The sequence below is a fragment of the Quercus robur genome, chromosome 6 (assembly GCF_932294415.1).
Source record: "Quercus robur chromosome 6, dhQueRobu3.1, whole genome shotgun sequence".
Classification (NCBI taxonomy): Eukaryota; Viridiplantae; Streptophyta; class Magnoliopsida; order Fagales; family Fagaceae; genus Quercus; species Quercus robur.
In genome coordinates this window covers 13,524,895-13,585,842 of record NC_065539.1, presented here as the reverse complement: position 1 = coordinate 13,585,842, position 60,948 = coordinate 13,524,895, and the positions used below count along the sequence as shown (strand labels likewise).

At 35.6% G+C, this 60,948-nt stretch overlaps 4 protein-coding genes across 5 annotated transcripts; 3 read left to right on the top strand and 1 right to left on the bottom strand.

Annotated features, from left to right (window-relative positions):
* The first annotated feature begins 8,607 nt into the window (after positions 1-8,607).
* Positions 8,608-10,388, top strand: LOC126732859 (lysine-rich arabinogalactan protein 18). Its single transcript, XM_050435902.1, has 2 exons — positions 8,608-9,309; positions 10,018-10,388. The coding sequence occupies exons 1-2, from the start codon at positions 8,677-8,679 to the stop codon at positions 10,099-10,101; spliced, it is 717 nt and encodes a 238-aa protein (XP_050291859.1). The 5' UTR covers positions 8,608-8,676; the 3' UTR covers positions 10,102-10,388.
* A 6,087-nt stretch (positions 10,389-16,475) lies between these two features.
* On the top strand, positions 16,476-22,585 carry LOC126732857 (protein DWD HYPERSENSITIVE TO UV-B 1-like). The gene is made up of 10 exons (XM_050435901.1): positions 16,476-16,737; positions 17,435-17,501; positions 17,679-17,932; positions 18,112-18,727; positions 18,818-19,459; positions 20,640-21,080; positions 21,411-21,605; positions 21,723-21,779; positions 22,111-22,173; positions 22,259-22,585. Exons 1-10 carry the CDS (start codon positions 16,712-16,714, stop codon positions 22,340-22,342), a joined length of 2,445 nt encoding a protein of 814 aa, XP_050291858.1. The 5' UTR covers positions 16,476-16,711; the 3' UTR covers positions 22,343-22,585.
* A 1,770-nt stretch (positions 22,586-24,355) lies between these two features.
* LOC126732856 (peamaclein-like) lies at positions 24,356-25,020 on the top strand. The gene is made up of 2 exons (XM_050435900.1): positions 24,356-24,586; positions 24,712-25,020. The coding sequence occupies exons 1-2, from the start codon at positions 24,481-24,483 to the stop codon at positions 24,894-24,896; spliced, it is 291 nt and encodes a 96-aa protein (XP_050291857.1). The 5' UTR covers positions 24,356-24,480; the 3' UTR covers positions 24,897-25,020.
* Positions 25,021-34,426: 9,406 nt separating this feature from the next.
* Positions 34,427-45,342, bottom strand: LOC126732855 (U-box domain-containing protein 4-like). Of its 2 annotated transcripts, XM_050435899.1 has the most exons (7): positions 45,127-45,342; positions 43,541-43,722; positions 40,356-40,636; positions 37,403-37,683; positions 37,049-37,165; positions 34,870-36,933; positions 34,427-34,789 (listed from the first exon to the last, which is right to left on the bottom strand). In XM_050435899.1, the coding sequence occupies exons 4-7, from the start codon at positions 37,676-37,678 to the stop codon at positions 34,730-34,732; spliced, it is 2,517 nt and encodes an 838-aa protein (XP_050291856.1). In that variant the 5' UTR covers positions 37,679-37,683; positions 40,356-40,636; positions 43,541-43,722; positions 45,127-45,342; the 3' UTR covers positions 34,427-34,729. The 2 variants fall into 2 exon arrangements, with proteins under 2 accessions (XP_050291856.1, XP_050291855.1); XM_050435898.1 differs by lacking the exon at positions 40,356-40,636.
* Positions 45,343-60,948: the final 15,606 nt, after the last annotated feature.

Genomic DNA, 60,948 nt, shown 5'->3' with positions numbered 1-60,948 from the left:
TTAGGCACATGATCTTCGAGTATGGCAACTCAGCATGATGTAGAAACATCTTTATTTGGTAAATAGCTTTCCAAAAGAAAGGAACTCTGTGTGGTACATCAAAAGAGAATTTTACCCTTCAAAGAGATACCTCAAAAGAGGTTCAATAAGAAATAATTTCAATAATAGCGAAATGAGATGGTAATTCTGTTATAGAAATTAAGTTTGACGTGAATGGTTTGGGCCTAGGCCTAGGGATCTTGTTCGTGGGCCCAAACTTGTGGACTCACCAGAGTTTTGAATTTTTTATATTATGTGATAAGGGCCGTAAAGGCTATTTATTAATTTTATTATTAGAAACCAACTTTTAAAATTAATATATTTTCAAAAATTCAAAATCTCCATATTCATCATCTTTTACCAACTTTCTTTATGTAACAACTAACTTTACAACTAAACATATAAGCATAAATAGTTATTTCATTACAACAATTTTTACTCCCAATAATAAAGATTCCTATTCCTATTGAAATTTATATCCATGGTACCAAATGTTACCTAATAATATAGGTATTATTTGAAAAAATAGTCTCAAACTAATTTATTGGTTTCATTTGCCATTTTTTTCCTTCTTTGGTCGAAAATAGGTATGCATTCAAAGTTTTGGGAACCACTATTTATCTAATGAACTTTGTTTAATTGCATCAAGGACTTTAATTTTTGCACTTTTAAGTATTAAGATCTTCTTCATTTGAAATGGATTTATTTCAAGACAAAGTTTAATTACAAAATTAATTATAGTCTAAAGTTACAACCTTACTCAATATCTTTTTATTGGAGGTGAATTTTGACATATCCACCGTTGGATTACGTTTTCTTTTTATATCCTTAATGCTTGCAAAATTTCTAGAAAATTAAAAATCAATAATTATGTCATCAATAAATTGTTTAAATTGCAAGATTTTGTAGTTTAAAATTACGCATAAAATATAATCTTATAAATCATATAGTAAATAATATCTTATTGGTACAAAATTTGATATATGTATTAAAAACATAAAAAATATGCAATCCAACGGTTACATTTTTGAAATATGTAATAATGTTAATGATATTGAATAAGGTTGTAACCTTAAGTTACAACTAATTTTGTAACTAAATTTTGTCCTTTATTTCATGGTTTAGATTAAATATTACAAATTCAAAGGTATATGTAATACCATGTCAATTAAAATTTTTAAGCAACTTGACACTTTCTATATACGTCAAATTCAAGAAATAAATTCTTGACTATAAAATAAACTATCTCCATTATCCCATTCCTTATTTTAGGCCACACTTTCTTTACTTTTTTAATTTCTTATTTATGTACTAAGATTAATTAAGCCGGGTACATCATGAATTTTCTCGCAATCAAAAGATTCAAAAGAATAATTGTGTTTGTATATTCATAATGACCCCAATCTCGTTAAGAGAATTACCTCTGCCAAGGAGCTCTTAAGGCCCTTTTATTATGGTCTCTTGCGAATATTGTCTTGTAAAGGAGAGAATATAAGAGTTTATTTTTATCATTTTTTAAAAAAATTTAATTTTCAAAATTTTAGAGTTTAGGATTTTATTTTCTTGATTTTAGGTGTTTTTAAGGACAAACTCATGTCATTGGACTTGTCAATATGTTTCTTTCTAATCCTAGAAAAGAATATTGCGAAGTCATGAAATAGATTCCCAAATATCTCAGTGGTACTTCTAAGGTGTGTTTATGTTTTGGCAATGGTAATTATGTGCTTGATGGGTTCACATAAGCAAATATGACCGGTGATGTTGATTCTAGAAATTCTAATTTAGGGTACATTTTTTTTTTTTTTTTGGAACTAATTCAGGTACTTGATTACTTAGTCAAAGAAAAACGAAACAGTGTCATAGAAATTCAAATTACAAAAATGTGTTACTTTGTCTATCATATACTGGCTGAGTATATTGCTGGTTACCGGTGATTTTGTAAGCTATTTCAGACTGGTGTGTTTTGTTGATGCGATACTCTAATTAATGATTTTCGATTTCCTTTTTTCAAATAAAAACCGTACGTATGTTGTGCAGAAATATCACCCTGGCCTGAACCCTGAAGCAGGGTTAGAAAATATTAAAATCGTACTCTCGTAAATTTCATACAAAAAGATGAGTCGAAATGAATTTTGGCCCATAAATTTATTGTATATTAGTGGGCCTAAACCCACAGAAAGGACAACAGAGTACATGGAAACCCTTCGGCGCACCTCTACTTTGGGGCTTTCTAGCTGTGTGGGCTTAGATCAATACCCAAAGATATAGGGATATTAAGGGTATGTTACTTTGTTTGTATTGCGTCCGCGCTTGCACGTCTGCGTTTCAGGCCTTATTTTTTTTAACCAGCATGTTATGTAATGTTCATTGTCCATAAATAGTGTATTTAGGCCAATGAACAGTTTCAAACAGTAAAAAAAAATTATTATTTTTAATTTTTAATTTTTAACAAAATAAGCCGTATCTAAATGCGAACTAAACATTAAATTTTCGGGCTCAATTGATAGTAAAAATATGTCGTTTTTCAAGGACAGCAAAAACACATCCCCAAAAAAAATATGCAGTTTGTCAAACGAAGTTCAATAATTGTTTGGTTAGTTGAACGGCAGTAATTGACCATTTGAGAGAGAGAGAGAGAGAGAGATTTTTCAACCAAAAAAAGAAAAGAAAAGAGAACAGTATTTATTATTTAAACCTTTCTAGATGGTAATTGTCCCCCGGGCCCACCTCCCAAAACTCCTTATGTATATAATAATAGTCTTATATATAATTTTTATAAGGTCTTATATAATTGTCATGTTAGCTTGCCCCCTTACAAATAAATTTGACCATAGAAATGTCTTTCATTGCAATGAAATTTAGTGGGCATTTGGATTGCAATTAAAATTATAAATTATTTCACTATTCAGCTTATTTTTACTATTATTTATAGCCCTATTGTACTATTTGGTACTATTCATGGGCCTCACTTTACTATTTTAACTAATTTTTACATTTATCTACAGTATTTTCAATAATAAGTTTTCAGTTTCAGCAAAATAAGCGATATCTAAACAAACCCTCAGTGTTCCATATTCCATACTATGACACTTTTTTTAATCCAAAGTAAACAATTTTCTCATGACACTTTACTCAAAATAGATAGTCTGATACTTTAACTCCAAAACATATATATCTATATTATATATAAGAGAATTTTCCTCTTTCAACTGGATTTTTATGTAGTTCAAAAATATTTTCATTAATGTAGGATAATTTCATTTAGAAATAGAGTCATAAATGTCAAATAACAAATTTAATTTTGAATTCAAAAAGAAAATTTCTAAAATTTAGGATTTTTTCTCTCGACGTTCAAAAAAGAAATTACAGCTACTATTTATCTCTAAAGTTTATCCTTTTTATTTGCTTGAAAAAAAAATATTTTTAAATTATAATAGATGCAATTATTAACTTTTACAAAAAAAAAAAAAAAAAAAAAAGAGCCTCACACGCGTGTTCAAAGGCTAGTATATATAAAAGAGGATTCATTTCTTTCAATTGAACTTTTATGTGGTTCAAAAATACTCTCATTAATGAAAGGTAATTTCATTTAGATATAGGGTTATAAATATCAAATAACAAATTTTATTTTGAATTTAAAAAGAAAACTCCTAAAATTTAGGATTTTTTTCATTTCACGTTAAAAAAAAAATTACAATTACTGCTGTAAGGACATGATTTGCTCCCAAAGCCCATAAGAAAGGTCAATGGCCCAAAAAGCCCAAAACATTAAATTTGTAGAGAGTAGGCTTGAAATTGAAATTTTAATGAGTTAGGTGTCTATTGATCACAGTAGGATAGTTGTTATTAGAAAGCATAAAACAAACAGTTTTGGGCAAAAAAAATCCTTCTCGACAAAGTCCGAGGAAGGTTGTTCTTATATATCTCTTTTAAACTTAACCAAAATTACAGTTCTTGAGTGTACAATATTTTACTCCAGATTATCTGATGATCCCTTTGTAATGGGATTTTTCTTCTTTATATTCCCCTTCCTTACTTTATCTCAGCCCTTCACGTGTAGATCAGATTGTTGGCTTTGATACTTATCCCATTAACACCTTCCTGAAGTCTTTGAGAGTAGCTGTAAGACTGAATGTTAATGTTCAGCTATCACATCCGCATTAATGCGGCTAGGGGGTTAGCTGCAAAACATTCAATGCAGTAGTAGCAGCTTTCTTCTCAAATATTTCCCAACTCTCTTTTGTCTTATCCTTATATGATGTTTATCCTTACTAGCATGATTACCTGTAGCGTTATTCTTGATGAAGGATTGGACCTTTGACCTCTACTCCGTTTGTCTAAGGAGGTATTCCTCTCAGACAACATTTCCAGTTCCTCGTGACCAAACCTCTTCCACGAACCATTACTCTGTATGCCTCCATTAGTATTTACCTGTCCTTGGACTATTTAATGTTCTTGGGCGCTCCCATGGCTCAATACCCATATCTGGGCCCTCCATCCCTACAACTGTAGTGCTTATCCTTAAAGTTTATTCTTTTTATTTATTTGAAAAAAATTAAAAATATATATATTTCTAAATTATAGTAGATGCAAATTATTAACCTTTATCCAAAAAAAATAGAAGAGTCTCTGAGTATTACAGTTACTACTTATCTCTAATGTTTATTGTAGGGACCTAGGGTCTATAACCAAGGCTGGCCCAAGTAACTAAGACTGGCCCAGCACCGCTTGAGTAGGCCTAACACTATGATAAAAGTACAAGGAATAGGATCGGCACTTGGGGGAAAACTTACCATATTTGGGCTAGGTTAGGCCCAATACCGACTAATGGGCCAAGGATAGCCGACGAGAGAACAATCAGGACTAAGGTCGGTCCCCGAGCACAGTTAGTGCCTTGGGGAAATCTGTTGCTGACCACTATTCGACATTAGGTACAAGTTTCAAGGAAATTCTCAGAAGGAATCAGTTTCCTCGAGATTCTGGGCAGAGGTGGAATTGTGTGGGAATTGATGTAAAAGTAATGATTTGGATCCCCACTAAGAGGAGGCTATAAAAAGGAGATAGGATGAATGGGAAGAAGGTTGGCAAACACAGAGAAGGGTGAACGTTAAGTAGAGAAGAAATGACACTGATAGGAGAAATCAAAGAGGATTAGAGTTGGACTTGTGACAAAGAAGGGGAGAGGGTTTGGCTGTCAAGGCAGCGTTTAAGGCAACATCTAGTAGGAATGCAAGAAAACCCACCAAAAAATAAATTAGGAGACCAAGTTCTCCCTCCCCAAGTGAAGTACCATAGGGTCTGGACACCACATTTATCATTTTTATTTGTTTGAAAATTTTTTTTTCCTTCATGTTCATCTTTTTATTCCCTAAAATTTAGCATTTTTTATTCCTTTTTCATCTTAATAAAAGTAAAACACCCAAGTTTAAAAAATAAAAAACTAAAAGAACTCCTAAAATTTAGTCTTCTTTCCCCTTACATTCATCTTATTTTTCCTTATCTCTAAAGTTTATTATTTTTATTTATTTGAAAAATAAAAAAATATATATTTCCACATTATAATAGATGAAAATTATTAACCTTTACTCCAAAAAATAGAAGAACATTTGAAAGGCAAGTGGTGTATGTGTGTATATCATTACTTCTGCCTTATTTTTTCAATATGCTTTGGGAAGTAAAATATTACTCTCGAGAAACAACACCACTATAAGGATTAAATTCATTCCAAATACTCTTCTCCAATCGAGGTTTAATAGCATTCACATTAGTCTCTTTATATGTTTAGCTAAACTAACCTTAAAAACTTCATTTTATTTTTTTGCTATTTTAATAAATATAAACCTACATTTGCCTCAATATTTATTTTTCTATTCTATTTAAGTATTATTATTTTTTCTCTCCTATATTTATCTATTCTCCCACCTCATCACAGCAACACAACTGCAAACCAAGCACCCATGTCGTTCAACAAAACAACAACATACTCACCTCTATCATCCCCATTCTCATGGCTTTGTCCCCCTTTACCTTTGATGAGTCCATAAAAATTATTAAGGTTGTCCATCTTAATGGACGATCATTGCGTCATTAGTAGGCAATCAAAGATAGATGAGTAACCGCCCAACACGTTCAATAACAACCATTAAAGGCCTTAAACTCTCCCATCAAGACAAAGAACATTACAATTAGGATAATAATCACCCTTATTTATGTCCAACAGCTACCTAAGTCACCTATAAAAGGGACAATCTATCCATTTGCTAAGGTATGTCAAAAAACTATTACAAAATGCTATCTACATACAAAATATATGGGCTAATAATAACTTGAGCATGGGAGGCTCACCCACCGGGCACAACCTGGTGGTCTCTTCGATCAATCCATCCTTTATTTTGCAAGTCTTACAAGATCGTCGAGGGCTCCAGATTGGACGAGTGACCCAACTGACAATTTTGACATCATCAACCTTCGTCCCAACTAGAAAGATATCACGGTGATTCAAGGCAAAGCCAATCATGGACCTCATCCGAGCGTGAAGTAATTAGAATATTCCATTTAATATTCAATTAATCTCTCTATCTTTATATATATATATATATATATATGTTTTTCTTGTTCACATTGATATTTTCTAGTCGATATGTATTATTAAAAGATTATAAATAAAAGAAATATTATCTTCAATATAAAATTATAATATGACAAAAATAAAAATAAAAACTTTAAAGTGTAAAACAATACAATCTCATTTATTAAAAATATTGTTGCAATTTTAGTTTTTTTTTTTTTTTTTTAAGGATAAACGACAGAATTATTGTAATTTTAGTTAATAATAACATCACTTGATACTCTAAACTTGTCAACGCAAAAAACATCGAGGACCCATTATTAACCATTTTTAAAGACACATTTGGCCAATCACACAAGTTCTTATTTCCACTTCTGACTTCACAAACTTTTTGAACCAAAAAAGAAAAAAGAAAAAATTAATTGCAATCTAAATATTCTCTCTTCCTACAGTCACAGCCGTGCACGGAGGACGGGGTAACGGAAATGATTTGTGTTACAAGGCACGCTTTCCTATGCCTCTTTGCATCATGGGCCCCCATTTTTTTGGCGGTGGGCTGGATGTCAAGTAACGTTACCAAACAACCTCCACCCTGCTGTAAACTTTTGAGGTTTTGCGCCACAATTATTACCTATCATCTCACGTGGCCACCCCCTATTGGTCTGTCGCATTTGCTAAGCCTTCCTAACGCTGGCTGTATCCTCACTATCCAGCTGTACCAAGTACCACCAACTGCTTCTACAGGAACTAAAAACAATCACATGAAATATTTTAAGATGATATATATTGTGATTGTTTTTTTTTTTTTTTTTTGGATAACATTGTGATTGCCTTTTTTGATTCCTATTGTACTGTGATTGCTAGTGATAAATTCATTAAAAAAGTACTAATATTTTTCCATTTACAACTTACATTATTTTAACAACATATGAAGGACCTATCAAAAAAAGAAAGAAAGAAAAAACAACATATGAATGAAAGAGAGCATGCTACTGATACAAAAAAATTTCACGTCACTTATTATTAATATTATATTTTTATTCACCACTAACAATATGTAATATCAATCAATATGAAATTTTTGATGCTTAAAGCATTCACATTAGTGTATGCAAAAAATTCTATCAATTTTTATAAGAATCTATTTTTTATATTTTACGTACTCAATTTTCAAAACACTTCATATTAGATTATTTATTTTACACTATATTTCATTAATATATATTTTTTATTTTTAAAATTATTTCTTTTTATTCACACACAACAATCACCATTCACTTTTTTTTCTCCATTATCAAGATATGTAAAGAAATAATAAAAAATTAATTAAAAAATAAATATTACCAGTATAAATTTACACTGTAGTAATTTTGTAAATTTATTTTTTTTAGATAAACAATAAAAAATTTACATATTTTTAACTTAGTTGTAAAATTAAAACTATTTCTATTTTGCATTGATTTGATTTGATGTAAATGATCTTTTTTTTTTTTTTTTTGCTCAATGTAAATGATCTTAATTATTTTTTTGAGAAAAGTAAAAGTAAATGATCTTAATTGACTTTACGTAGAAGGGAGGTTATAGGGGGAAAAAGTAATTTACTTGGGCCAAAAACCACCTAGCCGTCAAAGCCAGCAAAAGCAAGAATAACATTACATCACATAATAACGGTGCTAACGCGTAATAAAGGCATAAGAACTAAGAAGTCAAGAAGCAAGGTGTCAATCTTATAATGCATTGTCCTCAATATCACATGCCACTGATGAAGCTAATGGGCCCCAGACAGACTGTTTCAATCACCACATTACAGTGCCTCTTTGTTTGGTTGTAGCACGTGGGCCCCAAAGGTCTGAACTTTCATTTAGCCTTTGATGCGATGATCCAACGGCTATAAAGGGCCCACCGATTGGTTGGCCCATTAGTCATTTCGCGGTCCAGATTCAACAACTCCCACCCCCGTGGGCCTCACACGGTCCTATATAAACACTATGCAGTTATTGCTGTCTTCGTCTGTGTCTTTCGCTCACTCACTTTCTCTCACTCTCTCGCTCTCTCTCAAACAAATAACAATGGATCGGAAATGTGTACTCGCATTCGCATTCATCTGCGTCATTGTAAGCAACGTCGGAGCTCAAGCTCCGGCAGCCGCGCCGACGGCGACTCCGACTACTCCGGTCACTGCTACTCCACCGGCTTCGTCACCAGCTATAGCACCGTCTAAACCACAAGCACCAGCTGAAGCCCCTACAAAACCAAAGTCTCCAGCTCCGGTCACATCTCCGACTTCAGCTCCACCGGCTACCTCTCCTGCCGCGTCTCCTCCGAAGCCAAAGCCAAAGCCGGAGGCTCCAGCACCAGCGCCAGTGACTAAACCCAAAGCTCCTGCGGCGTCGCCACCGGCAGTGGCTCCAGCGAGCTCACCACCGGTTCCAGTTCCGGTGAGCTCTCCTCCTCTTCCTGCGCCGGAGAAATCTCCTCCAACTCCTGCTCCGGCAACTGTTCCCGCCAGTTCTCCACCAGTTCCGGCCGAGGTTCCAGCTCCAGCTCCAAGCAAGAAGAAGACGAAGACAAAGACAAAGAAGAAGCATAATGCGCCAGCTCCAGCTCCAGCTTTGGAAAGTCCTCCAGCGCCGCCAGCCGGATCACCTGGACCAGCAAGTGCCGACTCTGTCTCACCTGGACCGTCAACTGCGGCTGATGAGGTCAGTATGATTTTTTTCGATTTTTAACTTTTAATTTGCTATACGGTTTAGCTCTAACTTGTGCAATGTGCGATCAGATCTAGAAATTTGAAAGTTCTTTACTTAACATAGTTTCCTTGGTTACTTGTTTTAACTGCTAAACCATTGTTGTACGTACTTGTCGGTGTTAACTTTATGGTACTCTACAGTGAACTGTGTAGTGTACAAACTACAAAGTGTAGTAGAATTATTATGTTTCGTAAATTGTAATGTAGTGAGTGTCGGCAACGATTGTTTGGAGATGTAGATCTGAGTTCTGTTTAACCAATATTACCGTTTAGTTTGGTTAAACTTATCTGGTAAACCAAGCTAGCGGTACTGAAGCGTTATTAAAGAGTGAAAGAAAGTTGTTGAGTTGCAGAACACAAAGAAACATGAAATGAAGTCCATGTCAGAATGTCACACTCACACAGACACAATTCACGGTACCTATTATTAGTAACACATGAAATATCATAATTTTTGTGATAATTACGTGGCAGAATGGCAAAGTTGTATTAAGTAATACATTTCTTTCGGGACCACACCTTTTAGTGCATAGTCGTTACTTAATATTGTTGTTGTTTGATAGTACTATTGTAAAAAATTAATTAAAAATGTAAATAGTTAGATCTATAATAATTAATTCATGGGTTCTAACGTTTTGAATCTTTGGAACAAAAAATGCAGAGCGGGGCAGTGACTATCAGGTCCGTGCAGAAACTTATGGCTGGCATGGCATTTGGATGGGCTATATTGGGTATGGTCATTTAAGAAGCGTACAGTGAGAGGAAAAGAGAGAGAGAGAGAGACAGAAAATACTATTACGTGCCTCATTATTTCAATCTTTTATCTCATTCGTATGGCGGTCCCACGTTGATGTTGATTAAATTATTTTTATTTACTGGCCGGTGATGATTTGGTTCGCTCTGTGATTTATTACTGTATCACCTGCCTTCTTTTATTCTTTTGGGAGAGCTTATGATCACACTTTGTAGTTTTCTATTGACTACTTTATTACTGTTTTAATTTGTACTACTATTGGAGAGCATCTACTTCCATATTCTTTGCTCCTTCTTTGGGTTTTTATAATATTACCTTCTAGTACTAAATTATCACAGTTTGATTTGATCAATTACAAAAGTAAAGTGAGGAAAAAAATAAAGAAAAAGAAAATTGATTTGTATGTGTAAAGATTTCAAGAATTTTTCTTTAGTGAAAGATGCATTATTAAATATCAGAACCAACTAAAGAACCTATTTTATATGATCCAAACAAGGACTCTAATTGTTCATAGTCTTTCTCGTGAATTTGACCAATGGATTTCCAAATAATCAACCTTATTATTGTCGCACCCACTTATTGGCTGTTTTGCACTACCCCCTCACATGATGGGTGAATAGCTCTATTGTCACATAGGCTAGAATGCTTTTTTTATTTTTAATGTCATCATTTTCAACGCGATTATTGATCACGGGGACGTGTAAATTGTCTTGTATTATAGTTAAAGAATAAAAAACCATGGTCACTTCAGATTCATCACCTTTATAAAGTTGAGGCGATTTAAAGGAAGTAGGAATCCTAGCGTTTGCTATCAGCACCTTCAACTTTCATATGTTAGGCGAAAAAGGGACTAGTAGCATATATAAATTGAGAGCCATGAAGGACAAGATTTGCATTTTCCCGGTTGTAAGACATGCTTGCGTTTCAAGTAATGGAGATGTCTTCCTCCACTCTTTATTCATTGAGTAGGATCTGTTTTTGATAAAACATTGATTAGGATTCTTGATAGGTCTTTACGGGATTTTACTTTTCCATTTTTTTTTTTTTAAAGATAATAGGAGAATGAAAAGGTGGGGTTCAATCACAAACATATGTGACATTATAAAAAATATCATTAATTCTCACTATACTATGAATTGAAACCCACACAACTTTTAAGTTACAAGTGGGCTATTTTGTCTATTAACTAGTAAGGGTGCTTGGACTTGCTTTTAAAGGGAAAAAAGTTTAGTTTTAAAAACAAGCAAAAATAAAAACTCTACAAAAAGTATTTCTCTAGTTTTTTTTGTGAAGCATAGAAGACATTTTTTGTTTTCTTGGAAAAGAGTTGTTCTTATTGAAACTAAGGCTCCATTTGGGTAGTGAGCGTTTGCGTCTTGCTTTTAAAGGGAAAAAAGTTTAGTTTTAAAAACAAGCAAAAATAAAAACTCTACAAAAAGTATTTCTCTAGTTTTTTTTGTGAAGCATAAAAGACATTTTTTGTTTTCTTGGAAAAGAGTTGTTTTTATTGAAACTAAGGCTCCATTTGGGTAGTGAGCGTTTGCGTCTGTTTAGAGTAGTTACGTTATTTTTTATTTTTTTTAAGTCCAGCGCCTGTTGCACTATTCATGGGACATGAACAGTGCAATCAGGCCAATGAACAATAAATTCATTAATGAAAAATAGCCAAAATATATATATATATATATATATATTTTATTTTTTTTTAGTTTTCAGCAAAATAAGCAGATCCAAATGCATACTAATTTTTTTTTTTCATTAATCACACCTAAAATGTATAAAGAAAGCCTACATATATTAGTATAGTGTAAACTAATAGTACAACAATTACAATGCAAAGTGCAGTGGACTCAACTGGAGGCTTGGATCTAAGGGGATAATAATTGCATGGCCCCTCTCAAACTCAAAGTGGGTTAGAGGAAAAAAGCTTGAGTTTGGAGGTAAGATCACTAAAGTGCCTAGGTGGATAGGGCTTAGTAAAAATGTCAATAAGCTAATCACGATATGACATAAAAGGAAGTTGTAAAGTACCATGAAGAAGATTATGGAATACAGAATGGCAATCAATCCCGATATGTTTAGTTTGCTCGAAAAAAATGTCATGGTGTGCAATCTGAATTATGCTATGATAGTCGGTATTATTGTAGGCACAAAGTTGAAGAGATGATTGCGAATATAAGTAGAGACCATATTACAAGGTGCCTTTGATATAACGAAGCATGCGAAGAACCATTGCAAAGTGGGTGGAACACAAAGTGGCTCACCATCTTGGGGAGTGATGCAAGCATTAAATTCTATTGGGGTGAACAATTTTGCTTATCAACTGAGTCTAACACAAAACAAAAGGTTTAAGGCATATTTGGTATGTGTCAAATAGTAATCAACGTAAATCCAACAAAATAATTGAGCATACTAAGATCTTTCATCTCGGATTGCTAATTGAGAAGTTACCATGAGCTCTTGGATGCCATCAAAATAATCTCCAAATGATTATCATGTCATCAACATACAAAAACAAAAAGAAAAATCAAAACCAAAACCAAAAGAATAGTGCCACAGTTTGTGTGGCGAATGGAAATTGCAAAATTGTAGGAACTAGCAGTATACCTAATGTAAGAAACTATACGATTGAACTTGGCAAATCAAGTCTGAGATGCTTGCTTATTAAGCCCTATAAAACATGACAAAGACACTGAACTTTATGTGGTGGATGTGAGAATCTTGAGGAAGGTTTGATGCAGAATCCTTCGCTTAGAAGATCACCATTGAGGAAGACATTTTTTACATCAATTTGAAGGAGTTTCTAATAATGAGAGGTAGCAATTGCGAGTCTGTGATAAGAGTGCACACAAATGGAAGACGTGCAATAAGAACAAAGTTTGATTCATAATCATTCCCATATTTATGTGGGAATCCTCTAACATAAGACTGTAACACTTAATATAACCGTCCAAGTCTTGAACTTGTATATTACCAATAATAGACTCCATTGGAGATAGATAAACTAGGTCTTATGTATGTATCTTTACAAGTGCATCCAATTCCTGTTTTATTGCTTATTACCATGCCATCTCCATGATTATCACTACTTTCATGTTTTGGCTTCCTTTCTAGTAGACCGATGAAGATCAAGAGATGGTGCATTGTTAGTGTCTTCAAAATGAACAAATTATTAACAATCAACTTGAGTAGGACTGATTGTGTTCACTAAAGTGTAAGACTTGACTTAATTAAGTGAGACGGTGTGTTAACTAGAGTTGTTTTGGGGGGGGGGGGGGGGGGGGACCTTATGGTCGGTTTGGATTGAAGGAGAGGGAGGGAAAATAGAGTATAATTGACCCAAAATTAGTCTATTTTTAGCTAATTCTACTCTACTCTATCCCATCCCCCTTCAATCCAAACGGGCCCTTAGATTCAACTTAGGAAAGAGATCAAAAATAGGTTGAAACGAATGAATATGAGAGATAGAATATGATATTTTGAAAGTCGGTAGAGTGTTAAACATTTTAGGTTCCCAAAATGCAACACGACAAGATATCCTTAGCCTTTTGGAAATAAGGTCATAACTCATAACACCACACCAATCACCTTTATGATAAACACCATACCTAAAAAAGCAAGAGTCCAGAGCATGGATATGACACATACCAGCAAAATAAATAAAGTTTTTTTTTTTTTTTTTTTTTGAGAATCCAAAATAAATAAAAATTTGTATTGCTTTTTGCTATAACTGATATATTTATAATTTTCATTATGTCATTTTTATTTTGTAATTTCACCCTCTCTAAAAAGAGAATATATAATTATTTGGTGAAAAAAAAAAATGTATCTAAAATCCTATACATTTATTGTAACTTTATGTACTTGACATGATTAAATACGAAATTTTTAAAAAAAATTTACGAAATTAGGTTTTGTACTACTTGAAAGATCAATAGTATGTGAAACTTTGAAAATATTTATTTATTCATGCAATTTTTTCTATACTTGAAGGATTAATTATATTTTAATGTTATTTTTTGTTTACACTATATTATTTTATATTTTTCTTATATAAGTTTTGAAATTAGCTTTGAAAACTATTTAAATTTTTGTAGATTTCTTTTAAAAAATCAAGGTTGCTAGTTTTAGGTAATCATTAAATTAATTATAACATCATCATATTTGTCCTCAAAAAACCATGAACAATTTCTAGTTATTTATTTATTATTATTATTATTTTAAACTATACGATTTTTATAATATTAGTCAAGTCTCTCGCTTACCGCTCTAACAATTCTAATGCCATGTTGAGCATCTATTGAAAGAGTCCAAACCATACAATCTTTGTCATGACGGAAGACGTTAATCATTCCCACAAATCTATAAATATATATATATTAATAGGTGAAGTTGAGAGAAAATCTAATTATGTTTAAATTGTATTTCAATTATTGTCTAATTTTGCGTCACGTGTCCTATTTAAGTTTTTTTTTTTAATTTTTGTTCTAGGTGAGTTAATGAGGTGTAAAAAATGAATGGTCTAATATAAATAAATCATCAAAAACTCAATAAACAAAAAAAGAAAAAAAGAAAGAGTAAACTCATGTGTATATCCAAAAGAAATTAAAATAAAAAATAAAAGAGAGAGAGAGAGAATATAATTTGAATCCATATATGTGTGAAATTGTAATTTTTTTAATTGTATCATGTATATGCATGGGTTATACACTAGTGACACTAATTGATAAATCAATTAATTACACAATTAACACGGATAATTGACTTGTGCAGAAACAAAATAACCATAAGGGTATCGTTGTGATGCCGACCATTGTTCCTTCAATACTTAAGTTAGTGAAAAATTGTTTAGCAAAAAAAAAAAGGAAGTTAGTAAAAAATTCTTCTTTTGAATAAGAATGGGCAATTTTTTTTGATAATTTGAATGCATAATTCATTCTCATTTCCCCCCTTCCATTTATGTAGAATCTTTATGGCACTTTACAGAAAATCATCTTCTTGAATTTTTATTGTCATGGTTAATGTGAGAAAATGGTTGAAACTACTAGCGAGATTCTAAAATACGTGATTCTTATATAGGTTGATAGTTTTTTGGTAAGATGAGCTAAGGTCATTCTCATGCCTTTTATGCTTTTTGAGCTATATTATCTCCGCTGGGTTTGTAGTTCTTTGAGCATTTAACTAATCTTGAGTGTGTTTATTAAAGGACTCATCTAATCCTCTTGTTGTGTACTCCCTCTATCTTGTCTTATATACATTAGATAATTATTGGAAAAATTTCTTAGGATGACCCCAAAATATTGGCTAAGAGTTTTCAGCCCAAAATCTTATGGATCTAACTAGACTTTAAAGCTAGACCATTACCTTGGGGTTTTGGCTATACTTTTTTTTTTTTTGGTTGAGAAAATGGCTATACCCTTTTTAAATTTGTATATCCATAGCGATCCCGACATGCCACCAATTATTGTTCAATTATTGTGACCTTGAGTAATTTACTAATATAAGTGAAGTGTCGTATTGGTCAATGAGTTAACGTGTGCGATTTTTCTATAAAGAAATATACATTATATCAAAAAAAAAAAACTTGTTTATATTTTTCTGAACTTAACAACTTTCAAAGTTTTATTGTCACTTGTCAGATGATGTTAATTACATAATATCATTTAGAAATTTAGAAGTCTTTTATTTTAAAATATATCATTTTTCTTATAATTTTGAAAATAAGTTCAAAGTTTTAAAGATGGCTGAGAATTAGTTTGTATAGCAATGATTCAAGTTCAAATATGTTGTTCTATGTTTGCGGTTCTAAGCTCACCTTAGCCCCCCTCTCCTTCTCCAATTATATATTTATTTATTTATTTTAATTTTTTATTATTATTAAAATTGCTTAACATGAGAGTTTTTTTTGTTGTTGTTGTTGTTGTTGTTACAAATTAGGATAACTTATTTTATATAATTGGTGACTTGGTGTACTACACGTCTCTTTCAAAAAAATATAGATCCTATGTGTAAGATAGCTACCATATTTAATAAGAGCATAACTAAAATATGATAATAAAAAATTATAATATATATATTTTTCATTCATTTTGAAAAAAAAAATTTCTCACCCATATGGCCATATCTATTTCCTTCTTTAATCTTTTCGTTCTTTTCTTCCTTTTAATAAACGTATGTCAAACGCTCTTATCTGTTTCTTAAAAAAAAAAAATGTTAAACTCTCTTATCGCATGGAATCAACGTGCTGGAAGTGTCGTTTTTAGTTGGGCCGGTGGAGCCGCCATAGGTTAGCACTTAGCCATCAGCTCCAGCACTTCGACCTGATCCGACCCAAAAAAAAAAAAAAAAAATCTTAGACAGCTGAAATGGTGAAATGGACACTTGGGTTATCTCTTTTGACATGTGGTTCTGAGAAGCCACTGCTCTTATACCTTCTGTTTTTTTGTATACACACGTTCTCACCTGCCCATAAATTCACTCTACCAGTATTACTTTCCCAAAGTCTTCTTAGTCTTTTACTCTTTTTGTACCTTCACAATGGCTCCACTATCACTCTTATGGTGAAGACCAGCAAGTAGAGGAAGAGCAAAAAGCCATTTCCATGACTATCTCCACCGTAGAAGCTCGGTAATTCTCTCTCTCTCTCTCTCTCTCTCTCTCTTGCTGTGTGCTTTGTTTTGGCAGCAATATATGGAAGTTGGTGTAAAAAGGGGGCTGTGAATTGATAGTTGTTGAGACTTGAGAGCTTGTTTGAGTGAATGTTGTCGGGAACTTGTAATGAATTTTACTTTGTGATAGAGAGTGTTTCACATGGAGTTGCTCAGAAAACCTAGTGTTTTTGGCAAGTTATATTGGCAGTTATTTAGATTGTTACAAACTAATGCATAAGCATTAGTTATTCTGGGATTTGGCAAGTAATTAAGGAAGCATTCTCATTTCTCCCTTCACTTGGATTATTATTATTATTATTATTTTTAATTCTTTGGATAAAATTAAAAAGTATGTAGTAGTTGCTGTCAACTAATTATCAATTTTTCCTACTTCATGGTAGAGTAGATTTATTTTAAGAATTGTAACTTCGTCTAAACATGAACATTGCGAAAAATTCATGGAATGAATATAAAGCCAGTTTCCAGATAATTAAAAATTTTGTTGTGTATTAGTGTATATTCACGGAAATACCATGACAACTTTTTGCCCCTTTTTAGTCGCTAAATAATTGGCTTGATGCTCTTTTTGTTTATTTAAGGTTTTTGACACTCCTATGCTGTTTATTATCTTTAATATTCTATTAACTCTGTTTTTTTTTTTTTTTGGGTGCTAGCTATCTTGATTCTTGCAAGAGGCATGAGGTGCTACCCAACTCGGCAGTGTTATCCTGGTTTTCTAAGGTTTTTTATTTTTATTAAATTAAAGTTCTGCTTACTTTAAATCATAATTGATCAAGCAATTTTTCATGGTTTTCTTAGCTTCTGTTTCTTCTTTTTATACCTTAGTATTTCTTAAGTATGCAAATATCCAACCTTTTCTTCGCTCACGTAAAACACATTTTGTTTCATTAATATCAGGCCAAGATCCAAGGCTCGCACCATGAAAAGTGTAGCATAGTGGTTTCATTAGAGCAGCTAAAGGATGCTGACGTGTCCCCATTAATCGATGCATTTATGTCAATTGATTCCTGTGATATTGATGCAGTTGACATACTTCAGGAATCACATTGTACCTTGAGTAAAGAAAACATTACAGCTTTGATGCATGCAATCAATCTAAAGCTCCGGATCATTGATCTCCTGGATATGTCACTGAGGAAGGATGTTATATGGTTTGTAATAGTTATTATTCCAGGAATTGAGTAGTGCTCTGTACATCTTTGCACCTGCGCCTTTATGAAAGTTTAATGATTAAGACAATACAATTCTTTAACCATTAATAAATACATAAATAAGGCTTACATATTTAAGTGAAGCATTAACTTAATTTCTTGATTTGGGTTTTCTCCAGGGATATCTGCCAGAATGGCTTGGCTTGTGAAGTTTTGAATTTGAGGTCTCTCCATATCCAAAAACTCAACATTGTTGGAAGATTTAAGTGGTTATACACCCTTAATCTGGATTTTTGTACTTCACTCACTGATATCCAGAGGGACTGTTTTGCTTGCATGCCAAATCTGATGCATCTCTCAATGTGTGAGACAAGAGTTGCTAATCTCTGGACAACTACTGCTGCACTATCAAAACTTCCTTCTTTGGTAGAATTACGCTTCCAGAATTGCTTGTGTTGCAAGGACACTGGTCCATGTCCTGCATCATCTGGTGAGAAAACTAATTTTCATGTTTGTGAGAGAAATGATTTGACTCAATTGAATATGACTTATTACAGAGAGGTGCCGTCTACTGATGGTAGAGATGCTACATGTCCTGCTTTGAGCACAAAAGCAGTTGGGAACTCACTTTCTCTTGATGATTCAAAAACAGCTTGTAAGATCCAGAGCAGAATTAATAGTTTTTCAGAGAATGGTGAAGTCAAACTTTCAAGTTACTTGAAAGGAATGTGTTTGTTAGAACTATCATCTACTGCCCTTCCTGATTTGAACGGTCAGGCCAAATCACAAACTAAGGTAAGAACAAATATGATTTTTGGATCAGTATATAAAGTGAAAAAAACAATTTATGAGTCTATTTAACAGGTTTCTCTTGGAAAATTGTAGATTCAAGACAAAGATGGGTTTACTATGAGCATTCCTAAGCAGCACTTGACAAATGGCACATTGAACAAATATAATTCTCATCATCCTTCACCCATATGCTTTGAAAAAAATTATAGGGAATACATGATTGTTTCATTGCCTCATTTAGAAGTTTTAGATAATATCCCTATCAAAAAGATGGACAGGGAAATGGCCAAGACTGTCTCTTCAAAATACTATGAATATTTACCTTATAAACGACAGCAGAAAGAAAGTGTTGTTAGTGTTTTGCATAAGCGTGAAATGGGAACAAGTGGTGTTTACTCCAAAAAACCTTTCAAGCCAAAACAGCTATATCCTTATAGAAATGGTCAACATTTTTTCTCGAGGTCCCTCAGTGCTGCCAAACTTGGGTCTTCTGCTTGGCCTCTCTTACATCCGTTGTCTAACTTTAGTCACACATTTAAAGAAGAAAGTAAGAAGCTTCGTCCAAGGCAGTTTGAGTATCATCCATCTAACTCTTGTCTTATGGCTTTTGGAACTCTGGATGGTGAAGTAGTTGTTATTAACCATGAAAGTGGAAAAATTGTTAACTATATCCCATCCATAGGAGCAATGAACAGTGTTTTGGGGCTGTGTTGGCTCAAAAGGCATCCATCCAAGGTATGTGATTTCATTAGAGCGCCATTTGTTTTCAAGTCTACCATGACTCAGTGATATTGGTAACAACAGCATCATGCTTTTATACGTATAACTGGTAAGTTGCCCGTGCATTGCACGAATAATTTTGTGATATTTTATATATGACAGTTTTGGATAATGTTTTACATATATTATAAAGAAAAAATAAACTAAATTAGAGTAAAGAAACATATACATTTTGAGATATTAAAAATTAGTTTAGTAGCTTTACTACATATTTCTAGCCTTCTCAAGGTAAGATTAATTTTTTTTTAAATCATAAAACCAAAGATAAATGCAAAAGAGTAACGGGACTATGAAAATCAACTAATTTGTGTTGTGTTCCATATTTCATACTATGAAATGAAAGTATGCCCAACTCTCTCACCGTCTCTCTATCTCTCAACAGGGCCTTATATGGTTAGTTATTACTATTAGTCCTTAATTATTATTATTTTGCTTTTTTGAATATACTAAAATGGTGGGTATGCTAAAAGACATGAAGAATAGAGAAATGTGTGGTGTAAACTTAAGCAATTAATAGATATTAATGAGATAACAGTAAAATAAGTTACTGTGAACTTTTGGGTGATAGTAAAAAAAATTAATGAAAGAGGTAAAAAAGAGGCAAAAAAGAGGCTAAATGCAAAATTAAAACGTCACTTGGGAGGACCTCATGCTTTTCTGCATGAGTTCTATGCTTTTATATATATATATATATATTGATATTGATTATTTATTCTCATGGAATATACTATAATCTAATATTAGTATATGAGAATGCATAGTACTTTCTCTCAAGATTGACATAGAATGTGTCACAAAGATCTTTCTAAATTATGAGCTAAATTGAGATACCAAAAAATTTAATGGTGCCATGTTGTGTTAGGTTTATTATATATTGAACCTTGAAATAATTTTTCATACACATTAGGTTAATGTGTCGAAATAGCAAGTACCATTTTTACTCCTGGAAGATAGTCTATTGGGACTGATTATATTCGAATCCATAGCCTTCCAGTGTGCTTGGTTGGCTTGCTCATACATGTATATAATTTAAATATTTATAGCCATTAATAGTACACGGGTGTGGATACTTGTCAGTTATTTAAAACATCTGCCTTTTTCGCTGATATCTTATTCATTTGTGATGAACGATCAGATTGTTGCAGGCTCTGATGATGGTTCCTTGAAGTTGTTTGACATCAATCATATGCCACCAAAAGTTGCAGATATCTATTGCTGTTCTGCTTCAGTGACTTATGATAATTTTGAGCAACTGACTTCTCTTCACATCAATTCGACAGATGATCAGTTTATTGCTAGTGGGTACTCAAAAAATGTTGCTCTATATGACATCAGCAGTGGAAAACGTTTGCAATTGTTCACTAATATGCATCGAGAACCAATTAATGTTGTTAAGTTTGCAAACCATTCCCCCTTTTTGTTTGCTACTTCATCATTTGACCATGATGTCAAGATGTGGGATTTGAGACAGAACCCAGTGCGGCCTTGCTATACAGCTTCAAGTTCAAGAGGAAATGTGATGGTTTGCTTTTCTCCTGACGACCTCTATTTGCTTGTTTCAGCTGTTGACAATGAGGTACACCTTCCTATTAAATAACAAAATTTAGTCAAGTAATTTTTTTGACTCGTGTGCGTATGATCTCCACTGTCCTTATTAGAAGGGTTTCCTTTGATGAGTTACATGAGTATAGTCATCCATCTCCAGTTTCAATATGATATTAGTTCAGAGTTTGACCTGGCTAAAACTTAGAGGTGAGGATGTTCTCATCCTATTGCCGTATACCCATCTCATTGTTTAAAGTCTTCTGCTTCAGCAGTTAGGCTATTGGCTTGCCTTCTAGCAATAACCAATTTTTGCTGTTTCTTTGTGAGTTGAAAATGGAGGCTAACTGTTAAGGACTTCCAGGTTAAACAACTTCTGGCTGTAGATGGGAGGCTAAACATAAATTTTGAGATAGCTTCGTCAGGAAGTGCTCATAATTATACACGCTCCTATTACATGAATGGAAGGGACTATATTATCAGTGGGAGTTGTGATGAACATGTTGTTCACATCTGCTGCGCTCAAACTGGAAGGCGACTTAGGGATGTCCATTTGGAGGTACAATGAAATTTGTAATTTTCACCTATTGAGCATCTAATCATGTCCACAACTACTTCATAACTGTATTTATAACCAAGGTTTCAAATAAGTCTGGTGCTTCTTGTTCCTTTGCAGTATAAGGAGTCAGGAAATCCTATGTTTGTGCATTCCTTAAGGGGCGATCCTTTTAGGGTATGTCTTTTTGTGGATATGGTGCTTAATTGTTTTGCATGACATTTTCCATCAACAGTTGTTTTTATTAGCATATTCATGGTACCAAATTCAGTTCTCAAAAATACATATTACAGTTGTTAAGATGATCCTGGTACTATTACCTCAAAGTTTCCCCTCTTCTTGATTTCAATACTAGTATGGCTTATGAGCTCCCACAAAATGTAGGAATAAGTTCTCAAAAAAGTTTTTGAGTTTCATCAAGTTGATGTACAACATTTATTCTGCAATGCAGCAATATGTCAATTGATAAATAAATCCTCAATATGTTTACTTGTGTTCTCAAAAACAGGAATTTCACATGAGTATCTTAGCAGCATCCACACGGCCAAGCTCAAAGTGGGAGATCGTCAAGGTAACCTCCATGTGCACTGGCTCTTCATGTTGTTGATCGTGTAAAGTTCCAATTGGGTTGGCTAAACCAGTGAGAATTAATGCAGGTCAATCTGCTTGCTTCCAGTCACAGTGCTGAAAAATATTCTTTTGAACAACGTTGCGGTCCTTCCTACATTCTGGGAGGATGATGTAACTTCATCATTTGCTATTTATACCAGGAAGCATGTATATAATATACACCTGTATATACAGCAAGCTGTAGAAATTAATGCGCAATTTCTATACCTAAAATGAGTAATTATCTTTCTGGGATAGGTATCATTATTCATTACATCTTGTATTGCTTAGTTTTGTATGTGATTGATGTATGTCCTTGTAAAGCAAACTGGCATACTTGGTAGCAAAGTTAATGGAATGTAAGATTTGAGAAATTCTACTGCAAAATAAACTATAAATTAGTTGGATGGTTAAGTTCTCTTTATGCTTAACGAGGACCATACTAAAACACAGACTTGTTGAGCATAATTGAGGGACCAACTCAGCAGGGGAAAAAAAAAGCCTGAATTCGAAATGAATCCATATTGTTTATTGAATAATATAAATAGAGTTTGAGATATAAATCATTTGACGTACCACAAGTCCCACTTGAACTCAAGGAGGCAGCTCTCTCTCTCTCTCTCTTTCACGCGCACGCACATGCATTGCGGACACAAAAAAGCAAGTGGGGGAATACACAGACTGTACTTCACACTGTCTCACCCACTCCTCCCTTTTTTTTATCTCACCTGATACCAACTCCCTGTCACTGTCTGAGTACCTAGTATTCAATCTTTGTTTCTTTTCCTTTTGTTTTCTCTTTTGTTTTTCAAGATTTAAACTAATCTTAGTCTTTTTATTTGAGAATCTTGTAGTCTTGCCAAGCTAGCAAGAGAGTAATAAAAAAAATTGCAAATTGAATTTTTAATCCCCAAATATAGGGTCTATCCCATTTTGATCCTTCAAAATTTTAAAATATAAAAAATTTATTCTTATTTATTATTCGTTCGTATTTTGCTCATATGTAAGGAACAAAATTGAATCATCTCGTATTTAAAAGACCAAAATCAAATTGATCCAATATTTAAGAGATTCAAATCAAGCTAACCCTACTTTTAAGAGATCAAAAATAAAATTTACCAATATCACATCGACTAAAATATGTTACATCCACCGTTCACCCAGCGTGCCATTGGTCAAGCAAAGCTTGGTTTAGTGTATTTGGAGCACTAAACTCAAGCTTAGTCCCCATCGGTCAAAATGGCAAATGCGCGTCCTCACTTTTTTATAATTAAAAATTAAATCAATTTACACCGTGCAACTTTGAGATTGAAAAAATTAGAGTAAATCATCCCGAGTATTTAATATTAGAGTGTACTTTGGAGAATTTCTCCCAAAAAAAAAAAAAGTATAGAGATTGAAAAAATTACACTCCACACATGTGAAAAATTGGTTAAGTAGAGAAGAGAGAAGAGGAAATCAACATAGAGAATTTACTTGATTCAATAATGTTCCTATGTCCACAAAAGCGAGCGGTTATTAATCCATTATATGAGAAACTAAAGTTACAACTTACAACAGTTTTTATATATAACATAACCCTACCTAGTATAAATTTGTTTTATTTCACTCATTACGCTCCATAAGACCTTTTGAATAGTGGCTCAAAAACAAATATGAGTCAATTCTAATAACACACATTACCAAAACGATATATTTTTTTTCTAGCACTTTCGAGCGAAATATTAAAAAGATCCAATTAATCAGTACTCATGTGCATTCGTTAAGATTAAATTTTATAATGCAGTCGATTGATTTTTTTATTGAAAATCGAGTCATTTTTAGTTTAAAGAACATTTATTTATTTATTTAGTTTTTATTACTTCGGACGCTGGTGGGACTCTTTTGAACTCTCCTTAATCAGTTAACAAAAGCCATGTTGAAATTGTCACCCTACTTAAAAGAAGCTGCAACTAAGCTTCTTTGCTGCATGAACCTGGTTGGAGACTGTTGGACAGCATAAACTGACGAGGCAAGTAGACCGCATGTGCCCCCAACTCGACTAGGACATCACTGTCTGTACTAAAGCTGTAAATCTCTCTCTGTCATTTTCGAGGATTCTCTCCTAGTCTCTTTCTCTGAATTTTCGCGTACACCTCACTTAAAGACTAATATAAATACCCACGTAAACTTCAAGAGGCCATAGCCACCTTAGCTTTATTCACTACTCACCACTCACTAGTGCTCCAACAACCATTTCAAACAGTCCATTACCAAAAAGTGAAAAAAAATGAAGCCTGTCGTTGCAATTTTGCTACTTGTGTCAGTGTTTCTAAGCTTCTCCTTCCTTCAGTTCACTATGGCTGAATCCACCACCGGGGATGCTCCAATTCCAAGTAAGTTCCTTTAAGATTGTGCACATAAATGGTGCTAGCTAGCTATAGCTGGTTGGTTTATTAGTGGTGTTGATTTCTCTAGTACTAGTAGGCTGATTGGTCTCTTTGCATATTTGTTTTTTCAGGTTTTTGTGACTCCAAATGCGGTGTGAGGTGTGCAAATGCAGGAGTGAAGGACCGTTGCATAAGGTATTGTGGAGTCTGCTGCCAACAGTGCAACTGTGTTCCTTCAGGGACATATGGAAACAAGTCTGAATGCCCTTGTTACAGAGACAAGTTGAACTCCAAGGGCAACCCTAAATGCCCTTGATTATTTATTATGTGACATTTACCAATCACTTTCTTCATGTTTTGTACGTTTTGGTTTAGCTACCTACTGGGTATAACTTTGGTTGGGATTTATATGGAAGTGCTTTTCTTGCTTCTGAGTTCTACTTCTACTCCTTGAAAGCAACGTGCACTTTGAAAATGCCAAGCAAAGGATTATTGCAATAAATTATAAATGGGATGCATCAATTTATCCAAAAATATTGAGGTATCACTGTCGGCCTCACGATGTCAGATAATGTTTTCTGGTTGCAGTCCAACTTGCAATTGGATTAGGAAAAAGTTTTTTTTTTTTTGGATAAAAGGAAAAACGTTGGTAATATTATATTTAAATGTATGGGTGATTTTAAGATTAGTCGTATTTGCGTCCAAATTATAACGGCAATGGTTCAATAGTAATTACCATCCATGTTCTTCACAAATTTTTTTTTTTTTATTGAGAATTATGTTCTTCACAAATTGAAATGATGGAAAAATCAAATATATCTCACTTACATAATTTATATGAAATCTGAAAAATAAAGCGTAATATTTATTGTTGTTAGTTAGGCAATGTACACTCATTTTGAGACATTAACGTAACATTTTGGTCCAATTGGTCTCTTTTAAACTAATTGAGCTTTAAATTTATTCTTTTTATAGGTTATTTTTTTTCAGTTTTAGGCTCAAAATCTCTTTTTCTTTTTTTTCTTAATTTTTTGGTTGAAAAGTATGAAATTTAATTCTATTTGGGCTAAAAAAATACAAGAAGATAATTATTAGAAATTAGAGATACAGATTATGGAGCCTAAAAAAGCAATAAAATGATAAATATTTAAAATATAGTAAACTATGTACACTAAATTTATATAGTAATTTAAACTTAATGTAATATGTTGCATGTTTTTCCATGGAATGGGCTTATGCATTTTTTTTAATATTCCTGGATGTGTTCAAATTAGTCAAGCGATTATGGTATTTAAAAAAAATATATTTTAATAACATCTTCTCAATTTATATAAAACAATATTATAATTATGTAATTTAAATCTTTTTATAGTATGTTTTTCATCTTCTCTATTTATTTGTTGTTGAATGCAAAATACATTATAGTTCCATTACATAAAATTTATAAAAATATAAAATAACATATGTATTATTTATCCAACAAATTTTACATATTTTTATAAAATAATTATTTTACATTTTTCAATGCATTACATAAGTTTGCAACTACTCGTCACGTAAGTTCTCTGCAAAGTCAACCTATCAATTGACACAACATGGTAGAGAATTAAAGAACAACCCACTGGATAGCAAGGAGTGGAAAAAAAAAATTAAAAAAATTTCCTACTCTAGAAATTGAAAATTCAAGAAAGACTTAAGCTATCCTTGTGAAGTTATCTTGACAAATAATTATGATAAATTGGTAATTGGGAAATGAATGCATTTGTGTGAGGCTGAGGAAGAAATCCTGGAACACACATTCATAACTTGACTGGTAGCAAAAATTATTTGAACAAACTTGATAGGCATCTGTAGTTTTGTACCTAATTGAGGGCTATAGGCTATCGTACCTAAATGACAGTTAGTGTATCTGTTAGTAACAGCATATCAGTTAGTTAGTTAGTGGGAGCATTTGGCGGTTAGAATATTTAGGGTCATGCTTGTATAAAGATCAGGAATCATATTGTACAAAGCATTGATGAATGAATTCTCTTGTTAATCACCTTCTTCTCCCTCTAACTCCCTGGACTCTCATTTCTTTCTCTCTTCTTTGCTATGAGGCCCAGGTCCCCTTAAAGTGACCTACCTTAATTCCTAATTCAATCACACAATTCCTAACATTGGTATTAGAGCATTCGATCCTTCTACACCGCCATGACAAAAACTCATTCCAACTCACAGAATTCAAAAACAATAGTAGCTTTAGCTAGGGTTTCAAAAAATCATAAGCAAACTTTATAAGAAATTTAGAAGCAATTGCAAACCATTAATGGGTTCATGTAGAGAATGGTTGAAGCAGAGGAGAATTGACAACAAGCATCAAGTTCAAGCTCTCAAGCTCTTCTCGTCAACAATCATGTGGGAAATTCAGAATCTTTGCCTGTTAATTCTATCAAGAATCTGAAAATTGGAGTTTCCTAGGTTCCAAGGAGAAGATCCAACTTGCTGGGTATATCAAGCAAAGCAGTTCTTTTCTTATCACAACACTTTGGAGCATCAACAAGTGGTTATGGCATCGTATCATCTTGATGGGGAAGCGTTAATTTGGTTTTAGAATGTTGAATAAGATGGGGGTTTTGCTAGCTGGGATGTCTTTGTTAAAGCTTTACAAACCAGATTTGGAGGCACAACTTATGATGATCCTATGGAGGCACTCACCCGTCTCAAGTAAACTTCTTCTGTGATAGCTTATAAAGGTAATTTTGAAATTCTCTCTAACAGGCTTGTGGGGCTATCAAAGTCTCATAAACTTAGCTATATTTTGAGTGGATTGAAGAATAAAATTAGACTACCTGTGAGAATGTTAGTACCTAAGTCCCTTAATGAAGCATTTTGGTTAGCTAAAATCCAGGATGAGTATTTCTTGAGTAGTAGGAAAGGATTTAGGGGTGGTGTAATTGATAATGGGAAGCCTACAATTCTTAGACTACCTAAGGTTGAGAGTAAGACTGATAAGAAACTCAAGCTTCCATTACAAAGGTTAACTAGTGCTCAAATGGAGGAAAGAAGGAAACTTGGACTTTGTTATAACTGTGATGAAAAATGGCAAATGGGACATAGGTGTAAGGGAGCTAAGTTGTTTTTGCTTGAAGGGTGGGATATGGAGATTGAACAAAAATCTGGGGTGCAATTGGTGGAGTTGGAAGATGATGGGGTGGTGTTGGGACATCAAGAAGTTGTGCAGGCATCTAAGAATATAGTTGCTCCTGCTTAAATCACTTTGTATGCTTTGGCGGGTATCGCTTCCTCTCAAACAATGAGGGTTAGGGGAAGGATAAAGAATAGAGAGATGGTGTCTCTCATTGACACTAGAAGTACACATAATTTCTTGGATGCTTCTAACTTGGATAATTTGAGGTTACCACTTGATACATCATAGATTTTAGAAGTTAAAGTGGCTGATGGCAGTATTGTTAAGACAGTGGGGGTGTGTCATGGGGTTATCTTCTTTATTCAGGGGTATAAATTTGTGTTGGATCTTAATGTGTTGCATTTTAGGGGGGGGGGGTGTGCAGTGGTTCTTGGAACTCAATGGCTGAGTACATTGGGTGCTATCATTTGGGATTTCAACCTACTAACCATGAGATTTTGTTACTTGGGTAAAGAGGTGTTCTTGCAAGGTTTGCATCTATATCACCATCAACTTTTTCAGAGGCTGACAAGCTCTTCACTGATTAAGCAAAGAAGGGTTTGGTTCTTCAAATTATAGCTGTCAACATTGCTAGTCCTAACCAACCATTGCTACCTACTGCTTTGTCTGCCTTGTTAGATCAATTTTCCAAGGTATTTGACGTCCCTTCTGGATTGCCTTCAATCTGAGGGCATGAGCATCAGATTGCACTTAAGGAAGGCACACCACCAGTCTGTGAAAGGCTCTAGAGGTATCCTTATTTCCAAAAATCTGAAATTGAAAAGATTGTTAATGAATTACTTGAAGTTGGTTCTATCCAACCTAGTTAAAGTCCTATTTCTTCACCTATCCTTCTTGTTAGAAAAGCTAATGGTAGTTGGAGGATGTGCATAGACTATAGGGCTTTAAATAGGGTTACTATTAAAGATAAGTTTCCAATACCTATGGTAGATGAATTGTTGGATGAACTTGCTGGTGCTACCATTATTTCTAAGTTAGATTTGAGATTAGGCTACCACCAAATCTGTATGAAACCTAAAGATATTCCTATGACAGCATACAGAACTCATGAGGGTCATTATGAATTTCTTGTAATGCCCTTTGGTTTGACAAATGCACCATCTATATTCCAAGCTCTTATGAACGCCATATTCAAACCTTATTTAAGAAAATTTGTCTTAGTTTTCTTTGATGATATCTTGGTCTTTCTTGCTTGGAAGATCATCTGTCACATTTGAGAATTGTTTTGGACACCCTATTGTCTAATCAGTTGTATGCAAAGAAGTCTAAATGTGTACTTAGGTGAAGTAAGGTTGAGTATCTTGGCCATATTATATTTGGTGATAGGGTCAAGGCAGATCCTAAGAAGACTATGGCTATGCAACAGTGGCCTATTCCAACCACTCTTAAAGCTTTGAGAGGTTTCCTAGGCCTCTCTGGGTATTATAGAAAGTTTATTCAAGGGTATGGAGCTATTGCTCAACCCTTAATAGACCTCCTTAAGAAAGATGGGTTTCATTAGTCTGATGCAACTCTAATGGCCTTCAACAAACTCAAGGTAGCTGTGGTTCAACCTCCAGTTTTAGCTCTTCCCAATTTCTCAAAACCCTTTGTCATTGAGTGTGATGCTTCTGGGGTTGGTTTGGGGGCTGTCCTGATGCAAGACAATAGACCCATTGCCTTCCACAGTTATGCCCTTAAGGGTAAATACCTTCATTTGTCCACTTATGAGACTGAATTGTCAGCATTGGCAATTGCTGTCAAGAAATGGAGGGCATACTTGCTTGAAAGACCTTTTGTGGTGAGGACTGACCATCAAAGCCTCAAGTTTCTGCTTGAACAGAGGATTGCCACTCCTACTCAACAGAAATGGCTTGTTAAGCTCTTGGGGTATGCATTTGTAGTGGAATATAAGAAGGGAAGTGAGAATAAGGTGGCTGATGCACTTTCTAGAAGCCCTGACTTGCCTCCACAGGTTGATTTACAAAAGACTAGCTGTTTATTTCTCCTTTCAGTTCTTGATTCTACTCGGTTGAACATTAGGGATGGCAATTTAGATTTGACCCGCGGATACCTGGTCCTGCCTGATCCTAATGGGCCGGATTTTACCCGGTCCGATAAAGAATAGGGTCGGGTATGGGTTTTAAAAAAAAAAACCCGAAGCGGGTCCGGGTCGGGTTCGGGTTTTATCAAAAAACCCTAAACCCGACCCGAAACCCGACCCGGATAAGACCCGGTTATATATATATATAATTACTAAACTACCCTCACATATATATAGTTAAAAACCCTAAAATTTTCTATTCCTCTCCTCATTTCAGCTCACACATCCGCCTCTCCCTCTTCATCTCTCAACTCTCACACACACGCCTCCCTCAGTCCTCACTGCCTCACTTTCCTCTCCCTCTCTCCTCTGACCACCACAGCCACAACCAAACCTCACTCACTCTCTTCTCTTCTCACCACGACAACCCCAACCAAGCCGAGAAAACTCGTACATTAGCGATGCAGGTGCAGCATCATCCGATGGACATTTCGTACTCAACATTTCCTTCACCCTCTGATCGAAACCCCCACTATTCCTCAGCGAATTCGAAGCCTCCAAACCCCCAAACAACTTGTCGTTGAAGAATATCTGTCGAACCACTGTACTGTCTCTGTAATTCGACCGAGAAAAGAAGCTGAGAAAATGGGTTGGTTTGTTAGATCTTGGATCCGTTTGGATGGCAAGAAAATAGCCGAGAAAATGTTGTAATTATTTTTATTTAAACATGTATATTCAATGATTTCTGTGTTTGTGATTTTGGGATTTTGGGATTTTTGTGTTTGTGATTTTGGGTTTGTTAATCATGATTTTCTAGTTCTGTTTGGTTACCGATTAAGTGTGAGAAAAAAGAGGAATATTTGGTTTTGATAGATTGCATTTTCAGGAGGAAAAAAGAGGAAAGTGTGATTAGATTTTCGTTAGACTCTGTCTAGGCTTCAATTCTCTTCTTCTTCTTTTTTTTTTTTTTTGGTTGGGCCCAAATTTGGTTGGCCTAAACGGGGTCCGCGGGGCCCGTGGGGCCCGACGGGGGCGGGTCCGGGCCCCGGAAAAAAAAACCCATATAGTAAACGGATCGGGTTTGGGCCACAGGTTAAGACCCGCGGGTCGGGTCCGGATATGAAAAAACCCGGCCCGAACCCGACCCGTTGCCATTCCTATTGAACATAGTTAGGGATAGCTACTCTCAAGATCAAGGCTTGCAGCAGCTTATTTAGTCCATTCAAGTTAGTACTGCTCCCAAGGGTTTTACTTGGCAAAATGGCCTGATTTTTTACAAAGGAAAATTTTTTTAGGGTTACATTGCCCTTTAAAATCCTAACTTTTGCATTTAGTTCATAGTAGTCCTGTGGTAGGCCATTCTGGTTTCCTTAAGTCATTTCAAAGGGCTAAAAGGGAATTTTTTTTGGCATGGTATGAAGGCTGATATCAAGAAGTATGTGAGGGAGTGTGATGTCTGTCAACGAATTAAATCTAAGACTTCTGTCCCTGCTAGTTTACTGCAGCCATTGAAGGTCCCCACTACTCCTTGGACTGATGTTAGCTTGCATTTTGTGGAAGGGTTACCTAAGTTACAAGGGTTTGAGGTGATTTTAGTGGTGGTGGATAGACTAACTAAGTATGTTCACTTTGTGCCTATTTCTCATCCTTACATTGCTGTCAAAGTGGCAGCTTTGTATATGCAGTATGTCTTTGAGCTTCATGGTATGCCTACCTCTATTGTAAGTGATAGAGATGCCACATTCACTTCCTTATTTTGGTCCGAGTTGTTTCAGTTGTAGGAGACTAAATTAGCCATGTTAACAGCTTATCATCCTTAAACTGATGGACAGTCTGAGGTTGTTAACAGGAGTTCAGAGCAATATCTATAAGCTTTCACTAGTGAGAAACCCCATAGATGGGCTAAATGGTTATCATTGGCTGAATTCTGGTTCAATTCTAATTTCCATACTAGCTTAAAGATGACTCCATTTGAAGCCTTGTATGGATTTCCTGCCCCCACAATGCAGTCTTACATACCTGGTACCAATAGAGTGGAGGTTTTGGACTCTCTTTTAAGTTAGAGGGAGGTTGTCTTGGGTACTCTTTGAAAGCAACTCTCTATTGCTTAAGAGAAGATGAAGATTCAAGCTGATAAGCATAGGTAGGACAGGTCTTTTGCTGTTGGTGATTGGGTGTATCTGAAGTTACAACCATATAGGCAGAGGACCATGGCTTACAAAGGGAAGTGGAAGCTGTCACCAAGGTACTTTGGTCCCTTCCAAGTATTATAGAAGGTTGGTGCAGTAGCTTATAAGCTAGACTTGCCACCTGAAGCTAAGATTAGCCCTGTCTTCCATGTATCATGCTTGAAGCTGAAATTGGGTTAGCATATCCATCCTTTACCAACTTTGCCACCTGTGGATGAGGAAGGTCAAGTGCAAGTTGAACCTACTATTGTGTTGCAGACCAGAACCAAGGCCTTAATGTCTCGAGTGATTACTGAGGTTTTAGTCCAGTGGTTTGGCTATCCTCTTAAAGATGCCACTTGGGAATCATTGCATCAACTGCAACTTATCTTTCCTCACCTTGTGGGCAAGGTGTTGTAAATGGAGAAGGGTAATGATAAGCATCTGTAGTTTTGTACCTAATTGAGGGTTGTAGGGTATTGTACCTAAATGATAGTTAGTGTATTTGTTAGTAATAGCATACTAGTTAGTTAGTTAGTTGGAGCATTTGGCGGTTAGAATAGTTGGGGTCATGCTGGTATAAAGATCAAGAATCATATTGTACAAAGCATTGATGAATGAATTCTCTTGTTAATCACCTTCTTCTCTCTCTAACCCCTTATACTCTCATTTCTTTCTCTCTTCTCTGCAATGGAAGCCCAGGTCCCCTCGAAGTGACCTACCTTAATTCCTAATTCAATCACACAATTCCAAACAAAACTCCCTTTGGACTATAAGATTTTTTTTTTTATTTTTATAAATTCGATTCCATAACCCACTGGGTTAGATTAATTATACAAGTAGAAGAAAAATTGAAGCTGCAACAAGAAGAAGCAAGGAAATACTATTATTCGTAGCTATTTGTTGTGAAATAATATGGATGACAAAAAACCAAATTCTGAAAGGGAAATAGTTGATCATTTATTTTTAATTAGAAAAAGTATATATATATATATATATAGCGATCATATTTAACCTAGGAATATGTAGGGAGCAGTCTATGAGATCCCTGATCCCCTTATGGTCTTATCCCCCTTTTTTTGAAAGTTAACTTCAATATAGCCATCAATAAGGAGAAATCTTGTTAACCATAGCTAGAGACCACAAAGGAGAAGTTGTTTTTGTTTGGACAGAGATCATAAAAGATCAAGACCTCCTGATAGCGAAAGTCAAGGCAGCTTATCCCAATAGCAGAGAAAGCAACAACTTTGGGGTATTAAATTATAGGAAAATGCTAACGAGTGCCCTTAGGGCACTGGTTAATAATCTATTTAAAGAAAGTTTTTATAGGAAATGAAAAAAAGTAATTAATATTTTGACAGTTTTTTTCATTTTCCATAAAAGTAGTATAAAAATTTTCCTAAAATTGATTATTAATGAGTGCCCTAAGGGCACTCATTAGCATGACCCTAAATTGTAATATGTAAAAGGGATGCACTGATGTAATCCAACCACCCTAGAACTCCTCGACCTCTCCATATTGAGTCATAGAAAACATCACTGCTCCTTTGTTGATTGAACTGATTAGTCATTATTATAAGGAAACTAATTTTGTGGCCCATAATATTCCCAAATTGGCTATTTTGAATAATTTCGAGAGAAAGATCCTCATCTCCCTTAGCCAAAAAAAAAAAAAGAGATGGTTCTCATGTACGAAAAATTATCTTATGAGATGGTCTTATAAGACATCTCTCTCACATGTTGGAAGAGGGGGGAGCATACATGTGGATCTCACTTCTTGTGAAAGAGATGTCTCACTCTCATGAGATCATTTCATAAGATATGTTCTCATAGAATACCTTCTCCTTGTGTACACTGGCACTGCAAATGCGATGTGCACCATGTAGTCCGATAAAAAGGCTGGTCAACAGTTATCTTAAACTAGCTGTGATGCTCATCTAGACTGCATTAATGAAACATTGGTTAAGTAAAAGGCTAATCAACAATAATCTTACACTAACGACTAACTAGCATTGGCACTCAACTAGACTACAATTAAAAGTAAAGTTGCTCCATCTTTGTCAAAAGCCTTGTAACTCAAATGGCTGACATCTTTTGATATTTTTAATAGAGACATTCAGGATTGGGATCCTCTTTCTCTGTTGTAACTATTGAATTATCAAAAAAATAAAGCTACACCAACTTTTTCAAGTAAATATGCAGATATCAGTGTAAGCTCAAGGGAAGTAGGTTAGCAGCCACGCTTTTCTTTGGAAATTGTTAACGGGAAAACATGGCTTATTTTTTCCAGTGAAAGTGAAAATCACCTGGATGGAGCGACAAAATTGAGTTGCCAACACAAACCGACTTGACAATCGAATGAAAAAGATAACTATTGCACAACAAATAACATACAGCCTCCACTAAATCACAGCATTTTAAATTTCATTGAAACACCAATGGAAAAAAACAAGCACGCACAAAAAGAAGCAAATAAGACAATGACATTAATAGAACTGATTATTTGTCCGTCATTGTCTTGCCCAAGCTCACTGCACTCACATGTATAAAATTTTCTTCCCACATTCACAAGTAGACCTATTTCACAAGAGGACTCAATCAAATCCTCCATAAATCATAATTGGTTTTCCCCCCCTCTTTTCTTCTAGAGATCAAGTAAAATACATGCAAGATAACCTGTCACATGCATTATTTGCACCATCAAATGTACACTCTTTAGAACTTGACCCAAAACCTTGGTATGAAACCCAAAGGTTGTGATCCCAAAATCAGCCCCTCCCAGCATTACCATGTCTGCTGCTCCTAAAGTAGCTAAGAAGCGCCTGTGCCTGCAAGAAACCAAAACCACGTTGGATTAGTCTTCAAGATAAAAATAACGGAAACAGCAACCTCATAAGCAGCCACATACCTTTTCTTTGGCCCTTGGGGTGCCTGACTGTGACAATGCCACCAGTGGTGGGACAGCTCCTTCTTGGAGCACCAAACTGCAAAATCTATTACTGCTTTGACAAAGATGTAAAAGAGCAGCAGCTGCATTCTCCTTCCCTCTTGCAGAACCCAACTCAACAACTTCTACCAGAACAGGAATCCCGCCCTCCTGACCAATAGCAGTCCGTCCCTCCTGAATTGTAGCAAGATTTGCCAATACAGCTACAGCCTTGTCAACCATTCCAGCAGCTGGGTCCATCAACTCCACAAGGTATTTTACGGCACCAGCTTCCACAATTCGGGCCTTGTTTTCATGAAATATTGATAAATTAAACAAAGCTGTGGCTGCATCCTTCTTCCCCCTAGGAGTCCCATTCCCTAATAAATCAACCAGAGGCCCAATTGCACCAGACCTTCCAATCTTGACTTTGTTATCCTCAATCACCGAGAGACTAAAGAGAGTGGCAGCTGAGTTCTCCTTTGCTTCAGGACTCCCCGTCGTAAGAACATGAATCAGAGGTTCAATTGCACCAGCATTAGCAATCGCAGTTTTGTTGTTATCAGCGATTGATAAGTTAAGAAGTGCTGTAACAGCATTTTCCTGAATCCGTGAGTCTTCCGAGAGGAGCAAATTGACCAACAAAGCAATGGCCCCACAGTTAGCAATTACAATCCGATTATCCATGTTGTGCTTGGCAAGTAACCGTATCTCAGATGTTGCATCTCTTCGAGTATCAACTGAAGAGCTTTTCAAGTCCTCAACTAGCTTCCGCACTTTGGTTTCAATACCAGAAAGATCAGCTCTTGTTTCAATAGCAGGAGAAGAAACCATCCTTGGACCAAACCTCTCTGATGGTCGCCGCCAGATTGATGGATTTCGAGGCCTTGTCTCCAACAATCTGGAAGTGAAATCAGGTTCTCTCTGTGGCAAAGTCAAGGGAGCAGCAAGTGGCTCTGATTTCCCCTCTCCTGATGCATCACTGCTGTAGCCAGTCAGATTGGGTGTTATCTGTGAAGCTTCATTGGCATCTCCAGGTGTTTCTTGAGTAAAATTTTCATTAGAAAGCACACTTGAGGCTGAGGCAGTTCTATTATGGCTCTGAGCTGACTGTTCAGCTCCAGTAGCATTGGAAAATTCATTTCCAGAAGGTGATGTACTGGGTTGGCCAACTGCATCCATAGTCCTTTCTTCTGAGCTTGCAGACCTATCTTCAGAACTTGTTGGTGATATTCTTGCCATATCCAAATCCTGCCCATTTCCAGCTACACCAGACAAGGAACCCTCTGATGAAGAATGAGGATACAAAGGAGAAGTGTCCTCTTGATGGACTCCACCAGACGAGATCAAGTTCCTACCAGGTGAGCCCATAGACCGGCTTGACTCAAGTGATATCGGCTGGTTGACCCTGGAATGAGGAAATACAGGTGACTCCCTGGTTGCACCAGAGTCTGTGTGCCCAAGAGGCGGTGATGGTTGGTTTAAGTTCGTACACTTCATGGGATCAGGCAACTTCACATTGTTTGACTCACACCAGTTTGCAATTAGCGCCTTTACAGTGTAATTAGGTATTAGATTGGTGTGCGCCAGAGTCTGTCTCGTCTTAGGACAGACAGTGAGACCAAGATCAATCCATTTCTTGATGAAAGCCCTCTCATAGGTTTGCCCTGATGACACAATCACTGGATCTGTCATCAGCTCGAGAGAGAGAGGACAGCAGAAATCAGCAGGTATTGGAACTGGGCTACTGCTTATGGATTGCTTTATCATAATAAGGCGCTCATGCATGTGAGTTACAAGAGCTACCATTTGATCAATATATTCAGCTTCCTCCGCCTTTTCGGCTTGTTCAGCATTCTCTTTCAACTTTTCAAGGGCTACAGCCTCAATGAGAATCTTCTGGTTTGATTTCAAGCTCAGGCTCTCTGAAATTTTCAACAGGGTCTCTGAGCTGGGTCCAACACCCCTCATTTGATCCATTATAGCTTCTTTAATGACAGATGACATTGGTTCATATCCCTTATGCTTAATTTTCTGTACACAATGCTGCAATTAAACAAGCTGGGTGTTAGGCATCATAAAATAATTTAGTTATACATCTTCCCAACTCTAGCAACCAAAAACCTGTAAAATTTAAGTATTTTTTCCCCTCATATGATACCTCAAGAGATGCTGAGCTCAATTCATCAGGAAGATGTTCATGTGAAGACTTCAGCTGCTGAAAAATGTCAAGACCAGCAGCCCGAGTCTTTGATATCAATGATTCAATTTCCAGAACCTAGATATCATGCAAAGTAGAAAATGATTAGAAAATTTGTATTCCCCAAAACACCCAATATTATAATAAACTAAGGGTATAATAGCCATACTTGTGTTGGTCAAAGTATGCTAATCACAAGTAAAATAACCCATGAATGATCAATTTAGTTAGTTTTCTTTTTAATTGGTGATTAAGATACTGTACCATCAAATTCACAAACTAAAACTGATTATAAAATTGTATATTGTAACTTACGAAATAAACTTTACTGGACAATGGTTGACAGTTTTCAAAGAGCTCTCTCAATTCTTCGACAGATTGACTTAGTTCTTCAAATGCCTTGATAACCACTTCATCAGAAGCTAATTCAGAATCAACAATCGCATCAAGTATTGGCTTCAACAACTTCAATATCTCTTCGGCCTTTTGGTAATACTTCAGAACTGGTTCTGAGTTTATATTGTCACAAGAAGATAAATGGAAAAATGATGATATGTTATTAAGAAGGGCTTTTAACAATGATATCTCCATCACACCTGTATCAATAACAGAATAGGAAATGGTCACTCAACAGAGGAAAGGAATATAACATAACATAAGTTCTTAAAAATAAAAAAATAGAAAGAATGGTTGTTTGGCATTACTTATACAAAATTTACACCACAGCAATTCAATTAACAACAATGTGATTAACAAATAGCTGCCTAGTTCATAAGCTATTGAAAATAAAACTAATTGATTGGTACTTATTATTTGTATGCCATCCATCTAACAATTGTTGTTTTCCACGTCATCTTGACAGAAAGACCAATTAAGAAAAACTCCACTGGGGGAAATATATGTATACATATATATTTATAGGAGGGAAAAAATTACCAATTTGTAATAAATAAATAAAAACCCTAATTTCAGTTAATGTTTAGAACAAAAAATGTAAAAAGAACGTCAGAATGTGAGGCATATTCTTATTGCCTTGGATATTGAGGCACATGGTTATGGAATTTAAGCTTCAAGTGTAATCTGTTAGGAATTTTCTAGTGTTGGCACTTGGCATATTCCGTGCCGAATTTCATTGTATTTGCAATCATTTACTTGTTATTGATTTTAATGAGATGTATTGCACATGAGATTAGAGGGACATAGGCTGAAAGGTGGAATTGTTGTTTGAAGAAATTCAGTCGAGCAAATCTGGGCAAATCAAGCTAAAGTACTGCATTTAAAAATGAGTTGGACAAAGTTTTGCAAGAAACTTATGAGTAATTATGTCAAGAAAAAATTGCAACTTGAGAGAAAGTTGTTGATTTCCTTCTCTACAATACCTATCCAATTACCCCTCTTATATCTCACTATACCCATGAGAATATACCCAGAATTCTCTCTTTTTTTTTATAGGTAAAAAAGTAATATTATTAAAAAAGAAATGGGAGAAAGAATACAGGGTGTTCACAATAATGAACAAAGAACAATACAAAAAAATAAAGAAATAAAGGAATCAAGAAGCTATGCTAAGAGACAATAGAAAATTAGTAAAAGAAGAACAGTCCGAGAGATCCCAACACCAAGACCAATCTAAAAGAGTCTGCTTGCACCAATCTATCAACTGAGCCAGAGGTTTCTCAATATCCTCAAAAGAACGCCAATTACGTTATGTCCAAATAATCCACATCACTCAGTATACCTAGAATTCTCATATTGAAGAGTGATAGAGTTAAGCATTTCCTTAGTGCAAAAACTTATTGAAGTTTCTACCTTCACCCTCTCCAATTGTCATCACCCTCTCCAATTGTCATATCTATTGAAAGGAGACTCAAGCCACATGCTAAAGATACCTTAAGTGATCTTTATTGAAGCTTGGTGCTGGGAATCATAAGAGAAATCCCTAGAAATCTTCAAAAATCTTTGAGAGGCCTTGAAGTAGCAAGGAGACTTGATCTTGCGGTTGACGGCTCAACTTGCGGAACTAGTAGCTAGTAAGAATAAAGGATTGGTGCAATCGGTTGCGAGCAAGAGCGAGGAGCTCAAATACATCTACTCTTACTTAGCTTGGAGGGTTTGTAAGTGTAATGTATTGCAACTATTCTTACTAGTGAATTGGTTGGTACTATAGGCCTGAGAGTTTTTTGCCCGGTTTGGGTTTTTCTCTTGGTAAACACCTTCCGGTGTTTGGGTGCTTGTCTTATTGGGATTTTCTGTTCTATTGTGTTATCCATGCATGAATTTATTGGCTAGTTAAATTTTTTGGGCTTAATTGTGCAATCAACTTAAAATTGGTATTAGCTATAACTGGCCCAGTCTTTTTCAAAATCCTTAAGCACATAAATGAAAAATATAAGACAATGGGTGGTGAAGCAGGCAGCAATAATAAATGTCATTTATGTAAAGCATGCATTCTTTTAAGTCATCAATGGATAATTTCAAAATATGAAGCATGAAGTTTATTTCTTTTCTTTTGGGAGGGGCGGGGGGAATGCGTTTGGAACTATCCAATCTATGTCAAAGTACACCTATAATTATCAATATAGAATATTATTGTAAGTGAAATGATCTATTTAATGGGAAGACAAAAAATATAATGAATTTAATATCAATGATATATATTTTATTTTCTTAATTATTTATTTTGGTTGGTTAGCATATACAATTCACCTGACTGTATGGAACTAAATTCATTATCTCTCCCTACACATTGATTATGGGTGAAGAGATTCCATTTGGTCTAAAAACCACAAGCACCAACAATGATAAATGCTGGAATCTCATTTATTTAATAACTAATAAAATGTAATTAAAAAATCAAGAAGGAAGCATAATCCAAGTACACAAAGTATACAAAGAAAGAATGGATGATTGTAGAAAGACACGAAACAGCCAACCAAAGGGTGGACTGACACTCATTGGAACCAAACTTCTAAGATAACTTCACCTAGTTTTCCCCCATAAATTTCTAAACATCATCGAAAGCCCTCCTGCTTCTTTTCCAACCAGACACACCATACAGGGCATGAAGGGATTGCTCTACATGCCACTAGGCTGTCCACACCCCCAGCTTCCAGCTTCATGAAACCAATAACCCAATGTACTCCAACCAACGTAAAGAACAAGACCATAAATCATTAGCACAGTACAGCAGAATATCAAATGATCAACTTTATTGGAATTGCACACCAACTATAATTAAAAGTATTATCAAAGAAAAGGATATCCATACCTATATTTTGATATGGGTGGTGGAGAGTGGTATGCTTGAGCAGAGGTTTGACAGAGAGGAGAATCTTCAGGCTTTAAGGGACCTTCAAGGGGATAAGGCGAGATGGTTTCACCGGCTTTTTTCCAACACTGTTGGAGGGTTGTGGAGAGAGATGTGATGGCATTCAGTTTTACCAGTACAGACCGTACGGTAAATTTGCGAAATCTTTGAATGCCTCCTTTATATCTTCAATCCCCAAGAAGCACAATGCCTCCAATATTAGAGACCTCTGGCCTATTAGCCTGGTGGGAAGTGTTTACAAGATATATTGGTCAAGGTTTTGGTGAATCAATTGAGAGTGGTGTTGGATACACTTGTATTTGAGACTTAGAATGCTTTTGTGGGACGTAGGTAGATTTTAAACTTGGTACTTATTGCAAATCAATGTGTTGATAGTAGAGTTAGAGGTCACACTCCAGGTGTCATTTGCAAGTTGGACATTGAAAAAGCAAACGATCATGTGACTTGGGAGGCCCTTCTATACTTGTTGGGGAGTATGGGTTTTGGTGAAAAATGGAGGCAGTGTAAACGTACTTGTATTTCCACGGTACAATTCTCAGTTTTAATTAATGGATCTCCGGGTGGCTTCTTTAGCATTTTGAGTGGTTTAAGGCCAAGAAGTCCCTCTATCCCCCTTGCCTTTTATTTTGATGATGGAGGTTTTAAGTAGGATGCTTAGGAGAATAGAAGGGATGGTCTTATCAAGGGATTTAGGGTGGGTGGTGTGGATGGTGATGGGATATTTGTTTCTCATTTATTATTAGCAAATGACACAACACTCTTTTGTGATGCTAGTACTGAGCAAATCCTCTACATCCGACTGTTATTTTCTTGTTTTAAGGCAGTGACAGGATTGAGGGCAAGAGTGAAATGGTTCCACTAGGGGAGGATGAGAATATTAATGCTTTAAAGAATATTTTGGGTTGCAAGGTAGGGTGCTTGCCTATGTCTTATCTTGGTATACCTCTTGGGGCCTCCTATAAGTCAACATCTATTTGGAATCCCATCTTGGAAAAATTTGAACGACAGTTAACAGGATGGAAGAAACTCTACCTTTCTAAAGGAGGTTGTTTGATTTAATTGAAGAGTGCGCTTTCCAGCCCTCCTACTTATTATTTATCTTTGTTTACCATCCCTACGAGTGTGGCTAATAGGATTACAAAGGAACTTTTATAAGGAGGTATGGGGGATTAGCTTAAGCATCATTTGGTGGGATGGGAGAAGGTTTGCACTCCTATTGCTAATGACAGGTTGGGGATAAGGAAGCTTACTACTTTTAATAAAGCCCTCTTAGGGAAGTGACTGTGGCGGTGTGGGCTCAAGGATGCATGTCTATGGAGGCGTGTGGTAGCCTTAAAATTTGGGGTTGGGGGGGAATAGTGGTGGGGTTGGAGTTTGAAGTTAGTTCTGGTTCCCACGGTTATTAGGATGGGTTGGGAGAGGTTTGGTCAGCATATTCGTTTTGAGGTTGTAGTGGAAAACCCAGTTTTTTTTTTTTTTACATGATTGTTGGTGTGGTGACTAACCTCTCAAAATGGCCTTCCTGGTCTTGTATGAGAACTCTACTAATCAAGGGCTTCAGTGTGGTGTTTGTGTGACAGACTAAGGGGGAGAGGTGGAGTTGGGATGTGCGTTTCTTCCTGGATCTTAATGGTTGAGAGTTGGATAGGTTGTTGCCTTTCTTCATCTTCTAGATTCTCATACTCTTCTTAATGAGGGTGAAGATCTGGTGAGGTGGAGGTTGAAGAAAAATTGGGAGTTTGATATGCTTTCTTACTATAATGCTTTGAGGGGGTCCACTACTGTCTCTTTCCTTTGGAAAGGTGTTTGGGGGTTTGAAGGCTCCTTGGAGGCATTGGGGAAGATACTCACTTGTGATAATCTTAGGAGGAGAGGCTATACTATAGTGAATTGGTGTTGCATATGCCGGTGTATGAGGGGACAGCAGGTCACCTTTTTCTTCATTGTAAGGGGGCTCATTAGTTGTGGAGCTTTGTTTTTAGATATTTTGGGGTCTCCTGGGTCTTACTAGAGAGAGCAATAGATCTCTTGTTTAGGTGGAGGAACTGGATGGGAAAACATTCCTTAGATATTTGGAATTTGGTTATGTTGTGTTTGATGTGGATTGTTTGGCTAGAGCATAATAGGTGTACATTTGAGGATTTGGAGAGTACAAGGGATCAACTCCTTGCCTCATTTGTAGGAACTTTGTTTAATTGGTCTTGTGCTTGGGGATTTACGTCTAGAGAATCCATTCCGATGTTTACAGAATCCCTATCTTTTTGTACATAATCCTGTCGTAATTTTTTGTAATTCTTTTGTCTACTTTGTGCCCTTTTTGCATGAAGTAGTCTTTTTTCAATAATCTTATTCTTACTTAAATCTATGTCAAGAGGACATTTAGGACTTTAGGTTCTCCCCAAAACATGGTCTTTCAAGCAGGGGTAAATGATGGAAGAACCTACCATGCACCTCATGCACATTATTAGACTTTCAACACATCTAAACAATTAGGCTCAAGTACCAAACAAAGAAGAAACCCTATCAGAATTGTATCATTTAAGTGAGCATCCTAAATGGTAGACTGAACAAGACAGAGTATCTCAGTGATCCCACCGTAAATTTTCTGCCTATTCAAAGTTCTTATCCCAAAGGATTTAAAATATATATATAGCACACTATTATATTAATCAGAATTTTTTTTTTTATAAGTATATATTAATTGGAAATTCAAATACAAATACAATTTGAATTGGATTTGGTCCTTGCTAAAAAAATATACTAATTCCCTTTTTTTCGTTTAATCCTTAGTCAACATTAATGAAGCACTGAAAACATTTGGATCATGGATCTTTCCCATTCATCCAAGTTAACTTGTGAGCTTGGAATTAACCTAACCAAGTAGATCTATTCAGCAATTCCTTCAATTGACTTAATGTGATTTCATTTCTTCAACTCTATCAAAAGCAATATCCTCCATTGACTTATCGGCCATCATGTCTCACCATTACTACCAAAGTTCTTTTAGAATAAGTCATGACAAAGAGATGAAATTTAATCCATTCACCAGTATGAAGAAATAATAACAATAATAGCCACATATATCAGGTAAAGAAGGCAAAGAATGTAACACTCTCACCACAAACCTGTAATTTCAAAAATCAAAAAAATCTTTCTCACACTGCTGATCCTTGAGAAACCATATTAATCTGTATAGACGAAGATCACAGTTTCAAGCACCCATACAAAAACCTTGCGCACCCACTGTATGGAGAGATCAAATCCACATTAAGAACCTTGGGAATTGAGGTTATCCAGCTACCAAACCCTGTACAGAACCAAAACTTTGAATTATGAATCCAGAATATTGAAGATTTAAAAATGGACAAGCAATGAATTGCTAATATTATAAATTTAAACCTTCTAAATATGAACAAACATTAACCACCCACCTCAATAAAGAAACTGAGCACATAAACAGTTTCCTCACAGAAGTGGTCATGTGGACAGCCTTCTCTTATATCTTCTAAAATTACAATATAGGAAAAATAAATAAATAAAAGATGACCTGTCTCTCTTCAATATATATACAATCACCAATTTTTTTTCAGCAGCTAGTTTGGAAGGAGGGAAAGGAATGGAATGGATTTTAAGGGCATTTCATATATTCCTGTGTTTAGGGGGTTAGTGGGAAGGAACGGTTTAGCTAGGAGAGAATGCACATTTCATTCCTTTCCCTCCAAAAGTGGAAAGAATATTGGTTCTTTTAATGAAATTAAGGCAAAATAGCGATTTTATCATAATTTTGAGAAAAGAAAAATAAAATGTAAAGGGTATATAATACTAGAATTATATATTTCTTTCATTTTTCCTTCTTTTTATGAAGTTCTAAACACAATAGAGAAAATACCCTATGATCCATTCCATTCTTTTATACCTCCCAACCACAGTGCAAGAGCTAGCGAAATGAAAATGCGGCAGCTCCTCCTCTCTCTCTCTCTCTCTCTCTCTCTCTCTCTCTCACACACACACACACACACACACACACGCAAATTTATTTTGATAGGATGTAACAGAGAAGAAAGCATCAGACTAGACGAAATTAAATACTGTAGAGCATGATTTCAAAAAGTATTCTCTAACCTTTCTACCATGTCATAGAACCATATCCATGATAATTATTCACATACTATTCACAGATTTCCAAATTCTAAACTGAATTCCCCCAGTCCCCGTCGCCTCCCATAATGACTTACCAAAACTGGTCTTCAACTTCAATCCTCAATCCTCAATTAATTCAATTATATAAGCTTAGAGATACAAAAACGAAACTAAATACACCATATACACCAATCATAGATATTATTAGCAATACTATAACATGCCCTTATATCAACGCAGATCGTATTAGCTATCATAGAAAATTCAAAATAAACCACTAGTTCTATTAGGGGAAAAACCCCACAGCCCTTAAGCAGATTAAATTTTTTTTTTTTTTTTAAATTCTCACAAAACGTATATCAATTAAAAGCAAAACACAAAGTTCAAATTTCGCATAAGCAGAAACGAGGGTTTGAAAGATGCCTCAGATGAAAGATAAAAGGGAGTTGATAATTCTTAGACCGAAATGCACATGCCAATGGTTTCAAAAAGCAGCTAATTGAAAAGAATTAGAAAATTCAAAACCCTAATAAGTTGGATCAAAACGAAGAGTTAGAACAAGAAATGGTACCTGAATGAAGCGAACCAAATAAAAAAAAAACCGGAAGCTTTGGAAACGAAGAGGAATTCGGCTGGGTTTGTTTTGTTTTGCTTTGCTTTCTCTCTCTTCTCTTTATCTCTCTCTCACAAAGCACAAAACAGCCAGATTCGCCAATTCTGTGCTGTGGTATTTTGATCCTTTGTTTCTGGGTCTAACTTTTTTTTTTTCTTTAATATTAATATTATATATTCTGTTATTTAGTTATAAACTTAAAAGTAATATATATATATATATATATATAGGTGGTAGGGGCAGGGGTAAATAGAGAAAGAGAGGGGGACATTGTGGTGATTACGTAATTATCATGTCAAAAATATGGCAGAGTCCAGTATTTGATTATGTGGATTTGACTGGGTATTCATATTTTGGGAGATTCATTGTAGATAGCCGCCACAAAGGCCGTTTACCCACATTTATGGAAATCCAGTGGATAAGTATTGCTCAGGTTTTCTTCATTTCCATTTTTTTTTTATTAATTAATATAATAACAACCTGTACTCATGGCTTACTGTGGAATGTGGATGATGTCAAAATTTTTTTTTGCTTTTTTCAGTCAACCTAAATTCGATATTTTATTATTTTCTGTTTATTACAAAATACACCCTCTTTCTAAAATATATATATATATATATATATATGTTTTGGAGGGAACTGTAGAAGTATAAAAAAATAATTTTTTTTTTTTTTGCAAACAAACACACGAGTAAGAAAGAAAAATAAATCATTACTCAAGTTATTTTTTAAAACAATAATGAAAATTAGTATATTTTTTAAGGCAAAGTTTAGCTATAACCCAATTAAAAGGGATTTCCTCTTAATGAACTATGTGATAGCATTATAGAATGGCATATGTCCTGGTATGTGAGACACATATGATCAAATTTACTCTTCTAGTAGATCCCAACCCATTTTCTATCCCATCAACACCCTTTAATATCCAAACTTGCCTCTCTCTCTCTCTCTCTCTCTCTCTCATATGCTTTTCCATTGAAATCCAAGAAAATTTTGACTTTAGAACTTAGAATTGAAGTATAAGTTCTATTCACAATCTCTGAAGAGCTTTTAATTTATAATTTCGTATTACTATTTTGATTTGGCTTATAAATATGAAGGTCTTATTCTTTTTTTTAATTGCTTGGTCCGAGATGCAAATCAATGAAGATTGAATCTTTTGGAATTTGAAGGGTAACACGCTTGGAGAATTAATGTGTCCTATTTTTGTGTGCAAAAATTAGAAAATGAATCTTTGAAATTTGTGAGAGATTTGGAAGTGGAATCAGTCAAAAAAAAAAAAAAATGATGATTGTGCATGATAAGATGTCAATTCAACTACAATGCTCTTTTATTTTAATTATGCAAATAAAAGCTCAAAATACTAATAGTCAAACCTTGTACAGATTATTTATGGCAGATGTTAATCTGCCAACTAGACATGCATATAAAACCTAAGATAGTGCTCTCAGAATAAAAACTTTTTTTTTTCTTTTTTGAGAAGATCTCGGAATAAAACCTAAAACGGTGCTTTCGGAATGTATTGTTCATGTGATAGATGAACTGTGCACTCTTATCTCTTACAATTTCAATGCCAAGTATTTTCTTTGCTTTCGCAAGATCCTTCGTTTGAAAATTGAAACTCGTTGCTCAATTGAGTCTTCGACTTCTCCATCTTAGCTTTGCTTTTTCATGCCACAAGCTTATCATTGACATATAAAAGCAAATATATGAAGGATCCATCACTTAGCTTACCAAAATACACACAATGATCATAATAGCTCTCATACTATTGACATACAAACACAATGACACAAATGCAAATTTATGAAGGCGTTTGTTTATACCAATGTCAGGGAGGCTGTTTCAAACCATATAATTTGTTTCTCAATATAAAAAGAAAATTCTCTTTTCTAACAACTTCAAACATAATTGGTTGAGACATGTTATATCCCTTTTTTTCTAAATCACAATGCAAGAGGCACTCTTAACATCAAGTTGTGCCAACTCAAGATTAATTGGTTAAGTTAAAATTGGTTAGATTAAATAGAAAGGTATACTAGGGTGACAGGGTCTAAACATGGTTACAATCCTACCTTATTGTATTAATGAATTACTAGCCTCATCACACACGCTCTGCAAGTGCAATGAGACTCTTTTTTATCATTCTGAGTTTAATGTAATTTTTCAAATTGAATTTATCTATTGTTAGTGAGGTTACATGGAATTAATTTTTAAGAAACTAAGGTTATGTTTGGTAACAGTTTTTGTTTTCTATTTTCAAAAACTTTTTTTTGGGAATATAAAGAAAAAATAATTTTCTTGTATTTTTGAAATAAAAAACATGTTTGGTTAGTTGAAATAAAAAAAGATAGTTTTTTGAAGAAAAAAATAGAAAATACTAAAATATGTTATTACTAGAATTTGAATTCTAATGCTAACTCATTAAATGAGACAGACTCATTAAATTAAATACATATTTTCATTGACTTTTAAAAATTAGAAACTGAAAATAGCTTTTTACATGTTTTCAATTTCCTTCACAAATTGAATTTTGAGAACAGTTTTTGTTTTTTGTTCATTTTAAATTGCCAAACAAGTTTTTTAGTCTCAAAAATAGAAAATTATTTTAAAAAACAGAAAATAAGGGGAAAAAACAGTTACCAAACATATCCTAAAATTTAGGATTTGAAAATGAGTAAACTGTTGGATTTAGTGTGTGCTAATTTTTAGGAAAAAAATGTATTAAACATGTATGAGATATATTCAAATAAAGAGTGCTAATTTTTAGGAAAAAAAAGTTTATCTAGTAGTTTTTTTTTTTTTGAATTCTATTGAATTACAATTTTAAACCTATTTTTTATTTTTTAAGAATAAAGATTATCCAATTAAATTAGGGATATTTTTGACATTTTATAAAATCATAACTAACTTTGTGAATCCTCTTATTATATAGAGATAAAAAGAGCAAGACTTAGATATTGTTCCTTAAATTCCCTTCTTAAAATTCTGTCATGTGGCTTTCTTTCTCATAGGATGAAAGTGTATTTTTTAGTTAAGTAGCTACATAGTTAAATTTTAAGATGGGAAACTAATGTACAACACCTAAATTTTGTACTTATAGAAAATATTGTAAAAATAGTCGCTATCCCAAAATTGTTGTCCTTCTTGAGCATTAATTTAACATTTTAATATAATAGGTTTCAATTAGCTCAATTAGTAAAGTCTCTGATAATTAAATAAAAGATTTAGAATTCAACCCTTGCTTACACCAAAAACTAATTAGAGTCTTAGCCTGATAATACAAAGCAGAATCATGCACATTGCCAAGAATTTTATAGTTCAACTGATTAGTTCCAACTAATACATTTAGGGTTCAAATCCTTATACCCTAACTATTCAAAATAAAATAAAATAAAACAAAAACTTTTTTTTTATAGGAAAATAAAACAAAACCTTATTTGGCAATTGCTGTAATAATTTTATAATTATTAAAGAGAAAGATGATAAATAAATAAATAAAACTTATTTTTCTGCTGAATATGATTATTATTTTTTTTTAAATACTGTGTCCTTTCTTGAGTGGTAACCAGGCATTTCGTGCTCCAACGAACATTTTGGACTAAATACCTTGGAAAATCCACTTTGACCAAAATAAGAAGATTCTCCTATGGTAATAAAACGTGGAAAGTCAGTAGGTTTTGTGAATGTCATATTTTCTTCGTAGAAGCTGCCCAGAATCTCTTTCGAGGAGCCAATTTCAATACTACTGTATCTCTTTGTCGGCGTTCTTATTAAGTTATTTTATCCCTTTTGTCAATGCTAATTAAGATTTTAAAGTCTCTTTTGTTGCGCGACTCATTTAGATGATTAGGTTCACAATAAAATTCCTATAAAAACATCAAGAAAAGGGGTTGTTAGTTGTCACTCCAGTTTGATGGTCGGTTTATTTATCTTTTCTTGTTAAAAACACGCACAAAGGAGTGGGAATGAAGTTTTAAATAATCTGTTTTAGTATATTAAACCTAATTACTCAATTAAATAATGCACTAATTGTAAACATTTATGTATTAGACAAAGACATACATTTTTAAAAAACAAAGAAAAAATTATTCAAATTGACAATTGAAGACACACTTCACGTCAGAATTGAAAAAAAAAATGACAATATACATAGATTTATATAGTGAGAAGGTATTTGGTATCAAATGATATCATGTCAGTTGTATTAAAATCTAATAAATGTGAAACATGTCAGTAAAAAATAACTAGTTAATTAACTGTGGGGCCCGGTAATTTATGGGCCAGACCCGCTTGCTCATGGGAAGTCTACAGGCCCAAGCCGAAAAAGATTATGGCCCAAGCTCGAAAATATAAGGCTGAAGGTGGCCCAGAGATGCAGCCGAGGACAGTTTAGTCCTCGGCAGACCCAAAGCTCCCATAAGAAGAGGGGTAAAAAAGAGGTAAAGGAAAATTGGTAAGAAGATCTAAAATATCTTAGGTAAGTTACCCTTATTACCCTCCTCAGATAAGACTCTGTACCTAACAGAACCAGATTCTTAGGCTTTATCAAACCATCCCCAACAATTCTGGGATTTGACTGACGGGACAAATAGCAGTCCTAAAAAAGTTGACCCTACACGTGGACAAAGGACAGCGAACGTAGGCTAGTATAAAAGAGAAGATAAACTAATCAGAAGGAGGACCCCATCTCACTTCCTGGGAAAAACTCCAGGGATGAGAATGCCCGGACAATATATGTACACCACCCCGAAAAACCCACCGCCGAGTAACCGGAGAAAGACATTAGTGCTCCTCGGACATGATCCAAAGAGTCCAATCCCTCAAGTTACAAAGTTGTAGGGCTTGGATATCCAGGTTGGAGCTTTTTCTTATCTGAGTTTCCCTAAAGTCCGGTTTGGACCAACGCCCTGTGACCAGACGCTAGCCTTTCAAGCCCACTCTCTACAAATCTTATTGTGAGGGATCCTTCACGTGCGAGCCCAACGTCATTGTTGGGCCGTTTGAGAATCGTGTCCCTACAATTGGCGCCGTCTGTGGGAAGGCTTGCGTGTTGGCGCAGGTGACGGTGGAGTCAAGTCTCTAGCAAGCAGAGGTTCGCGTGGTTTCCTTCATCTCCGGCGACGTGCAGTTGTTGCTCTGACATAAGCTTCTGCTAGGGGCTACGCCTTGCACTGCTAACGGCGCGGGCAGCTCTAGGGGCTTCCGGCCTCAAGCCAACTCTCCCCTCCCTGGCTTAGGGGTTAACCTTCGAAAAATAAATAAGTATAGAGAAAAAATTACTTAAAAAGATATCTTACAAGTTTTGGACAGAACCAAGACCTTGTATGATCCTCGGACTCAAGCCTATGGGGAAACCAAGTACAAAAAAGATATCTCACAAGTTTTGGACAGAACCAAGGTCTTGTATGGTCCTCGGACCCAAGCCTATGGGGAAACCAAGTACAAAAAAGAAATCTTACAAGTTTTAGACAGAACCAAGGCCTTGTATGGTCCTCGGACCCAAGCCTATGGGGAAACCAAGTACAAAAAAGAAATCTTACAAGTTTTGGACAGAACCAAGGCCTTGTATGGTCCTCGGACTCAAGCCTATGGGGAAACCAAGTACAAAAAAAGAAATCTTACAAGTTTTGGACAGAACCAAGGCCTTGTATGGTCCTCGGACTCAAGCCTATAGGGAAACCAAGTACAAAAAAGAAATCTTACAAGTTTTGGACAGAACCAAGGCCTTGTATGGTCCTCGGACTCAAGCCTATGGGGAAATCAAGTACAAAAAAGAAATCTTACAAGTTTTGGACAGAACCAAGGCCTTGCATGGTCCTCGGACTCAAGCCTATGGGGAAACCAAGCACACAAAAGAAAAACCATAAGTTTTGGACGGAACCAAGGCCTTGCATGGTCCTCGGACTCAAGCCTATGGGGAAACCAAGTACACAGAAGCACAATCGGAGTTCCCTGCTTCCCAGTCGACTGCTCGGATGGATTATTTAGAGATTATCAGTCTTGGACGGTATTCACGCGCTTATCACAGAATATTCAACTGTTACCCCGATTAGTTTCCTAAGTTTGATTTACTATGAATTATCGATATAATGCCTGGTAGTATTGGTAAATTAGAGTTAGTTAGATTATGTTTCAAGGTATCTTGCTCTAAATATTCTTGAAGAAACACACACATAGAGCACACCCATTCACAAAGTATTGTTGCCAAAAGATCAGTACTCAAAACATGTAAATAAATTTCTATTTTTACTAAAACAAAGAAATAGTACAGCGTACAATGAAAAGCTGGAATCAGCTTATGTTAGAGCTCAATACATAATTGAGTAGGAAGATACAAGAAAAAATATATAAAATAAAGCCGAGGAGCAGTACAGACGAGAGGTTGGCTACTAAATCTAACCACATAATCAAAAGGAAAGATACAAGAAAATAAAACAAAGCCGAGGAAGTGGATCAGAGGAGAGGTTGGCTACTGCTCCAAGACCTAGTTCTTCCTCAATGCTTTTACATGCCCATGACTCAGGCAGCAAAAGAAACCCAACTTGAGCCTTACACAGCTGAAGGAAAGGTGCAGAGAGCCGGAAGTTGAGGGGCTTTCTCTAAATATTTGCCTGCCACAAGGCAGAGGCGCTGATGGCAGAGAATCTTTCTTCTGACACACCAAAATTCTGGCATGAATAGAACCTGCTTCGGATTTTGACTAAAAGAGGGAGAGACACCCTTTCCCCTCGATCGAAATGGAGTATTCGCTTGAACTTATACTTCCTGTGCCCATACCTCACTATTTTGAGTCTCAGGAGGGCACGACGCTTCCGTGGTGGAGAGAGTTCCTTCTTCCCAACCCTCGCCTCAAACATGTTATGCTAAGGGAGGACAGCACTGAGTATAGGAGCTGTGATTTGGGAGGAAACTGAAGGAGTTGTGTGCAGGAAAAGCAACTATCTCTCCCATTTATTTAAGGGAATAAGGTGGTGGCAGTTAAATCACGCAGCATCCCAAGGGACGCTACAGACAAAATGGTTCTGGCTCAACTTCCAATGCCACCTGCAACCATGGGATTAAAGGAGCCTCGTAAAGGCGCACCTCGAACACTGGGACGCCAAAAAGTACCGCGTAACCAAAGACTACAGAAATATCTCTTAACTTGTGGGCCTAGTGAGTTCGCGGCCCAGGCCCGTCCTGCATGGGGGGCCCAGGGACTATGGCCCACGCCGAGGAATAGCCGTTTCCAAGGACAATCTCCTGCTCGGCACCTCGTGAAATACCTGAGGAAAGGAAAGAAGTTTTGGACAGAACCAAGGCCTTGCATGGTCCTCGGACTCAAGCCTATGGGGAAACCAAGTACACAAAGAAGTTTTGGACAGAACCAAGGCCTTGCATGGTCCTCGGACTCAAGCCTATGGGGAAACCAAGTACTGAGAAAAACATAAGTTTTGGACAGAACCAAGGCCTTGCATGGTCCTCGGACTCAGGCCTATGGGGAAACCAAGTACACAAAGAAGTTCTGGACAGAACCAAGGCCTTGCATGGTCCTCGGACTCAAGCCTATGGGGAAACCAAGTACACCAAGAAGTTTTGGACAAAACCAAGGCCTTGCATGGTCCTCGGACTCAAGCCTATGGGGAAACCAAGTACTGAGAAAAACATAAGTTTTGGACAGAACCAAGGCCTTGCATGGTCCTCGGACTCAGGCCTATGGGGAAACCAAGTACACAAAGAAGTTATGGACAGAACCAAGGCCTTGCATGGTCCTCGGACTCAAGCCTATGGGGAAACCAAGTACTGAGAAAAACATAAGTTTTGGACAGAACCAAGGCCTTGCATGGTCCTCGGACTCAGGCCTATGGGGAAACCAAGTACACAAAGAAGTTCTGGACAGAACCAAGGCCTTGCATGGTCCTCGGACTCAAGCCTATGGGGAAACCAAGTACACCAAGAAGTTTTGGACAGAACTAAGGCCTTGCATGGTCCTCGGACTCAAGCCTATGGGGAAACCAAGTACTGAGAAAAACATAAGTTTTGGACAGAGCCTAGAACTTGCATGGTCCTCGGACTCAAGCCTATGGGGAAACCAAGTACTGAGAAAAACATAAGTTTTGGACAAAACTAAGGCCTTGCATGGTCCTCGGACTCAAGCCTATGGGGAAACCAAGTACACAAAGAAGTTCTGGACAGAACCAAGGCCTTGCATGGTCCTCAGACTCAAGCCTATGGGGAAACCAAGTACTGAGAAAAACATAAGTTTTGGACAGAACCAAGGCCTTGCATGGTCCTCGGACTTAAGCCTATGGGGAAACCAAGTACACAAAGAAGTTCTGGACAGAACCAAGGCCTTGCATGGTCCTCGGACTCAAGCCTATGGGGAAACCAAGTACACCAAGAAGTTTTGGACAGAACCAAGGCCTTGCATGGTCCTCGGACTTAAGCCTATAGGGAAACCAAGTACTGAGAAAAACATAAGTTTTGGACAGAGCCTAGAACTTGCATGGTCCTCGGACTCAAGCCTATGGGGAAACCAACTACTCGGATGGGGAAGGTTCTCGGCTCAAATACTGTAAAAGGTTAAGGCCAGTGTGTTAAGTAGATGGCGAAATGACCCAATGTTCATTAGCTTAAGGAAACTGTTCATTTGGCGGGTGACATGTCCTCGGATAGTTACTTCCTATACCGTATCGAGCACTTAGTCATCATCTCGGCTAATTTTAAGGTGAGTTTCGTCCCTCACTGGTCGGCATTGCTATGTCGAATAATTTTATTAAAGTTATGATGACATCTTTTTATTAGCAAATATTTTAGCCTTAGTTGTCATTGATTCAAATGCTATATTATTGTGCCGAGCAGCGCTTGTAAACTTGTAAAAACATAGAAACAGAACATGCGAAGTAAACTAACAACAATTTTTATTAATATGAAAAATTATTACAACGTGCAAATAGGGGCTTAAACAAGCCTATACAAAAGGTAAACTGTCGAAGCAACAATGATATTCGCAATACAGATAAGTAAACAGTCAGGTGCCTTTTAAACTCGTCTTCAAAGTCTCTCCAATCTCTGCCTCAGTATTGCTCATATTGAGAGAAGGACTTTCTTTAGAAAAAGTTGAAGGAGAAGGAAGAAGAAAATGAAGGACAAGGAAGAAGAAGAAGATGGAGGAGATGAATGAGGAAGATGGAGGACATGAGTAAAAGAAGGAGGAGAAGAAGAGGGAGAAGGTAAGAAGGAAGAAAGAGAGGCAAAAGGAGGCGCCAGTGAACGAAGAGAGGAAGAAGTAGGGGCATTTAGTCCCCGCCCCAGTCTTGACTCCTAACACACTGGCGCCATGTTAGATATGCTCATGAGAGAGCGGATGGTGGTGATAAGGGATGTTTTTGACTCAGTCACACCGAAAGTGAGATGTGACGAGTCCCTGCTTCGGATTTTGGCTAAAAGGAAGGGGAGACAAATCTTGAGTCTCCGCCATCCTTACCCTGACCGAGCCATCTCGAGCTTTATTAAGACATGGTGTTTTTGGGAATGGAATGGTTTATTCATGACTGACAACTGTGCTGAACGTATTATCGGATAAGGTATAACCAGAGGGAAGAAATGAACTCTGGGAGGAATATGAGGGATTCAAGTATGATAAAATCAGCTTTTGTCTTCTCTATTTATATAGGGGACGAGGAAAAGGGGTCATAATACATTCAGATCTCCAGGGAAATCTGCAAATAAATATACATCCGTTTCGTTTCCCCACGCTATCAATAACCGTTAATTCCGGGGGGTCTCGTAAAGGGAAGATATTAAAGATGCGCTACGGATAACTAAACGGCATAAGGGCATCGTGCGCAAATTAAGGGGAACATCTCGTGGACCGGTGCACTCCCTGGGAAGGTGAAGAGTCGCCCGCGTCAGTCAAGGGCTGAAATAAATGAGCCACAATAAAGGCTCGGCATTACCAAAACCCACCTTTCCAACCAAGATGTTGGACAGCAGGGTTTTGAGGGGCTATTGTGGGGCCCGGTAATTTATGGGTCAGACCCGCTTGCTCATGGGAAGTCTACAGGCCCAAGTCGAAAAAGATTATGGCCCAAGCTCGAAAATATAAGGCTAAAGGTGGCCCAGAGATGCAGCCGAGGACAGTTTAGTCCTCGGCAGACCCAAATCTCCCATAAGAAGAGGGGTAAAAAAGAGGTAAAGGAAAATTGGTAAGAAGATCTAAAATATCTTAGGTAAGTTACCCTTATTACCCTCCTCAGATAAGACTCTGTACCTAACAGAACTAGATTCTTAGGCTTTATCAAACCATCCCCAACAATTCTGGGATTTGACTGACGGGACAAATAGCAGTCCTAAAAAAGTTGACCCTACACGTGGACGAAGGACAGCGAACGTAGGCTAGTATAAAAGAGAAGATAAACTAATCAGAAGGAGGACCCCATCTCACTTCCTAGGAAAAACTCCAGGGATGAGAATGCCCGGACAATATATGTACACCACCCCGAAAAACCCACCGCCAGGTAACCGGAGAAAGACATTAGTGCTCCTCGGACATGATCCGAGGAGTCCAATCCCTCAAGTTACAAAGCTGTAGGGCTTGGATATCCAGGTTGGAGCTTTTTCTTATCTGAGTTTCCTTAAAGTCCGGTTTGGACCAACGCCCTGTGACCAGACGCTAGCCTTTCAAGCCCACTCTCTACAAATCTTATTGTGAAGGATCCTTCACGTGCGAGCCCAACGTCATTGTTGGGCCGTTTGAGAATCGTGTCCCTACATTAACAATTAACAATTGAAAAACATGTATTAGTAGGTAATTATTTTTACATACATGTCTCTCATTTATTAGGTTTTAATATGGATGATATGATACAATTTGATGTAAAATATTTTTTCCTATACAGCAGGTCCAGCAACATGGCGGTTGGCAACTAACTTGCTCAGTGTGATTTCAACTTAAGCCCAATAGGTGAACCCTTAGTGGACAACCCATCAGGTGTGTATGAAAGCCTAATTATGCCCCGTATGCATATAAATCTTGATCATGTTACTTTTGTTAATCTTATATTAGTATTTAATAATTTTTATTTGATTAATATTTTGAAAATATCACGATTAGATTATATATTATTTTCATTTTCAGTGTGCATATCAAATTTTATTTTAAGTTAATCGAGTATTCTTTATTATTAACTACTATACTCCAAACACGCATGTTGCGCATGCTAAAAAACTATTCTATTTTTTTGGGTAAGAATTATTAATTTGCATCAATTATAATTTGGAAATTTTTTTATTTTTTTATTTTTCAAACAAATAAAAAAGATAAACTGTAACTGTAATTTCTTTTTTGAATGTGAAAGGAAAAAAATCCTAAATTTTAGGAGTTCTCTTTTTTAATTCAAAATAAAATTTGTAATTTGACATTTATGACTTTATTTCTAAATGAAGTTATCCTCCGTTAATGAGGGTATTTTTGAACCATATAAAAGTCTAGTTGAAAGAGATGAATCCTCTTATATATAGTATAGATAGATAGATAAACCCTATAAAAATAAATAATAAATTTGAACTTTAAAATTTTTGTAGATGAGGTAGTTAGTTATCTTTGATCAATTTGATGTATTTTGTAGGTAAGGAGAGTATAAGAATACAATATAATTTATTTAAGGCCAAAACGCTATTTTAGTTCTTACAATTTGGGGTCATAGTCAATTTGGTCCCTACATTTTGATAGCAGTCAATTTGGCCCTCTATTATTTTCAACTTGCAATCAATTTGGTCCCTACTGTTAAGTCACTAACGGAAAATAACTACGTGGCAAACAATTTGCATAGTTGGCATGCTTAATATTAAAAAATTAAATAAGATGCTAACTTGTTTAAATTTTATGGCCACATCAGCACTATGATGGCAAAAAAAGCCACGTCATCTTTTAAAAATAATTTTCTCTTATTTACAAATTTTTTTCTTTCTTTATTTTTTCTTTTAGCTTTCTGACATTTTTTTTTTTAATTTCATTTTATTTTCTAACATTTTTCACTGATCTTCTCCATGTTGGAAAATCTGGTTTTACATCTTATACAAAACACACAGCGGAAGCAACAAACATGGATCTACTTCATTCATGAGAGATAACATGTAACCTTGAATTCTAGAACAAAGAATAGAAAGCGTACCTTGATGCAGTGAAATTAAAAAACAAGACTTGAGAATACCTCTAATCAACATCCCAATTCCACATGGTGCCCGAGAAGAGTGGTCTCTCAATCAGTCTTTATGTACGTTGATTCTCAAAGAAAGTTCTTCTTCTTCTCATTGTAGATAAAAACTGTTTTCTTTTCTTTTCCTCATACGTACATTCTAACTACCTTGGTAGTTACTTTATTTAATAACTCTTATTAAATAAAAACTGATTATCTAATTGGGTTAGCCTTTTGGGCCTGCCCAATTAGGTTTTAGTTTGTGGCTTGAGATGGGACCAAAGGGAACAAATAAGACTCTAGCTCCAATGGGCATTGGGCTTATCTGTCAACTCTTGACAAGTCCAAAATTACCATTAATTATATTTAATATCAATATATAAATATAATTGCACTTTAGGTTTTATTAATAAATTATATCTCAAAACTCTAATGATATCATTTGACCCCTCTATGAAATATCCATAGTGAACAAAATCATAATGAAATGTCACTTTGTAAAGAACTATTTTATCATTGAATACCCGGTTTAATCTTTTAGTTATTCATATTTATTGAAATCTGATTTCAATAAATATAAACTTTAGTAACTCCTTACTAAAGTGGATGCCTTAAATAATCAGTTCCCATTAAATTTATCTCAAGGGGAAATTTTGTGTCTCTATAATAAGAGATTATGGATTCCATTTTGATAATATGTGTTCCTTCAACATTACATGTGGTTACCTAACATACTGAGATTTCGACTGTCAATATTAGATCTTACTCCTAATATATCAAAGTAACCTACATTTCATGATCGGGTTCACTGTCCTCTCAAGATTAAGAGTCTATAAAATTCGAAGTCGTGAGATTAATCATTCAGGAGACAGTTGTTGATTGAATAATTAATCTCACAAAGGTCCAATTCAATATGTCTTAACACTTAAGACACATCAACACATCAACTAGAAGTCTCCACTTCCATGATCAAGACAAACCATTTTAATTGATATGTTATAGTTTTCGTAGATTGAATGCCCAATTTCATCACTGATTACAAACTATATTTTGAGTTTACAAGGAACTTGTGATTTATATCTTCTGTAACTAAATTACATAAATTACATACAATGCATCTTAAGGACTAAGATAATGTCTCATTAGTTCATTTATAAATAATCTCATATAATTAAACAATTTAATTATTTATGACATGCCAATAAATTGAATTTTAGGGCATAAATCCCAACACTCCAAACCCAGATAAGGCCCCCGTCTCTCTCAATCTCCTCCTCCTCATCTTAACCACCAGTCAATAGCATTAATATAGGTTACATTATTCCTCACCACCATTGCAACTTCTCATAGATCGACTAGAAATTGTGACCCTCTGTAGGTGGCGACTAGAATATAAGCTGAGCACGAAAGTCGCGTAGATCATACAGTGGCATTGGCGACGATGGGATTCACAAGGCGAACTTATCAGATCAGCATAAGCTTGTGACCCACTTAGGTTTTGTGCTTTAAGAGGCGTGGGATAGGATCTACCATGCACTAGGGTATTAGAACCCAGATCTGTAAATTTTTTGGGCAAGTGGGGGATGTGGGTTTTTGGCTACAATGGCAGGAACATAGTAACCAATAGTAGAGTGAAGTGGGGGTTGAGCAATTTCTGGGGTTGGCCTTGTTGGGAAAGGATCTACAAGCTTTGATTCCATGAAATATAGCTTCTTGAAAGGGTGTCCAGACCCGACCTAGACCCGCCGGACTAAACAACCCACCCGATCCCCATTCGATTTTAGCTCGGACTGATGCTCCCGTCAGTCGGTGACAGGTTTCCACACCTAAAACCCGATGTCGGTGAGTCAAGTGGTGGGTTTTCTTCTCTAAAACCTTAGCCACCCAACCTAACCTATGTTATATACAAATCCAGCCAATTCCGGGAAGATCAAGCTCAGATTCGAGGAGATCTAGCGAGATCTCGACCATATTTGGTGAGATTTGGCAAGATTTGAGGAGATCCAAGCTGATTTCGACGATTTTCGATGCAGATCTAGTGAGTTGTTGCAGATTTCAACGAATTTTTTTAAGATTCCGACGACGTTTGCAGGATCCAGCGACTCTCTCCACTGACCAAATCGACTCAAACACCACTCGAACTTGAAACTGACTCAACTGATTGACGTTGACAGTCGATTTTAGGTCCCTCCGCCTTCCACCCGATTCCAGTGGGTCGAGTCCAGGCTGGGTCCAAAACCGACCTGGCCCAACCCGTGGGCAGCCCTAACTTCTTGTGCTCATGGGTTTTTTCCTCTTTTAGAGTACTGACTAACGCATTGAAATTTTTTAGCTCAAAAAGTCCAAGCTTTTTCATGGACTCTAAAGTGATAAGACACCAGGCTCACACTTTTATAAGATAAAGAAGAGAAATTTGGAGTTGGGTTCATTGAGTAATTTGAGTTGGTATGCTGGAGAAATTTTAGTAGAGGTTTGATAGCTTTCTCAACCAAATCATCTCTGTACAAAGAAGAGTATGAGTGCAAGCAATTAATGAGAGAGACCGCGGCCATATCTGGATTTGGAGAAGAATAGTGAAGAATGTGAGAAAATAAAATGAAATTTTAAAGAAATTGTGAGAAAACTAAAAGAAAAAATAAAGAAAAGAGAAAAATAGGTAAATAAAAGAAAATTATTTTCAAAAGATGACGTGGCTTTTTTTGCCATTTTAGTGCTGATATGGCCTAAAATTTAAACAAATCAGCATCTTATTTAATTTTTTAATATTAAGCATGCTAACAATGCAACCGTTTGCCATGTAGGCATTTTCCGTTACTAATTTAACGGTAAGAACCAAATTGATTGTAAGTTAATAATAACAGGGATCAAATTGACTGATATCAAAATGTAGGGACCAAATTGACTATTATTCCCAAATATAAGGACCAAAATAGTGTTTTCGTCTTTATTTAATGATGGCTAATGGGTTCGTTGAAAAACACATTTAATATAAATTTATTAGGTGGTATAATATAATTAGGAGTTATACTTAGATTAAATTTTTTATCAATCCACCGTTTAAATTTCAAGTTTCTTGAACTTTATCCAAAAAAAAAAAGTTTTTAACTTGTAAAACCTACAACAATGAAAAACATATATGGGAAAATAAATAAATATAAGTATAAAAGTTAGTATTTTTTAACCTTATTTCATTAATGTTGATGCCCCAATCGAAAATATTGCCATCACCTGCATTAATTTGAACGATTAATTAGAGTTGGTTGTCGGATCGACAATAGGTTAAGGGTGTGGGGAGTAACACCCATGTGGTACAGTACAATCGTATTTTGGAAATTTGCACTAGATAGGTTTATTTATTATCTATTATTTTAGAAGACACTAGATAATGTTATTTATCTATTATACTATTTAGAGCATTAGTATTGGTGGTGCTAAAAATCTATATTGCTATTTTTAGCACAACCAAATACAAAAATATGGTTATATTGATGGAGCCAAAGCCAAATAATTTGGCTCCACAACTACAGTGCACACTGGTTTAAATATTTTATTCATTTCTTTTCTCTTTTTTTTTTTTTCCTTATTTTTTTCCTTTCAA

Bases quoted from the DNA above. Each gene is read 5' to 3' on its own strand.
- LOC126732859 (XM_050435902.1), top strand. From the start codon at position 8,677: ATGGATCGGAAATGTGTACTCGCATTCGCATTCATCTGCGTCATTGTA. The intron at 9,310-10,017 runs GTCAGTATGATT...CAAAAAATGCAG, and splicing joins CGTCAACTGCGGCTGATGAG to AGCGGGGCAGTGACTATCAG.
- LOC126732857 (XM_050435901.1), top strand. From the start codon at position 16,712: ATGACTATCTCCACCGTAGAAGCTCG. The intron at 17,933-18,111 runs GTTTGTAATAGT...GGTTTTCTCCAG, and splicing joins CTGAGGAAGGATGTTATATG to GGATATCTGCCAGAATGGCT. The intron at 21,780-22,110 runs GTATGTCTTTTT...TCTCAAAAACAG, and splicing joins TAAGGGGCGATCCTTTTAGG to GAATTTCACATGAGTATCTT.
- LOC126732856 (XM_050435900.1), top strand. From the start codon at position 24,481: ATGAAGCCTGTCGTTGCAATTTTGCTACTTGTGTCAGTGTTTCTAAGC. The intron at 24,587-24,711 runs GTAAGTTCCTTT...TTGTTTTTTCAG, and splicing joins CGGGGATGCTCCAATTCCAA to GTTTTTGTGACTCCAAATGC.
- LOC126732855 (XM_050435899.1), bottom strand. From the start codon at position 37,678: ATGGAGATATCATTGTTAAAAGCCCTTCTTAATAACATATCATCATTT. The intron at 37,166-37,402 runs GTAAGTTACAAT...CATGATATCTAG, and splicing joins TGTCCAGTAAAGTTTATTTC to GTTCTGGAAATTGAATCATT. The intron at 34,790-34,869 runs GTATGTGGCTGC...GGTTTCTTGCAG, and splicing joins CCCCAAGGGCCAAAGAAAAG to GCACAGGCGCTTCTTAGCTA.